General features: G+C 35.4%; 1 long non-coding RNA gene across 4 annotated transcripts; it reads left to right on the top strand.

The window, feature by feature from the left end:
- The first annotated feature begins 29,815 nt into the window (after positions 1–29,815).
- On the top strand, positions 29,816–58,534 carry LOC103163104. Of its 4 annotated transcripts, XR_004769848.1 has the most exons (6): positions 29,816–30,715; positions 31,028–31,160; positions 38,260–38,331; positions 45,912–46,035; positions 56,186–56,315; positions 57,811–58,531. It is a non-coding gene; the product is annotated as an uncharacterized LOC103163104 (long non-coding RNA). The 4 variants fall into 4 exon arrangements; XR_003484775.2 differs by lacking the exon at positions 38,260–38,331 and having other exon boundaries at positions 45,847–46,035; positions 57,811–58,534; XR_004769850.1 differs by lacking the exon at positions 45,912–46,035.
- The last annotated feature ends 2,414 nt before the right edge of the window (positions 58,535–60,948 follow it).

A 60,948-nucleotide genomic window follows, 5' to 3' on the forward strand; every position in this document is an offset into this window, starting at 1 on the left:
TGAGTTCGAGGCCACCCTGTTCTACAGAGAGAGTTCCAGGACAACCAACAAAGCAGTATTGAGAAACCCTGTACTGTCTTGAAAAACCAAAAAAAAAGTCTCTTAAACACTGTCACCAAGAAATGATTTTTAAAAAATATGTATCAGCAAGAAGAGATCTGGAACCAGGGAGATCTCCAGAGACCTACAAGGATGACACGATCTGACAATCCAGGCAATGGTGGAGAGGATAACCTAAAAGCCCTCCCCCTAAAATGAGATTGATGACTTCCCTTTATGCCATCCTAGAGCCCTCATCCAGTGGCTGATGGAAGCAGAGACAGACATCCACAGATATACAGTGAGCTGAAATCGGGAATTTAGTTGAAGAAACGGAGGAATGAAGAATGAAGGGGTCTGTACCAGGTTGGAGAAACCCACAGGAACAGTTGGCCTGAACAAGGGAGAGCACATTGACCCCAGATGCTGTGGGGAGGCCAGTACAAGACTGATCCAGACCTCTGAACATGGATGTCAATAAGGAGACCTCTGCACTCCAGGGAACCTCTGGTGGTAGATTAGTATATTTCCCTGGTGCAAGAAGGGACTTTGAGAGCCCATACCACGTGAAGGGTTACACTCTGGCCCTGGACACACGGGGAAGGGCCCAGGACCAACATAGGAAGATCTGGTGGACTTTGCAGAGCCCCTGTTGAGGGCCCTACCCTGCCTGGGGAGTGGTGGGTGGATGGAGTGGGGTGTGGGCTGGGGGTGGGGGAGGAGGGATGGGGGTGAGGGGAGGGAGAGGGAGAAGGGATTTACATGTGAAACAAGCTTGTTCCCTAACTGGAACTAATAAATAAATTTTAAAAATGTCAGTAACTATTCAAAATTTATATAATTAATATATAATATATATAATATATATAACATATATAATTATATATATAATTTTTAATATTTATTTAGTATAATTTTATTAGAAAAATGCCAGTTCATATACAACAGCATAGTGCACATAGAAAAGATAACGTCTTATGTCATCGGGAAATAACTTCTCTTACTAGTTTCTGTACCTTTCTCTGATATAATTTTCCTCCTTTGACTATTATTTAAATTCTGTAAGGTAAGAAGATCAGAATTTATGATTATCTGCAACACAGTTAATCTTTTCTTCAATAGAACAGTTTCTCTTTTTAATTTCGTATTTAAGAGTATTTTTTTTTTAAATTTTATATACCAACCACAGTTCTACCCCACTCCCAATCCACATACACTCCTCAGAGAGGGTGAGGCCTCCCATGGGGGGTCAATAAAGTCCGTCACATCTCTTTGAGGCAGGACCAACGCCCTCCCTGCTTTATCTAGGATGAAAAAGTATCCCTACATAGAGAATGAGTTCGAAAAAGCCAGTTCATGCACTAGGGATAAATACTAGCCCATTGCCAGTGGTTCCACAGACTGCCCAAGTCACATAACTGTCACCCACATTCAGAGGGTCTACTTCGTTCATATGCAGGGGCCCCAGCTGTCACTGCAGAGTCAGTGAGCTTCCAGTAGCTGGGATCAGCGGTCTCTGTGGGTTTTCCCATCATTACCTTGACCTCTTGGCTCATGTGATTCCTCCTCCCTCTCTGCAACTGGAGTCCAGGAGCTCAGCCCAGTGCCTGGCTGTGCATCTCAGCATCTGCTTCTATCAGTAACTGGATGAAGGTTCTATGATGACAATTAGGGTAGTTATCAAGCTGTTTACAGGGCAAGGCCAGTCAGGCACCTGCTCCACTATTGCTAGTAGACTTAGCTGGGGTCATTCTTGTGGATTCCTGATAGTTTCCCTAGCAACAGATTTCTCTCTAACCCTATAAAGGCTCCCTGTATCAAGATTTTTTTTGTTGCTCTCCCTCTCTTTCCCTCCCCCAACTCAACAATCCTATTCTCTCATGCTTCTCCCCCACACCCTTCATCCCTCCCTCCACCCATCACCCAAGCTCCTATTTACTCAGGAGATCTTATCTCTTTTCCCAGGGGCATCCATGCATGTCTCTCTTGGGGTCTTCCTTGTTACCTAACATTTCTGTGGCTGAGGATTGTAGTCTGGTTATTCCTCACTTTACATCTAGTATCCATTTGTGAGTGAGTACACACCATGTTTGTCTTTCTGGGTCTAGGTTATCTCACTCTTGATGTTTTTATCTAGTTCCATCAATTTGCCTGCAAATTTAAAGATGTCACTGTTTTGTTGTTGTTGTTGTTGTTTGTTTTTGTTTTTGTTTTCCTCTGAGTAATTCTCCATTGTGTAAATGTGCCACATTTTCTTTATCTGTTCTTCAGGTGAGGGGCATTTAGGTTGTTTCCAGGTTCTGGCTGTTACAAACAATGCTGTTATGAATATGGTTGAGCAAATGTGCTTGTGATATGAATATGCACCCTTTGGGTATATTTGCCCAAGAGAGGAATTGCTGGGTGTTGAGGTAGCTTGAATTCCCAATTTTCTGTGAAACTGCCTTGTTAATTTCCAGGGTGACTGTACAAGTCTTCACTCCCATCACAGTGGAGTTGTGTTCCCTTTACTCTGCATATCATCCTCTCCAGCATAAGCATAAACAGTATCTTAATGGCCTACACACTGCATTTCCAGAGAGAGCCCTTATAAGCTGCACAACTGTGCTTACCCTATTATGATGATTCCCATGCAATGGACTCCACTTTCTGAGGCTCTCTTAAGCAAATACATCAGACTGGGTGCATAAAAAAACAAAACAGCAATATATTTTTTTCTTAATTTTGTAAGGCAGAAACTCAAGGTCATTAGTTCAGTAATATGGTTTCTCCTAAGATATTTCTCCTTGGATTGTAGTTAATAGCCTTTATCTTCTTTTCTTTTAAGGGTAACAGTCTCATTGAATTAGAGGTTACCTTAATTGCCTAATTTAAATTGATTGCCTCATCAGTTTTTATCTACAAATACATCTGAATTGTGAGGTTAGAAATATTAGGATTTTGAAATGTGATTAATGAGCATTTGACACTGAAAAAGTATATGATCTCACTGCTCTGTATTCTGAGCACATGCATATTTTAAATAAATTGAATGAAATGCTGTGCTTCATGAAGGAAATGATGAAAGTATTTGAGATATTTACTAAGCAATCAGGTTTGGAAATTTGGGCACTGTGAGAGGGTGCAATATTTAGTGAAAGTGAAACTTTATTATTTATAGTAGGAATGAGAGTTCTGATTCAGTATACAAGAGATAAAACTCATATAATGGATGTGAGGACTGGATATTCAGTACAAAAGCAAAAACTCATCTCATTGAAATAAATCATCTAATCTTTTGCCCCAAACATATGGCTGGGCTCTCAATTCCATCCATTTTCAAGGCTCTTAAAATTTTATTTTTGGCCTAACCAAACAATGTGAACATTTCAGCATGATTTCCCATTGAATGCATAATTTTATAATATATTTTATGTACTATATTTCAAAGAAAAATTGGAGCATTTGTTTCTACTGTTTTTCATTGTAGTGTTGAAAAATGAGATTTTCAGCCCAATACTACTATTGATGTTCTCCATAAGTTTAAAGTAATTTCTGATTCACTTTGAGCTGTGAAAATTTGGAAGTGTTTATTTACTTCTTTTCTGTCTTAAGCCATAAATTATAAAATATTAATCAAAAAGCATTTTTGTGTGTGTGAGGAATGGCATTACTATAGAACTGAGACATTGATTCATTTCTGAAAGTCATATAGTTTTCTGTTGTGTGATACATGCAGTGTGGTTAGCTCCTGCATATCTAGAGAAAACTAGGAATGTGAAATGGTATTTTTTTTTTTTATTTTTTGCTGTTAAAACCTGGATATACTCTAGTGTTGAAATTATCAACCAGTGTTTGAGACTGTTGTTATTACAGTTTTTGAGAGATAACAGAATGGATATCAATATGGAAAGTGTGTATAGGTAAAACATTTACTTATTTCTTGACTACCTGCAGTATCCTTGTACATTCCATGTGTTCAGTGACAAATTATAGCTAGGTATTTTATTTGGGAAAGACAGAATGGGAAGTAGAGAGAGTATGAACCTGTGTTCCAAACCCATACTTAATAAGGTAAAACCATTCAGCTCCTATTCCTGACTGTTAAAGGTCAACTTTTATGTTCAATAGAGAGAGCAAACAAGAAGTCAAGAGTACGATAGTAGACTAACAATTCCAAACAAATCATTATGTAAGCCACAATTACTCATTACAAAACATGAAAAGTTCTCATGAGCAGATATTGAGTTAATCCAAAGCCCAGCAATAAAAAGAATATAATGATTCAAGGAGGCAGATGATATCTTTGCTACCCGTTATATGTAAATTTATGCTTATACTGAATCATAGACTATTAAATATTTAATAATGCACTATATATAAATGTAGAAGGACCTTATTTTTAATGTACTTGCACTTTAATAACAACTTATTTCTGACACTGAATAAGTTCTCTCTCTCTCTCTCTCTCTCTCTCTCTCTCTATATATATATATATATATATATATATATATGGTAGAGGTTCTTACCTTCCTGATTCTGGCTACTGAATGATGTCCTCCTGGTTCTTGAAGGATGCCACACTGAGGTAGTTTTATAAGGGTAGATGATGAAGCTTGTCTACTCAATTGACAGTTCTCTTCACCAAACATTGTATTGTTGCATGCAATATGATCATAGAGAATTTGCCTACAGTAGGATTGCTTTCAACAACAGAGTTAGTCATCCCAAACTTTGATGCCTCTTTATTGAGTTAATATAATTTTCTAAATGCCTTTATGCAAATGCCTTATGTAAAGTCATTTATTAGCTGGCTTGAAAACAACATTTTTGTAAAGCTATGAGCTATTATATGGCTATATATACATATAATACATATATATGTATATATATACTATATTATGAAAATATTGTTAATGAAAATGAAATATTCATTTGTTAAGTAGAGTTAACCTGAAGAATAGTCGTTTAATAACCAGTAAGTAATATCATATACAATTGTGCTGAAATTCAGGTTTGTTCAACTTGCAGTGGGGCAGAGTAGACTTAAAATGGTGCTTAAGAATCCCAACATTTCTGGGATGGTAAGTGAGCATTGCCATAACACCATTTCAAAACAAAGGAGTCAAGATGTTTTTCAAACTTGGAAGCCATCTAAGACTTACCTCTTTCTGTGAATTCCTAGAGGACATCTTCATTTAATAGGAACTTTTAAAATCAACATAAGAAAACAAACTCTTTAATTAGTGTAATCATCGTCATTGTCTTCTTAGCTAGACTTTTTTCATGACTTGCTATGGCTTCTGCACAGCTTCTTTTCCTCTGTAAGACTGTAAAATTGAGGTGATTTGAGAATGTGTTTTGATTTGCGCTTCACTTTAAGGAAGTGTTGGGGAAAGTCTGATCATGAAAATCCTAAAACTTTCTCCAGGTAGACACAAAGGTCTTATTATTCATGTGTTTTCTGGCATGCTAATTTTAGTTTTATTAAAGAATGTTGCCTTTGATTTGGCAGCTTTGCTAAGTGCTTGCTGCAAGACACCTCCCTTTCCAACTGTTGGACTAGTCATAATTCTTTTGATTTTTAATGTTTCTTTTTTACTAAGCATAATCATTCTGTGAATTTGATTTGAAAGGAGAAATACAAGTTTTTCCCTTTACTTCAACAATTAGAGGCTCTTGTAGAATTGCAAATTTTACTAAATTCAACATTTTAGTAGGATGATGACAAGAGAGGTAAAATCATGAGGTATAGCTGATTGAGTTAAGAGTCAGGACTTGCACAACATTTATTTAGTGTGTCATTTTACATGGACATGGTTTATGGTTCCCTGAAAAATAAAATAGTAATATCAAAGGTGCCAGAGTTTAATTGTAACACAGCAAATAATGATAAGACAAAGTAAATATTTTGAGAATTTACAATTACAAATTTACAATTTACAGACGTTACACAGAAGCCTCAAGTGCTAGAGGAATAGTGCTAATAAACTTACTCAAACAAAACATTTTTAAAAAAGTACAAATCACTTTTTAAAAATGTAATGTAGTAAGAAGGATATAACTGTAAGGATTTTCAAATATAAAGAAGCTGAATATGGGAGATACTAGTAGAAAATAAAATGACCTATTGAATATTTATGATTTACAAAATTCTAATATACAAAGATTCGCGAAAAACCTTACATCTATGACAAAATTGGGCATGAGAGAAATAGAGGAATAAGAGAACATTATAGACCTTTTGGTGCATACTATTGCTAAATTTAAAAAGTGAAGGATTATTAATGGCAGATAAACAAGAGGTTCTAGGTAAAGCATTTTCTTGTCTGTATGACAGGCCACACACACTCATCAATTTATAGAATCTGGGGCTGCCTTCAAAGGACCTGTGCAGAATCAAGTCAGTCAACATTGTAACATGGAGTAGTGTGCCAGAGCTCATCAACCTCAATCTATCTGAGGAGATATTGAGAGCAGATGACTGCCAAGAGAAGAGTAAGCTTCTTTAAGGTAGTGGTTTTTGGTTTGTCAACCATACTCTGGTGGATGAGTTCTCCCGACAACCATGAATGTACTAGGGGAAATACAAATTGGGCTCAATGACTTGAACAGCATGAATGTGGGAATGAAGATGTTTTAACACCTTGTCATTTACAGTGAAAACTGAACATTAAGACGAAAGATGAAATTAGGTTCATGTGTAAAAGTACGTATTCACTTTTTTCCCCCTGGTGGACAGAGAGGATTGACACTGCCATGCATTCCAGTTTCTTCTAGTTGTGAACATTCCAGTGAGCTCAAAATGAGATTGATTCTAATTAACTTCAAGAACATTTGGAAGTATATGTTTTTAAGTTCTACAAGAATGAAGGAATGATAAAAGACAGATTGCTAATTATATCAGAAACAGGGAAATAGCTGCAATAGCGTGGTAGAGAAGAGTGTTGTCTATTACCCACAGGATGTAGATGTCCAAGAATACTGCCTTCAGTATTACGCTTACTTTCCCCAGCCTTATATATTTTATTTTACATACTTTTTTATTTTAGAAGCACTCTTATTTACATGTCAATCCCCCCATTCCCTCCTCCTCCTATCCTCCTATGCTCCCCACCAACCCCCCAACCCACCCCCTCCACTCACCAGGGATAGTGAGGCTCTCCATGGGGGACCATCAAAGTCTGTCAAGTCATTTGGGGTAGGGCCCAGGCCCTCCTTCCCATATATGGGCTGCAATAGTGTCCTTCCATATTGAATGGGCTCCCAAAGTCCATTTGTGTTAGAGGTCCCATATACTTCCCAAGCCTCCTAGCTGGCACTCACATTCAGAGGGCTTTGGTTTGTTCTAACGCTGTTCCCCCAGCTTTATGACTAGGGTCTCCAGGATCTCACTAGGTCATCTCAACTGTTTCTGCAGATTTCTCCAGCACTGTCTTCCAACCTGATATTTTAAACTCAGATATAACTCAAACATTTTATTTGTTTTTAATTGAATTAGAGAAAATAAAAGGGTAATAAAAGCTTGGGTTCGTGCTTCCAAAGACACAAAAATAATGTCATGTATAAGAAAAATGAGCATTTTATTTGAGATAGAGTTTCTCTCTAACTTTGGAGGCTATTGTGGATCCCTCTCTCTGTAGATCAAGATGGCCTCCAACTCATAGAGATCCACCTACCACTCCCTACCAATGCTGGGATTAAAGGATTGCACTACCACCACAGCCAGCCACAAATGAGCCTTTTAATCAAAGATTTCCTTTTCTTTCTTATACTAGGAAAATTCTAAGGGAATATCAGCAACTCTTCTGAATATAATTGTTATCTTGATTTGTGTTAATGACTTAATGATATTTGAACATGGGAGTAGATATAACTTTTTATACCAAGACTATGCTTGTCTAACAACCTATCTTTTATGTTCCTTATTAGTATTAAGAAAACACAAATCAAAGCTTTGTCTAAATTCTCATCTTAAGCTAACTTTTGTACGATCATTTGGTTAAAATAATTGTAACAATTTATTTTTAATTCAAAATTCAAAATATAATTTTGTTGAACATTAGTATGGAAGCAATGACACAATCATAATTAAATATTCATACTCATGAACTATTCCGAGAAACATAATTTTAAATGTAAATATATATGTTCTTATAGATTAAATCCGTATATTTTTTCACATAATGAATCAGAAATATATGAAGTGTTTTACCCACTATATAATAAGTCTGTGCAAGAGGACTCTAACACTGTAGACTATGATGCACAACTAGTGTCAGTTGTTCTTAAAAATCTTCAGTATTTGAAGTTTCTAACAATTTGTTGAGAGAAAATATGCAATTCCACGTAATGTGTTTGCATCCTGTATCCAAAGAACAACCTGATTATTATTTTCTTTTACTACTTGTAATTCTTCAACAATTTCAACATTTTAAGAAGTTATTATAGTCTAATTTGATTTAAATAGCATAATCTGAATGCAGTTTTTATTTTCCCCTAAGGAAAAAGAAAACACAAAGAAATGTTTAATAATGATTGAATCCCATTACTATTCCTTTCATGGTTTGAGTTAAACATTGTGTCTGTTTTACACAGCATACAGTTGTTAAAGATGAAAATATCAAAATGAGTATAAAAGCTATTTCAAGTGCCTTAAGAAAATGTTCAAAAAGAAAAGAAAAATTAAAGAACAGTATCCAACAGAAGGAAAAAAATAATTATTTCTTTTTTTTTCTTTTTTTTTTTTTTTTTTTTTTTTTTTTTTTTGCTTTTCGAGTCAGGGTTTCTCTGTGGCTTTGGAGGCTGGAACTAAGCTCTTGTAGACCAGACTGGTCTCGAACTCACAGAGATCTATCTTCCTCTGCCTCCCAAGTGCTGGGATTAAAGGCATGTGCCACCACTGCCCAGCTTTATAAGAATTATGTTTTGGTATGTTTGTTTTTTGAGACTATGTTTTCCTACACAACACAGTCTGCCTTTAGTGCCTTGAGTACAGTTTACAGGCCTCTGACACACACACTGTTTACTGTGGAATCTTTGCTGATGTCTCTTCCATGTGCTCACTTTCAATAACTAATGTAGACTTATCAGATATTTCTTATTGAGGTAGACAATTACAATGTAATCAATTATATAACCTTATTAAAAATTTTTCAAACGGATATCTTTTTTCTTATAAAAACTGAAGCTATGTAATTGAGATTACCAGGAAACATACATCATTTTACTTCCATACATGGTATGCAAAGGAAATTCGGGTTTCAGTAGAGATATTGTGAAAAATCACTTGTCAGGGAATTGAAATGAATAATAAGGGAGTCCTCAACTCTCTATTTACAAAAACAGCTTAAGAAAACTTGTACTATCACTGGAATGCAGTATTTACACCAACTCTATAAAAATGCCTTTAGGCTGTGGTTTAAATAATCCTGAAACACATCCCACATGCATTATCCCAAAGTACAGCTATTTGAGTCTTGTAGTAAATAGCAGTTTGTCAGAAGGTTTTGTGAGAAAAGAATGTAGTAAGAAATTTCATGTTTAAAAAAAAGGCTTCCATTTTTGAGACTACTTGTGATATTTGAGGCAAACAAAAATGTTAAGTTGAAGAAAAAAGTGTTAAATAACATGCACGTTTGAAATAAGTTACCAAATTCAATGTATATGTGGTAAAATGATAATCACATACACAATATCCAAAAACATGTTGAAACTTGAAGCAGAAACCATTCCCTATCAGTGTAAGCTATTTTTCTTTTTTTCTAATTAATTTTTATTTCCATTAAAAATGATCATATTTTACATATTAATCCCAGTTTCCTCTCCCTCCTGGCCTCCTATTCCCCCTACCAACCCCTTATCCCACCCCCTATCCACTTCTCAGGGAGGGTAAGGCCTTCCATGGGGAATCATCAAAGTCTGCTACATCATGTGTGGCAGGACCTAGACCCTCCCCAGAGTATCTAGGCTGAGAGAGTATCCCTCCATAAGGAATGGGTCCCAAAGCCCATTCTTGCATTAGGGATAAATACTGGCCCCACTGCCACGGGTCCCATTGACTGTCCAAGTCCCCCAACTGACACCCACATTCAGGGGGCTTGTTTTGGTCTTATGCTGGTTCTCCAGCTGTCAGTCTGGGGTCTGTGAGCTCCAACGTGCTCAGGTAAGCTGTTTTGGTGTGTTTCCACAGCATTGTCAGAAATCTGGCACTAGGAAAATTTCCTGGGATTCTCAAGGATGACCCCAACTAAGAATCTAAGGAATAGTGGAAAGACTACCTTAAATGCCCTTCCCCTAAAATGAGTTTGATGACTAACTTAAATGCCCTCATAGAGCCTTCATCTAGTAGCTGATGGAAGCAGAAGCAGACACCCCCAGCTAAACACTGGAATCCTGTTGTAGAGAAGGAGGAGTGATGAACAAAAGCTATATTTCTTTATATCTTATGTGTTTTCATAACTACATACATCCTATATCTGTGTATGTACAAGAGGGAGGCAATAGTGAAGAAAGGGGAGGATGGTGGAAGAATAGAAAGAGAGGGAGAGAGATTTTAGAATCAACTTAATTGCTATTTATATGACAATTGAGGTAGAATTACCGTGACAGCCTAAAAATATCAGCATTCATTTATTTCCCATTTTCTCTTCATCCACTAGAAACTCCTATGCAAAACTGATATAATTTTAAATCCATTCTAATTGTAATTGCAAATCTAAATTGTCAACAAAGTCAATGTGGTGTTTCAGTACATATGGAGAAAATGTAATTAAGAAATAAGAAAATTTTAAAATATTTTAATGCTTTCAATACTTTTGTTTCACTTTATAATTTACAATGTAATGTTTTATTCTACAGGACGGAAACTGATAATAAAATTTCAATATTGAACAACTCATGTACTTAGCTGAAATAATCTAATGGAGAAAGGAAGATATTATTGATCAGTATCTTCATAAACACAGACATTAAGACCAACAATTGACTAATGGGAACTCATGAAACTAAAATGATTCTCTGTAGCAAAGGACATGCTCAAGCAAGTGAAGAGGCAGTCAGTGAACACAATGGGAGAAGTTGGAAAATGAATGTGTAGAATAGAAAATGACCTCTAGAAGGAACCCATGAAAGAAAGGAAAAAGGGAGGAAAGCAGGGAGGGAATGAAGGAGGGAGGGAGGGAGAAGAAAAGAAAGAAAAAAAAAAACCAAGAAAATGAATAACTCAAATAAAAAATGGGTTGTGAAATAGTAATATATTGTTCTCAACAGAAAGATAAATTGTCAGGAAACTCTCTGAAAAACACTCAGAGACCTCACCTACGGGAGAAATGTAGATCCATCTCACCAAATTTGGAATGGCTACAATAGAAATAAAATCACAATAAATCTGCCATGAACGTGGAGGAGGGGGCAAAAAGTTCCTTATTTGATGAAGAAAACAGAAATTAATCTTTGGCCACTTTAATAGTCTCACCTTTACCTGAGTTTTGTACAGTTATTGATAAATAGTTGTAACAAATTATAATGAACTCAGGAGTATAAAATCGTGAAATCTCTCAGTCATAAGATAGGGATAAACATTCCCTTCAAAGCAACATCATAGCAGGGATCTAGTCACACAGTCCAACATGCTGACCCCTTCAACAACAAAAATAAATCACCCTAGTTCGAGTCTTCTAATGATGTAAGACTGGTCTCAAGAGAGAGCATCTTCATGTGTGAGAGAGTATATGTTTTCATTCCAGCATATGCAGCATTAATGGGCATGTATAGGTTTTCTGTACATGATGACTATTTTAATATACTATTAATTATAATAATACTTTCAAATAATATACTCTGATTTTAAAAGAATTATGTCATGCTCAGTGTGTCCCAATAAAGATATGATTTAAAATCACAGAAGCCCAAACCTATGCTTCATGGTCATTATTATTGTTATTATTGAGAATTGTATTTGTGAGCTCTGTATTTACATCATTTCACCCCTTCCATACTTCACTCCAACTTACCCCGTGCTTTCCCAACTCCTTCTCAGATTCATATGTACTGAGTCCGTTTAGTGTTCTTTTTATGTATTTAGTCTTCCCCTACATTGTACAACCAATTAGAGAGCTGCTCTCCTTGTAAAACTAATTATCCCTGTCTCAGCAGTCATTAATTGTCTGTAGTATTTTATCCAGCATGAGAATTTGTGGGATTACTCCCAATAGCCTATATTTCTCTTGCACTCTTCTAACCAACAACTCTAATTCAATTTACTTAATGCAATTTTCAGTTATTGTATGCATATGTGCATATGCCAGGAAGCCATGCCTCTTCAACATAACAATTGAATTTTGCTTTTGCTATAGTCAGTTAATATGCCTATTTTTATTTCAAAACTGAGATGATTTTCATTTATTATTGTTGTTTTGGAATAAAGGACAACCCTTGTATTTATTATTTTATTTTTGAAATTATAACATAATGATGGTATTATTCTCCCCCTTTCTTCCTTCCAAACATCCTTGCTCTATGTTCTCCCATGCATAACATGAAAATCTGGAAATGATGAGCCAGGAACTTTCTTTAAACTGAGTTAGCTCCATGGATCTAAGAGTTAAACTGAAAGGTCATGGAACCAAACGCACTGTTCTGACACTGTATGGGCACAGGGAATCTGAGCAGCCCCAATCTGACAGTGTAAGGACTTGTCAGACCACAGAAATTTATATTCAGGCTGGGCACACTGCATGATTTTGCTTTCTGTGGTTATGCAGGTCTCTGTTCCAGGTATCCCATTACAAGCTTCTTAACACAGACTTGGATTTGCTCCTCTCAGGCTTAGGGCTACAGTTTCTAACTACAAGGATCCTCTATTTCTTTATTCAGCCAAGCTTATACTTTTTCTTATGTCCTAGACTTCTGTCTGTAAACAAGTATCTAACTTATATTTAGCTTTTATACTGATTCTGGGCATCCTTATCTGCTTAGTTAACACGAAGAGGAAAGATGGTTGGCGCTTGAAAATAGAAAATTTTACAGACATTTATTTTTCACTGTCCTTTCTTTGGTTTCAATTGTTGTGATTAAACACTGTGACCAAAAGTTATTTGAGGAAGAAAGACTTTATTTGGCTTACATGTCCTGGTCACAGTACATAAAGAAAGGAGGTCAAGACAAGAACTTGATGCAGAAAACATAAGGCAGAAACTGAAGAAGACATGGAGAAACACTGCTTGCTGGTTTGCTTGTCTGTTGTTTGCTTGTTTGTTTGCTTGCTTTACAACTCAGGACCACATGCCCAGGACTGTCACGCTCCTCAGTGGGCTGAGGCTGCCACATCAATATTCAATAAGAAAATGCTCCACAGACTTGCTTATGGGTCAAAATAATGAAGAAAATTTCTGAGTTGAAGTTCCCTCTTCTCAGATGTCACTGCCTTTTTGTCAAGTACACAAAAATCCTAACCAGCACATTTATATAGACAAATTCCAAGTGTATCTTCCTCATAGTAGGTAATCTCAGAATTGCAGAGGCTCCCTTCAACTGCACCAGCCATGAGGCTTATAGACTGCTTATCATAAATTGGATTTTGTGGAATGCAAGATTGTGTTCTTGAGGAGCTTGATAAAGTTTACCTTTACTCACTTACTGAAAAGCCATTAGAAGTAATTGCCCCTCTTCTCTAGCCTTTGCCTAGTATTAGAGGCCATTGTTTTATTTACAAATCTAAAGTTCAATATTTCTGGAGTTATTCTGGTCACAAAATTGTTTAAGAGTATTCTAACTATCTGGACATCCACCTATAATGGCCAAGTACCTGCTGATTTACTCTAACTTCACGGAATATTAGGAAAGTACAGAATGACAATAATTTTCATGTGCTCTATAGAATTCACAGAAAATTTTCAAAAGTGAGTTGTGAGACCTAATTAGTTGTGGGATACTTGATCACACTGTGAAAAACCAGACTGTGTTAATAAAAATCAACCTTGGATCAAGGGGTAGAGCCAGCAACTAGTTAACAGGAATTAGCCACAGTGAGTATGTAGGAGCCAGGAAAACAGGTAAAGAGATGCACAGGAAGGAGTCAGGAGTTTCTCAGTCTTTTTTGTTTTGGGATGGCTGGAGAGATACTCTTGGTGGGTCTTTGGCCTAAAAGGTAAGGTAGTGGGTTTCTTCTCAGCCCCCCTGAGCTAGCAGGCTTTCACCCAAACATCCGAATCCCAAGTCTTTATTGGTAAATAGAACAATAGAGACTTAATATAAAATAACGCTAACTTATAATGTTCAAATTGATGCATTGAATTACTCTGAAATTTTGAGCGAGGACATATAAAATGGGATATATAATCATTGAAATCCTGTTGAGACAACCACATGTAGAATGAAAATTATATCAAAGAATAGTATATATTTGTTGTTAAACTTTTACCAATTCTCTCTGGAGAAGAGAGAAGGACCATCAACCTAGTAATGAAGAAAGGGTACTGATGTTGCCAGCTGAGAGTTACAGAAAAACACTCATCGCAGGAATGAGAAGGATGTTCCAGAGCCAACTGGTGAAGATCAGCAATGACTGGATTTCTGAATTTAAGCCTGAAGGGGAGGAGGAGAAAGTTTTGACATGTTACTGAACCCTACTAACAGCATTGCAGGTTCTTTGATTACAGTCCCCATGGTGTGGCTTTCTGTACTACCTGGTATTATTCTAATAGATTGACAGCAAAGTAGGGGGTACTGAAGGTTAACTACTTTTGAGCATCACAGGAATGGTCTACAGTTAGCAATTTAAATGAAACAAAAACTTTGGCTCCCTTAAAAATAGAAAGAATTGAGTTTATATAAAACTTGTTTATCATTGAAGTATTTATAGTGCTGACAATTATTTTGATAGTTGGCACCAATGTTTTAGGTTGCATATTTTTTAAGTGATAGTATTTTACTCTGAGTATTATGAACTCCAAAGGGAAATGAAAATTGCATATTTTTGTAAATACAGATTTATGTGTTCATGTCACAGAATAATTCAGATGCATATTTTTGTTTCATGATTATCACAGCTTTAATAAAAATATATTATCACATAATGATTCCAAATAAAACTTTGGAGTCTCCCATCTTTAATAGGCATTCACTTCTTTGTACCTATAAGAAATAAAAATTATATCATTCTTTGATTTGTGAGTCAAAGAATTGTGAATTAACTCAAAGCTGTATTTCCCTGAAATACTTTTGGAATGATGTTATTAAAATCATACAGCATATGATGTAGATAAATTGGACAGATTAGATATAATGCTGTTTTATATTTCTAATAATTCTATCCTGTATAGGTGCCAGACTCATTGTAAAACCTTAAAAATTCTCCAAGAGTTATAAATCTAATGGGCTTTAGATTTAATAGCATTATTTTTTAATGTAAGATAATTTCTGCAATTGGAAACTTTCCATGGAAATATATCAGCCTGTCAAATCCTAATGTGGTATTCATTTCTGTAATATTTGAACTTCTGAATAGACCTCATTTCACCAGTTGACTTAGCCTATTTTTTCACAAACTAAACTTTCTTGACAAATCCTTGACTAATCTGAATAATTAGTTAGTTGTACAAACTATGTTCTGCCACAAATTCATATAATGCCTCTGTTGGCTTTGTCTAAAGCAATTGTTACAGACGATATTATATTTTGTGGCGAACACATGTAACCAATATAATATTAAACGATGTGGAAGCCATAAAAGCTAGAATTGTATTACCCAATCAAAAGAGATATTCTGGAGTCCTAATCCTTACTACTTCAAAATTTGATCTCAGTGAATAGACAGGAGTATATGTCATATGATAGGGAAAGATGGTAGGAACTGATTTTCCACAGTCACTGATGGAGTCAATCCTACTGACACACAGGTTTCTGACTTCTGCACTCCAATAACTTGGAACAAGCAATCATGGTCTGTTAAACCAATCTCTCTGTATAGTTATACAGAAACTTCAAACAAAAAATCAAATACTCATTTGTCACCTTCTTTAAAAGTGGAAGCTCTATGACTTTAGTATACATTGTAAAGGAAACACCTATTATATAACATTTATGGCACATCTGCCAAATCAATCTTCAAGAAATTAAAAAGCACATGTTTCAATGTTTAAGTTACACCAATTTCATTCATTTGGAGGACAAAACAATTCTCAGAAATCATTTATTCTCAGACGTGACATTCCTTCATATCAGGTGTCCTATAAAAGGCAGGATACAAATATCTGTTGTATAGTCACCATATAAATAAATGGAAATAATCAATTTAAATTTACATGTGAAAACTTCGGCACTACCAGTTTTGTTCCTTTGACCTATCCAAAACAATCTTTAGAAAAAATTGTCATAAAGTCAGAGGAAAAAAAAAGAGTGAAATCATTTTCATGAATCCAAAGTGGGTGCTCCAGATAGAGCATGTAGATAGAAACTTAAGGATGTATGGAATCTAATCTAATATTTGTACAGTTCTTTGGTCATATACATCTGAATATTAAAATTCAGTATGACATCTGAATGTGAGAACGTATAAGGAAATATAAGCATTTCGTTTTTTAAGTGCTTTATTTTTTCAAAGCTTTTGAATGTGTATTTTGGCAAATCCTGGGAGAAAAGATTACTAACCAAACCCTCATTCTTCAAAGACACACAAAAAAGGATATCGTAAATTAAGACTCAAGTTTATCATTATGTTGAATATTCAACTGCCTGTACTCCAAGCTTGACAGTGGTAGCCTATTGCTTACAAAGCACCAGGGATCAATGCAGAAAAGAGGGCAGAAGCATAAAAGAAGCAGAATATATGGTTGGTGCAGGGCTGGGAAATAATACCTTCTTGACATAATATTGTCAATGGAAAGAACATCTCACAACAGCTGTGGCTACCTATCAACACCTGTCATATGAACAGCCATTCAGTCATGACATGAGGAGGGCTTTAAGGACCTCATTCTTTAGTGCTGAACCAATGATTATTCATATTGATTCTGGAGAAGGTGCTGACATTGTGTTTGGTTTCAGACTCACTAAGAAGCCAACCCAATGAGAGATGGCATCATTTGAAACACAATATTTAGGCATTTAACCAACGCAGGAAAAGATGATCTGGATAGGATCTGCCAGAGTTCTAAGGACAACACTCATAGTAATCTCAGGATTTCCCAGTAGATACTCCCCCTTGGAGCTCCACAGCACTCTGCAATACTGCAACCCTAGTAACAAAGTTCTCCTGCACAGACTTTGGATGCACTTGTATCATTTAAAAATACAATACTAGTATACTACAGATCAAAAAGTATTATAACTAAAGATGAAATTATTTAAATATTTTAGACATAAATCCACAAAGTTAAGAATTCATACACATCTAACTCAACAATAATAATATATTTCAAGCTGTCATAGATATCGTAAACCTGTGAGAATTTGACAAACTTAATGTTAATACATATTGAAATTGACATGCAAGGAAGATGAAGTAATCAGTAAACTGTAAAAGATAAAGTGTTTCTGCTTAAGCAATAATTCACTGGGACTTACTTTTGCAACTGACCCACCTTTACATACTAATGAATAATGAAAGCTTTAAAGAAGTACAAAAGTGTCTCACACATACACAGTGCCCCAACTCTCTAACTCGGGCCACAGTAGTGGGATACGCATGAAATACAGTCAAATTTCTAATTTTCTTAATAGAGTCAGCATATCAGAATGCCTAATAAGCAAGTTAAATTTTTTCTCTTAGTTTTGAACGTTCTTTAATTTGAAGGTATAAATTGTAGGGAGAGGCATATGCTTCATTCCACCTAACATACCTTATATTAAACCACAAGCACTTCCGTCAGTTATAATCCCTTTTTATTTCATGGCCCAGATACTGATTTAAATAGGCAAGCAAAATAGTTGGCTAGGTGATGGGAAATTAAATATTCATGAATGTGTGTGCACACAAGTGCATGGGTGTATGTTGTATGCATTTTTCATCTATGCAGATCCTTAATGAATTATGGAATTTCTCTCTGGCTTACATTTAAGGAGAGGATAGAATTGTAAGCACTAGGCACTTATTTTTAGTTTTCATTTGCCACAGCAAATTGCTTTGATTATAACAGTAATAAATTTCCATGATTTTTTGTTTTTTAAATTCTGGAATTTCATTCCAAGGTTTTGGTTCAGCAAGACACTAACTGGAGAAATTGAATACAAACCCCCAAACTGCAGTTTACTTACCAGTTATAAAGTAAATTATATTCATATATATTTGATTAGATAACAGTTCTATCGTTTGGTTAGCAAACCCTAATTTTTCTCAATATCTGCATTATATACAATTTTAGTTACTTGAATCTATCACTGTAGTCTTAGCCCATTGAAAGCTGTTTATGGGATGGCACTGTTAACAATTCTTGAAAAAAATGTGTGGAGTTGTGGTGAGCAGTGATATGTCTCCCCTAAAAGTCCTGAAAGCTCTTATAAATGCTAACATTCAATTTTTTATCATCCACTAAGAAATCACTATCTTTGCTCTGTCACCTTTCACATATGAGGAAAAATAACCTAACATTCAAACCAGTAAACAAGAGACTGTTAGAATTAAGAAAGTAGAAGAGAATTTTTCATAGTGACCAAGTACTGACAAATGCTTAATTAATAAACTGAAAAACATTTATACTTAAAAGTTCTTGTTATTTCTCACACTAAATGCTGTCATCAGTTCAACACCTTTAGTTTGGATTAACTACTAATTGCTGATGAGTGTTTCCAAACTGAAATATCTCTTGCATGTGCCTGAAATATAGGCCAAAACATTTATTTGTGCATAAAGAAACAATTTTGCTTTTTTGTCGCTATAGGTTCAACCTTAACCCATCTCATTTTTAACACAATTAAGTGAGCATTATTCCAAAATGCAACAATGAAATACATATCTTTCAAATAAAGACTACATTATATATACAGATATTTGACTTCATTAAATATTTAGGCCTAAAGTAAAAAAAGATTATTAATCAAAAGAATGTTATTACTAAACATAAATTAGTGTTTCATAATATTTTACTTTGTCAGTAAATATCTAACATTCAAAGTTAAATGGTTATTGTATCTAAGAAAAATATTTATTGTGTGTATATAAAACAGAGGATACCAACCTATCAAATGTGGAGACCCTTTAATACAGTTCCTCATGTGTGTTACACAATCATAAAATTCTTTTGTTGCTACAGTACAATTGGAACTTTGCTACTGATATGAATTATAATGTGAATATTGATATGCAGGATATATGATATGGGACCACTATGGGGTCATGACTCACAGATTAAGAACCATTCATTGCAATAAATTTATTTATTCTCAATATTTCAATTTACCACCCAACTATTCTTCAATTACTACAAACATTTTATGATTATATCATCAATGAAATTATGATTTTTTTCTTTTGTGACCATATCATTAATAATGGAATTCATAGTACTTATTTCTAACATTTCTGCTTTTACAAGGTTGCATTTTTAGAGGGAGAACCATGTATGCATTCAAAACGTTGTACAGATATAGTATACACCCACTTATAGGTGTCTTATAAGAATGCCAACTTACACAATCACAGCATATGTGCAGGGGACCTAGTTCAGACCCATAGAATATTGTTTTTCCTATTGTCCTGGTATTTCTAATTTCCCAATCTTTGGGAACTAGTTGTAGTTCTGAATAGCACTCAATACTTGACATCCACTTTTAGTGCTTCAAGTTGGATATGAGTCACCCTTTTAACACCATGTTTCTTTTAAATAGGAGTGCTTTGCTCTTTATGATGCAAGTTTTACATTTTTCTTAATATTCGTTTTTCAGAACATTCATCTTCATTATAGTTAAGTAGTAATGTACTTAATCAGCTGGAAAATATATTTTCCAACCTACTTATAAGTTGCCTTATAATACAGAACAATTTTCATCGACAATATTGTGATGGTGTATATGTCATGGAGGACCCGTGACACCAGTGAATTATGAGTCAGCACAAGATGTATGATGCTGGCTGTTGAGGACACCCATAAGTAATGGTGATACAGCATATTATATAATTATTTCCATCAGAATGACACTTCTGTATTGAGTTTGTATGAATGTGGTATCAAGGTCATAGGCCTTCAACTTCTCCTCTACTGCCTGCCTGAGTTTGTCCTTTTGTAGGCCCCTATGCCTATCTGTGTGTAGCGTGTATACAATTTGTGTGTGTGACTATGTCCACCTGCATGTGGATTGTGTCAGCAACTACTTTCTGAGTAGCTTGTGAGCTGCTGAATAAATTGTGTTTTATCCACCTAAAATGCCTTCAGTTCTCTCCAACTTCTAGTCTCTAATGAATCTTCTTTTTTCCCTGGCATCATACCTTCTGCCTAACACTCTAATATATATCTATTTCACGGAACATTATTTGCAGATTTTCTTACTCCTCTGCTCACCGTTTATAAAACATACCATGACGTATCCATATAAAGTGTGTAATATGATGTTTAAATGATAAATACAGTGAGTGGGGTGTAATCCACAGTATTATGTTCATGACTAGCTTCCAGATCTTTTCAAAATAAATTTCTCCTCAGGCGGTTCATATTCTTCATCAAACATTCTCTTTCTGAGGGATAAGGGATGAGCAAAGGGGTCAAGACCATGCTGGAGAAATCCACAGAAACAGCTGACCTGACCAAGTGAGAGCACATGGACCCCAGTCAAAAGCTGGGGAACCAGCATTATAAGGAACCAAGCCCTCTGAATGTGGGTGCCAATTAGGAGATCTGGGCAGTCTATGGGACCTCTAACAGTGGAACCAATATTTAACCCTAGTGTACAAATGGACTTTGGGAGTCCATTCCCCATGGAGGGATACTCTCTCAGCCCTGATACACGGAGGAGGGCCTAAACCCTCACCCAAATGATGTGACAAAATTTGATGATCCCCATGGAAGGCCTCACTCTCCCTGGGGAGTGGATGGGGGTGGGATGGGGAGGTTGGTAAAGAGCATGGAAGGATAGAAGCGAGAGGAATCTGGGATTGATATGTAAAATAAGACCATTTCTAAATTAAACAAGTAAACAAAAGAAACCAACAACAAAAACATGTTCTTTCCAGTCTCATAAACCAAGAATATTATAAAGCTCTGAAATCAACATTCAACTACATAAAAATGAAAAACAAAAAAATACAAAACTTCCTTTTCTTAAGACCTATTGTTCTTAAGTCTGAATTATAGACTTTTAAGTATTTGTGGCTAATGTCTGTCTCTCTTGATTTCTTTTTTTATCCTGTCTCTTTGTTTGTCTGTCTTTTCCTTCATTGAAACACTTTTGATAAAGGTGAACAATATCATGCTTTCCTTCTTACCTTTGTTTTCTTTTTGCTTTTGTTTTGTTTGTTTTTGTTTTTGACAGGCCTTCCTATGTAGTATTAGAATTCACTATGTAGACCAGGGTAGCCTGGAATTCATAGAAATCTGCCTGCATCTGCCTATAGAGTTCTGAGATCAACATTGTGCTTGGTCAGACCTGGTTGACCTCCATTTTAAACATGTTTTAGCATCCATCATGCTAAACAGTTTAAAGTACTATAAAAATAACCAGAAACTGGTACATTTCTTTATATAAGAAAGTATATTTCAAAAGTAAAGGACATAGAAAAAGAATATTTGTGCAGGATCATAGTCTACTAGTGCCAAAACCTTGACATTTAAAGAATTCATTTATCAAACAAAACAGAATTACCTAATGTTTGGTAACAAAGTGATTAAACTCAAGAGTCTCTACACTCTGTAAGGTAAGACATTTCTTCCTGACCTAAATGTAAGGCAATCAATAAACATGATGCCTTGGGACAAAGATCACTATGCTTAAGTACCCTTTCCCATTTAGGCTGTCATTTATTCAAGGGAACTTACTCTCATTTGCTAGATGGGCCCAGTTAACTCTATCTGTAAGTACAGACGAAGAGCCAATTTTCTTAACCATGAGGAAAAAAATCAATTTATATTCATAGAACAAGACCTGCTAATAAAATATTTCTGCGTAGTAGATGTCATGAGTTAAGTAGTGTGTGGCATGTCCCTCATTAAGTGTCACCACCTAAAATGTCATTGAGGGAAGTAGTGATGTTGGACATTCTCCAAAATGTAAATGAAGGTATGTGTAACTCATAACCTGAATCCTGTAGATGGTACATCTCCGCTAAATCTACAAACAGCTGATTCATATTATCTGATTTAAAAAGTTGTTCAATGCCTATAGTTCCTAAACAGTTTTCTAATCAAAGTGTTAAGTGGGTTGAATGAAAACTCAGGAATATGTTTCTTTCAGGTTTAAAACTGTTTCATTGCATAAATGTGAATACATTTTATTTTCAGAATTTTATCCTTGCTAAAAGATTAAATTTCTATTAGTAAACAATACACTGTGTTTATTTCATACAGAGCCTGTATGTTACACACGCACACACACACACACACACACACACACACACACACACACACACACACACAGGTGTGTGTGTACATATATATGCATTGATATTGCAAGGTAAATGAGAAGGGAGATGATAACCTGATATTACATGTTTTGTGGTAGTTTTCCAGATTATTTATCTGATATATAGTCTCTCTTTGATCTTTTTGAAGGCCAGGCAAGAAAGACGGGGCTACTTGCTATAAGAGGAAGACCATGTGCTTGAAAGCCTTAGAGTCTGGTCAAATACATTCAGGAATTTTCCACTAAATATGTAGAACATGCAATTCCTGGTGGAATTGATCTGAAACATACCCCTATTAAGCAATTTGGCCTGAAAAATAAGGCAAAATCATAGCAATCATACGAGAATACAATAATGCACTAGGTTAGACCGAACAGATACATAATTAAAGTATTAAGGAAACCTGCTTTTGGTCAAGGAAGTTAATGGAATGGCTACTTCAGAAGTTGCAGGGCAGGGTTCGAGGCTGACTTTGGAGGCTGGAGGCTGGAGGCATACATATGAAAGACTATCCCGAAAGGTTAAAAATATTGTACAAGCTGCTCAAAAAAAAAATAGAAAATTTTGTTAGTAGTTCCCATATAAGCTGTAGGCTGTTGCTCTTCATCAGCTTCCTATATTTTATTTTAATTTTCTATCAGAATAGTATCTGATAGTTTTCCAGAAACTTACAGAAATCCATTCAAATTATACCTAAATGTGTCAACTGTAAAGACATCACCTACCTCATTTACTAATGGAAGAAATATCTGAATGAAGTTTGTCAGCAAGGAAGAATAATTGAACACAGAAAAAATATTCCAATACACTAAAATTGAGAATGTGGCTATTGAGTAGTGAATTGATAATCATTCATTATTATGTCTACACATATAAGAAATATTTGTGGAAATGGATTTTAACTATCTTGAAACAAGAACAACTAAGAAATGTTAGATCTGACAAAATTGTCTTCTAGCATATTTGAAGAACATGATATTACTGGAAAAGATCCCTATTTTAAGAGCTAAAAAGCCAGGGAAATATTTGGGAGTTCTGTGGCTTATTTCCCAATTTTCTATAAGTGAAAACAGAATAAATTATCATGGCCAACCTACCTGTAGTAGAGAAGACAATTAGCTCACTCTCACCACAGGAGAGTAGGTTTAGGCTGTCATTATTGTAGATATCCTTGCTCTTGCCATGCACAGTTGTATGCAAAATACAACTGCAAAAATAGCTTTTTTTTTCTTTTCCATTATTGGTATCTGTCTACTAAAGTTATCTGAGCTTCATGTGTATGTCACAGTTTGATATTTTTCAAAGACCTGTGAAAATCAAGTTTTAAAACCCATAATTTCATTTTTTGTGGAAAAATAGTTGAACCCATTGTACATTATGTCATTCATTGTCACTGATGTAAAAAAGCTCATGGTGGGCACACAAAACAAAAGCAAAAAAAAACAAACAAACAAAAAAAAAAAAAAACCAAGAAATTAAAAGTCAAAAAATCCAGGGAACCGAATTCAATTCAAAGGAACATTATATAAAATTTATTACTGCTTTCTCATGATTTTCATTTAGGCCTTCAGTGAAATAAGGTCCAAATATGTGACCCAGTCTTGAATATCTTAGTCCTCATGTATGTACCCTCAAGTCCATAACTTCTATTCCAATCTGTGACATGTCCTTGTTGGAAGCTTTATCAATACTTGCTTAATTAAACACAGGGTATTCAAGTCATCTATGACTAAGGACTCCAGAAACTACTGGTTAAACTATCTTTATGTTGAGTTATTTATAGAGAGTTAGAGTTAATCACAATGGCACTCATAGATAGTTGACATTCTAAAGAACAAGGAAGCAGATGTGACAGGAAGCAGAGGTGACAAGAAGCAGAGTTTTGTTGAAACATAGTTGGTGAAAGGATACCCATGGTCCAAATAGATGTCCCTGGAGCCATAAACACTCTGTACATACTATGTGGGCATGCTGGATTAAAAAAGAGTACAAGAGACTGGGAAGGGAAAAGTAGGTGTGACCCATGAGAAGCAACCAGTGAACAATTGGAGGGAAGAGAATGTGAGGTGCCACTGATAAAAACATACTACACATATGCAGGAGGGTCTCATCCATACAAAAATAAACAAAGAGAATGTTCCAAATTTCGATGGGACTCTTGAAGTTTCCAAAGGGTTGAGGTTGTAGAATTAATAATTTTTCTTGCTCTTTCTGTCAATCTCTAAGCAAAAGACTGGAAGGTTTTAGTATTTAATATGATGACATTTCTTCCTCATGCAAGTTCTTTCTGTTTCTGATATATGTGTGTTATCTCTGTTTATTCAATAAATTATGGTTGTTCCAGAGCCATCTCAGTATAACTTCATGAACACTGTCATTCTTTTCTAATGTATTTTTTGAGGTTATCAGGGATCACTTTCACAGTATTTTAGATATGCCCTTAAGTATTTTAGTATCTGTAAATTCTTCACTACCATACCCATTCCTCCATTTTCCTACCATGTTACCAATAGCCTGAAATTAGATAATCTTTTATTTGTCATCTGTAAACACTCCTTGTAATTTGTTTTTGTTCTCTGTTTCATTATTAGCATTCTTGAAGGCCAAGTTTCCTTATTGATGGACAATATACTGATATTGTCCCTGAATATTTTTCTTGGCTTATATATTTCTTTAAGATAAATACACACATCTTGCCAATGAGAGATCTACATTTTTTATAGTCATATAATTATCATATTTCACTCTTTCTTAATCTGGAAATTGTAGTGATACTTTGTTTGTGCTTTAACAAATAAAACTTGCCAGGAGATCAGAATGTTGACCTATGTGATAGAATATTATCTTATGACGTGTGACTTTTGTTTATTCTGCATTTGTTTAGCTCTATGAAGCTGTGCTTCTTTGCTTGTCTAAAACATCTGATGGTCTAATTAAAAGCTGAATAACTAACCACTCAGCCATTCAGCTTCACAGCAATCCACAGGGTAAGAGAGAGATTCACAGAAGCAAAACAACAGGAAAAGCCCAGTTGCAAAATTAGGTGGACTTAAGTTAGTAAAAACTGGCAAGAAACAAGCCAAGCTAAGGCTGGGCATTCATAAGTAATAGTAAGAATCTGAGTTTCATTCATTTGGGAGCTAGGCAATGTCCCCCCAAAGAGAAAAGAACTTACTACAGAGCTAGCCACTAGTTAGCTACAGAGGCCAGGCAGTGGTGGCACACACTTATAATTCCAGCACTTGTGAGTCAGAGGTAGACTAATCTGTGAGTTCAAGGCCACCATGGGCTACAGGAGATCGATGATCGAGTCTAAAAGAGAAACAGCTCACACCTTTGATCTGAGCACTTAGGATTACACACATTTAATCCTAACACTAGGGAGGTGGACACAGGAATGATATGGATGGCAGAAAGATGATTATAAGTTGGGAGGAGACAGGAGCTCATTACATTCAGTCTAAGGATTCCTAAAAAAAAAAAAAAAGAATTGCCCATTCAATCTGAGGATTCAGTAGAGGTAAGAACTAGTGGCTAGCTGTTGTGCTTCTCTGATCTTTCACCATTTACCCCTATATCTGACTGTTTTTTTAAGACCAATTAGAATTCAAGCTACAATAAGTTTGTCATATTTATTGTCTTCTCCAGTCAGAACATCTCAATGAATTTATTTTAAAACATAAAATTACGTTTCCTGAAGATTTTTTTCTGGTTCTTTATACCCTTGTAAATATATAGTCACGCAATATTCAAATGACACAAACCCCTTCATGACATAGAATATAGCATATTGTTTTATAGTTCTCTCTGACCTTTCCTTATGTCATTTAGTAGATTATAAATTCCATGCTAACAATGCCAAGTATTAAATTTGGTTATAACTCTCAATGCTTCTAAGACAAATGGGAGTGCTAAAGTGAATCTGAAATGTTTTAGCAAAAGTTAGAAATAATATAGGTGTTTAATATGCAATGATATTTTTAAACACTACTAAGATATATTGAACTGATATTTCAATTTCATGCAGAGGATCCTTCAAGTTGGCTATCAGGAAATTTGTTAAATACTCATTACATTATATTGAATCTGAACTACATCTTCTAGACATGTAATATATGCAGATGCTCCTAAGCCCAAATTCAATATGATCGATAACACTGCCCTTGACACTTAAAATGTCCCGGGTAGGTCCTAGAATGTATCATTCTATTATGTTACATTAAAGAAAACAAACATAAAATAGAGAGATTGTCATTGGTTTGCAGAGGAAGACTAACTTCAAAATCTTTCAAGAGTAGAGATTTTTCACAGTGGGCATGGAATTATGAGGCAGAAGAAAAGGACAGAAAAAATTAAACTATGAAAAATAACAGAATTATCTGTTGCTGGCACTGAGGGAAAAAAAGCTATATAACTATGGCACTTGAGAAATTTCTGGAAGTAGAAACTTATCCTCTAAGGGAAAAATAGCAAAAGTGGTAGAAATAAGACTTCCAAGAAGCAAGAAGAGGTAAAATTTTAGTACTTTGTCTCTTACTCTGTGGTTGACTGTACCCAAAGTTTATGAGTAAATCAGGTAGTCTACTCTAAATGATCCTAGTGGAAGTTATGGTAATAACAAGTAAATGAGAAAAGAAAGAAAGGCAGTATTCATACTTAGGTAATTGTGTCAAAAGTGATAAAATATTACATTAAATTGGAACATGCAGAAGGTACTTGAGGAGACAGTAAATAGTGAGAGTCTATAATTTATATACCAAGTATACAGGAAGACAGCATTTGAAATGTGAGAGAAAGGACTCGATGATGACTGTAACAAACAGGTCTATCATGAGAAAAATAAACTAAAATTGAATTTTGATAAATTGCAGAAATAATGCAATTATAGAGGATCTAGATGTTGTATATGTTGGATGAATTGTTCATGATATAGTGGGAAGGTGATATGAGGTAGTCTGTGAAATATTTGAGTGACAGTCGATAGAGATGCTTAAGCATTTGAGATTATGTAAATAATAAATACACAGAGTATAAAGCCACTAGACATGGTAAAATCATCAGTTTTACATAAAAATCCTGAGAAATGGGAAGGGTAGCAGGTCGACTCCATACTAGAGGACTCAGATAAAAAACTCAATAATAAACAAACTCTCCACAAAAAATATTGGAAAAGATTAGCCAAGCAATGATTCTCAGTAAACAGTTGCAATCTTGCAGAGTTTCTTGGAAAAAATGTCTTTGAGCTGTATCACCATTGGAACATCTGATGACAACTCCACAACCTGCCTTCTGAACTGACATAATGACTTTATTTGGTGGTGGCCTTGTTAAAGTAAATAATGGTGTCAGTGATTGGGATGACCCCATGCCCCAAGGTTTCCAGAGAAAGAGGGAAACCTGCCACCACAGCCTGCCTGTGAGAGATATTGGAGCAGCTTCCATATTCTTGCGCCATCTCGGTGCTCTTGGACATTGGACTTGGCACTACCGGGATGATAAAGACAGATCCAGATAAAGAAAAACCTCTAAAGGTTTACACTGCATTTAAAAATATATGTAGACTTGTGAGAAAAGGAAGCAGAGGCAGGCAGATTTCCACAGAGAAACCCTGTCTCGTGAAAAAAGAAACAAAAGAAAGTAAAAATAAAGTAATAAAAAAGCCATACAAAGATGGAAAATACACAGAGAATCTGGATACTTTATGCCATATTGTTGTCTTTAAATTGTTTGATTGCCAAGGAAAGAATTACTGCTACTAAAATACATTTGATTATAAATGCTGCTAAATTAATCCAACTTATACATTTTAAAAATGCTTTGACTTCAGAATTCAAGTCTAAGAACAGGCTACTTGGAAAAAAAGTTTTTACTTGTGTTTCCACAGAAAATCAAAAGCTGTGGATTCCTTCCAGACTAATATGGTTTGATCAAGCAAGACCCCCTGAAGCTAAGACGATACAGCCTTACAGACTACAAAAACAAGGCTTGGTCAGATTTCTGTGTTTTATCATGATCCCCATGGTATATGAACATCGCCCCCAATCAACAGGAAGCAGTTTAGAAAGAACGACACCCATATTCCCAAGTATTGTTTATAAATGTTTGTTTTCATTTAAATGAGGTTGGTTATAAATGATAATGAGCATAGTCAATTTTTTTAAAGAAAAAAAGGGAAATAGGATATAGGAATGAATACTTTACATTGGTATAGATTTTCATTTATTGATAGAACCTTAAGGTCAATTTTGTGATATGTATATGTCTCCTCTTGTTTGGGTATTGTGTTTATACAGATCTTTTACCTATAATAGTCAGAAATTATAATTAGGTTAGTCAGGTTTTCTAGAAATACAGAGATGTATTTGAGATGGTTAGATATTCTTCAAAACTTTCAAAGACCTACAGAAATATGGCATTTAAATGGTTTAGGGTTTTTCTTCGCAGTGAGACACAACTGCTCCTGGCACACCAATTCGGTCAGAAAGGAGCATGGGCATCAAAGAAACTCGTTATGGAGTTTCCTTTCATCAAGGCAAGATTAGCCATTTGGGCAAGAAACTTCTCTTGCCTGGACTGTTTATTGCTGTATAAACTGGACATACAGGACCCACAAAAAAGTGACTGCTAAACTTACAAAACAAGACAGTACTAAGGGTTCCTGTTAAAATGGAGAAGTGTGCCAGACACACTGGCCTATAGGCTGAAGATGGATGCCTCAAAGTTACAGAGGAACTTTGGGTGACTGTCCAGGTAGTGAGATGTCTTTCTCAATTCTAGAGTTTATGTATTATCCTTCTGTGGTCTTTGATAGAGTTAAAGATATATAGTTATGATTATAGTTTTATTCAGTCATTATAAAAGATAAGTTAGCCTTATTTTATTTAGACAGGAAAGAGGAGATGATGGGGAATGTACTGTGTATGTTTATCTTATTGATTGTTGAATAAAATACTGTTTGGCCAATGAGACAACAAGTTAGATGGGACTAGGGGTCAAAGAGGATTCTGGGAAATGTAGTAGAGAAGTGGTGATCCAGGCAGGAAATGACATAGCAAGGAGACTCATATCTAAGCAAGGAAACAGGAAGTGGCCCCTTTTCCACTCCACTCCTGCTCCAGAGGCACAATGTGATCCACCGGCAAGGAGAGACACCAATAAGGCGTCCGATAAGATAAGTCTTATAAAATATATAGGTTTATGATAGTTAAGACTGAGCTAATGGAGGAGAATCCTAGTCATTGGCCAAGTAGCATTGCACCTAATACAAGTTTCTGTGTATTCATTTGGTCCTAACTCTGGTGGGCAGCTGGCATAAATCGCACATGTGGCAGTGGGGCTCAGTGGATTTTGGCAGAAAGATTTATTGTAACAGTAAATCATGCATATATAGAAACCATTAGTTACATTAACAGGAAAATGAAAGGAATGGCAAACCACTAAACATTGTATGATGTTTTGTTGCTGCCCATTTTTGGCACGTTATATCTCAGTTGTGTCTCTTGAGGTATTTATTAAATTCATCACTATTTTTTATTTAAGTGACTATAGGATAGGAGTCTAGAATCTACCCAGAAATAAAATTATTGAAAATTCAAAAATGTTGTATAGTGAAGCCTTTGGAAACATCACCTAGTTGAAAGGAATACAAATTTCAAATTATTATTTTTTCTCTCTGGGTATTCTTCCATCCTTGATGAATCATTCCAATCTCATGATTTTGTTTGCTAGTTTTAATTTGAGAAGTTGAAAATAATCCAAACAGCACTATGGTACAAATCAGAGCTCTTCTACATTAAGTCCTTTAATGCACACGAATCCCCAAATGAAGACAGGCATTTTCATTGAGGAGACCATGAAGTAGTCTCATAGAGAATCTCATGTTTGGGCCTAATATTGTGATGGATGATGTTGATTGGGACCTCCCTTGTTTAGACTCCCAGAGGAATTTAACATCCAGGGAAACTTGTAAGAGTGTTCATAGTGAGAGATTTAACTGCAATGGAATGGTCCACCTGGACTGTGGGTGCTAATATCTGATGAAATGCATGAAGGAAAAGAACACTACAAGCTGGGGACAGAATTCACCTTCACTGTGGATACAACATGACAGCAGCACTCTGCTCCTGCCTCCATGTTTTTCCCACCATAGTAGGTTATATCAAAAACCCGCAAATAAGCCCTTCTTATTTTCCCTTTAATTAGGTTTTTTTTTTTTGTGTGTGTGTGTGTGTGTGTGTGTGTGTGTGTGTGTGTGTTATTTTATCATAGCAATAGGAAAATTGGTTAATATAGATAATGTGTCTCTATATATTTTGATTTTTAAAACTGGTGACTTTTGCTTTTTTTCACTGTTGATTAAATTGGATTACCAAGTTTACTGTATTATTGCATAGTCTCATGTGTAGGCCACTATTTGATTTTTTGTTTTTGTTTTTTGTTTTTTTTTAACTTGACACAAAGTCCTTTGAGGGGAAGGAATCTAACAGAAAATGTCTTCACAAAAATCTGCCTAAAATCAAGCCTCTGAGATATTTCATGGATGATTGACCGGGGAAGATGTCGACCACTCTGGGAGTTACCATCGCATGGACAGGTAGTGCTGAGTAGTATAAGACAACAGGATAAACAAGCTATGAAACTCAAGTCAGTAAGCTGCCCTCCTCCATTACTTATGCAATAGCTCCAGTGTCCAGTTTCCTGCCTTGTGTTCTTGCCCTGACTTCACTCAGTGAAGGACTGTTGTCTGGAACTGTAAGAAAAACTAAACCATTTCTTCTCTGAATTGCTTTAAGTCATGGTGTTTTAGTACAGAAAGAGAAACTATAAGACAGCACCCATTCAAACAATCTATGACAGACATTTTAGCAATTAATTTATTGAGGCTGAAAACACAGAAGCCATTTTTCAATTACTCACTTTCACGTATTTGACACACAAAATGTCATATTCAAATGTAGATAAGATATGCATTGATATATTTAACAAAGACAAAGCCAGAAAGAAACTAATTAAGTGGTTATAGTAGTTAACTTTAATACTGTGATTTTATATATTATGTATCAAATCTATACAGGTATTTCAATATCTGTATGAAAGCAAAGGATAGAGAACTGCACAGTAACAGGAAGCAAGAATAATGAATAATAATGAAAAAAAGTTGAGAAGAATACTATTCTTGTTGCTACTGAACTACTTTAGAGAATGGTATTCATTCATTGTGGGGTTTTGGAATGAATTTGAGCAGACACTTCTAACGGAAATCATGAAACATGATCTTTTTTTTTCTTTAGGATTCATCCATTTACTGTAATTTCATTCTCTTTAAAGTGCTTTTGCACTGATTTGGTTATTTTACTCTAGAAATGTTTCAGAATTTTACAAATATTTTAATACTTTGATGGATTTCAAATTTCCACATGGATATTTACCCTGACATGAAAAATAGAGAAGTCATTCCACATTGCTTATTTCATGTTCTTTATAGTGACCTCTGTATATGTGATAATCTAAAGAATTATTCTCAAGGCATCTCTCTGATCTCAGGTTATAGAAGCTTGATTCTTTGCTCATGATTTGATCTGGTGATGATATATGCTAAGGGCATTTTCTAGAATTAATTTTATTCTGAAACTTAAATATAACCACAATAATTATGGGAAAAGTCACAGTCCAATGACATAGAAGCTTGTGGTCAAATTTAAACAAGAAGGTGAAACAGAGCAAAATTCTTGTGAGACCATGGCACTCTCTCTGGGTGAGTCAAGTTGTAGATTTTGATTTTCCCACTATTTTCTTTCACAGTAATTGAAAGTTGAGGTCCACACAACATCAACCTCACAGCAGATTTCTCTTTTCCTCTGTGAACTTAGAATTGGTGCACACTTTGACCTCTATAGCCACTTTATTAATATTGTATTAGGGTACTTGTTATTTAACTCTTGTCACGATTCAGAACAAGAAATGTTGCTTACAACAGAAAAGAGTGACTTTTCCATTCCAGTAAAATAGATCATCATGGTGGATTTAATGAAATTTATAAATAATATCCTCAGAGAGCAATAGTTCTGTGCATGGTTATTTGGAAAAATACTTCATAAGTTCTTGATAACCATGAAAACTATTCAAATGAAGTAGATGCTAAGCAATGATCCCTAAATTTAAAATGTCCCAGTTCTGAGGTGGTGTCTCAGCAGTTAAGAAGACTTGCTGTTCTTGCAGAGGAAATCAGTTTGTTTCCTATCATACATGTCAGGTAGCTAACAATCACATCTTACTCCAGCTTAAGGGGTCTAATATTCTCTTCAGACCTCTGCAGGCATCTGAACAAATATGACATGTATACACTATATAATTTCCTCATATAAACACATTAAGGTGTTGCTGTCTCATAAGTGTAATTTTGCTAGTCATGAATCATGATATAAATATCTGATATGTAGGATATCTGATATGTAACCTCCAAAGTAGTCATCACATAGGTTGAAAAACATATTTACAAAGTTTATTAAATTCCTAATGCCATCCACCATTAATCAGCCCTAGTTATAATTACCTCAAGAAGAATTAATTTATGAATATTAGAATAAAATATTTCTAGTTATCTGTTATCACAATAACAGAAAATCATTATTATTCATAAGTAGTATTGAAGTATTTTAACAGTATTTGCTATTTTCCTCATTCATCATTCTCAACACCAAATTTTCTAATTTTTATTATCATGTTTGTATATCTCAAAATCTGTTCTGCAGTTATTTTATGGAATATTTTTGATAAATATAGGATGAGTTACACAGAATTTTCAATTGTTTTTACAGTAACCATTAGCAAATTAGAATACTTTAGCCATCTTACAGAAACAATATATTCACTTAACTTGTACTCAACCTATGTTCTTCTTTGGTCACTATTCTGGAGAGCTAAATATAAAAAGCTTGCTAGTGTCTGAGACATATATTTTAAAAGGCTTTTTATTAGGCTATTTGTGAAAATTTCTCTATTCTATCCTATCAGTCTTTAGCAGCAATAGATACCATTAAGACAAAAGTCATCAACTTAGTATTCATGATGTTGTGTCCTGGGAAACAAGAAAAAATTAATCAGAAAAGAGCACAACTCATAAAAATGAAATCTATAAATATTAATCCTCTGAGGCCAGATCCAATTCATTGTATCACAGTAGGAATCTTTGAATTTAAGGGAAAACTAAGTATTTTCTGCATCATTGAGTAAGGACATTTTCTTCATCATGGAAATAATACAGGACTGAAATCTTAGTATATCTCATCTTATTAAAATAGAGTACAATCAGTAAAATCCTCTCAGGGATCATTCATTATAAATAGTGTTGCTGCTTGGATACTTTCAATTTCAGATAAAAATAATAGAGAAATTATATTTGAATTTGGACCAATACAATATATGGAACAAACTGTGGTCCCTTCTATGAACTGAAATAAGTAAGCCTGGGTTTTTCAGAGGTCAGATTTATATCATCAGAATAACTTCTTTAAGTAAGATGGTATTTAAAAGTTCACTGTACAATGTGGAAAAAATAGAAAAATATGATAGCCATTGTTTTGACGATTTTGTCACATGCTGAAAGGGAGTAAATGTCATTTTGTCATTCATTGACTAAAATAATTACTATCTGAGATCAAGCATTTTGCCACACATAATTCAAGGAAGTTTTCTTATATAATAGTAAGATTAATCTAATCATATTACAAAATTCACATGAAGATATATAAGGGTCATATAGATATTAATTCCTAAAATTTATTTATAAGGAATAACTAATTACTCAAATATAAGAGGATAGGAAAATGGAAAGCATGTTACTTACACTGGAATGTTTTGACTGTTTTTGGTGTTTGCTGTTGGTGTGGAACAAAGTACATATTCAATCAGTACATATCCTATATCTCATTCACCCAATCAATCCTTACAATTGTTGTTATGATAACCTAATTTTTAAATACTATTTTATCACTTATATAAAGGATTCTGTAAAAAATGAAGATTATTCCCTCTTCACTAACATAAACAATCATCTATTCACCAAGCGCAGGAAACAAGTTATCAAATTGTTACCTGACAATCATTCTTCATTTCCCAATGAATGCAACACATAATTTGTTCCATGAATATAATTTTGATGTTTCTAACATGGCAGACTGATAATATGAGCCACTGACCTCTCTTTAAAAGATCAGACAAATAAAAACTAAGGAAAGGGACCTGAAAACTAATAGAAAATCTTATCATTTTCTTTCACTACTGAATGCAAATGTTTATGGGTCATTGGTAGATAGGGTCAAAAAGCTTTCCATATCACCATTCATTAAATCCATGGCAATTCATCTTCTTAGAAAAAAATTGCCAAACACTTTGGCATCTTAAGAGAGATAGGAGAATTCATTAATATGTCAAACAGAATGAAGGTTAAGGCACTGATATTTGAATTGCTAATAGAAGCAGAGACACCATAGAACATGAAAACATTGTACAGAAAATTCAATGAGCATACCAAAATGAATGAAAGTGTATAAATAGCAAAACAAGATAGGTTTTATTTGTTGTTGTTTCCTTTCAAATCATTGGCTTCCAGAGACACAGCAGAAGCAGAGAGGAAAAAGGAAAGAGGGAGACAGAGAGAAAAGATGAGGGAGAAAAAGTGGGAGAGAGAGGGTAACAGAGAGAGGGAGAGAAAGAATGAGAGGATAGGAGGTGTCCTTTTAAAAGGGAACATAGTGAATGTGCACAGGTGGTGCTCTCAGTGGCTGCAGCTGAGGGCATATCCTGTCAGAACCCCAAGGACAGGCCAGTACTGATGCCTGAACACTAACAGTACATGTATTTATTCGAATTCACATAAATGTTATCAAAAGAGTGTGTATTCATTATACTAGTATGTGATACATATTAATTAGTTGCCCATGTTGTTTCATGGTATACACATTTAACTGAACAAATGCAATTTACTAGAGAGAGAGAATGTCGGAAATTAATCATGACATCAGTTTTCTGCATAGTCAGTGACATATGTTGGGAAGACAGTTGGTGTATTTGCCTGTATTTAGCAGGGAGCTAAGCAGCTCAGATAACTGAAGTAGAAGGGTCACATAAATGTGACATAAAATCACTCATTCATCAGAGTACTAGAAAGAACAGACATTGAAACATTACAACAGTTGTTTAGGGAAATGAAGCTAGATCAGCAAAGAGATTTGTAACAGAAAGTAGTTGGTGATGTCATTGGTAACATATTATTGTTTTTCTTTTTAATTTCACCAGGGGAAAATGCCAAGTAAGAGTAGATTCCACCATCACCCCTTTACTAAACTTGCATAATTCCAAATTATTTCTTTTCTAAATATATTTTCTTATGTCCACTGGTAAGTGCAGCTGCTGCCCCTCAACAGATGAACTTTTTAAAAATAAGAAACCATTACAGAAAAATCACAGCTGATCAAAATGAAGAAAACAAGTGATCCTGTGGCAAGCAGTCACACCTGATCCATCTACAACACAAAACTCTTGCACCTAATTCTCTGAGACACTATGAAAAGGGGAACAAAGTGTTGTAAGAACTTAATGAAAGGATGTTTACTGTAAGATTGTATTTCTTAGGAATGTCAGGGATGCTGCACTGACAAGGCATCAGCAACATGGCTATCTAAGTAAGACAACACCAACACACAACCCAAACAAGGACAATACACTCACTAACAAGAAACAGGGAAAGCTCCCTAATCCTAAAGAAAGTACTATAAGTGGCATATATACATACATTTGTCTGTTCCTGTATCAGTTTCTTTGCCTTTTCTAGGAGACCTCTTCTCTCTCTCTCTCTCTCTCTCTCTCTCTCTCTCTCTCTCTCTCTCTCTCTCTGTGTGTGTGTGTGGGGGGGTTGGTTTTGCTCTATTCTGATGTTAGTTTTTCATTTATCTTGTTATAATTTATTATATTTTATTTTTAATCCCATAGAAGCCTGTCTGTTTTCTAATGAGAGACAGAAACAAAGTGGATATGGTTGATAAGGGAAGCATTCTGGATCTAGGAGTAGAGAGAGGGGAAACAATAATCAGGATATATTACATAGGGAAAAAAACTGTCAGAATGTCTAAGATCAGTAACACAAGGGAGTGGTTCTCACTCATGCTCTTGAGAATGTTGGTAAGGTGAACTCTCATCCATTGCTGGGAGTGAAAACTTGTATAGAAATTTGTATAGCCACTACGGAAATTAAAATGATGGCTCTTAACTTTGGGACTCAATCTACTTCAAGATTCAGCTGTACTATTCTTGGGCATATACCAAAAGACAGTTCATCTTACCACAACCACTTCCATTACTGTGCTATTCATAATTTCCAGGAAATGGAAACAACTTAGATGTCCCTCACCAGAAGATGGTATTAAGAAAATATGATACATTTACACAAATGGAGTATTGCTCAGCTATTAAAAATGACATCATGAATTTTGCAGGCAAATATATTGAACAAGAAAACAACCATATGTAGTGAGGTATCCCAGACCAGAAAGATAAATAAATGATAACCAAGCTACAATCTGTAGGCCCAGAAAGATTAGGTATAGCGGAAGAGACTGGGGTTGTTGCAAGTGGATCTTTCTGGGAGAGGGAAATAAAATAGTTTTTATGTGCATAATGGGGATATGGGAGATGAGAATGGCAGGAACAGGAGAGAAGGGAGAGAGGAGATGGGTTGAATGAAGGAATATTGTGAGAGACAGGTAGTATTGGGGGACATTTTGGGTGGTGGTATGGAAACACAGTGCAGTGGAGACTTCCTAAGATGTATGAAGATGATCCTAAGGAAATCTCCTAAGAATGATGGATAGAGTTCCAAATGCTCACCTCTTATCACTAAACAAAGTTACTATGGTAGGACTTCATTACATCTAGTGTAGTTGTTGGCCAAGAGGGTTCTATTGAAATCCCCAAGCAACCCAGGCTCCCAAGACAGTAGGTTGTTCCCCTGCAAATTGAAGCATAAGCCATTTTCTGAAGACAACCCTGCACAGAACAACTCATCAAATATGCAGAGGGCCTGACGGTGCTTACATGGAGCCTTCACCTTAATATTCTCATGTCTTGGATACGGGAAAATACCATGAAGGCTGCCAAAAGGTAAATGTAAATGCAAATCTAGCCTTTGGTTTACAATTTTTGTGCCTTCACAATATGCTAGGGCCACAATGGCACAAAATTTGTGGGAGTAACCAACTAATGTCTGATTTGACTTACAGCCCTTTCTTCTGTATGGAACCCATACTCAGTATTTGTTGGGTGACCAAGAATAAGAGATTATAGACCAGAGTCCTGGGATAAAACCAAACACTATTAAAAAGAAAAAGTAGCAATGAAAGGACTCCTAATGGTGTTCTACTATACTCATAGATCATTGCCTTATTCAGCCATCATCAGAGATGCTTCCTCCTATAGAAGATGGGAAAAGTGCAGAAACTCACAGATAGAAAGTATGCAGTAAGAGAGATGTAGGAACACCCAGCTCTAAATGGGATATCGCAATCAAAGCTCACCTCTCAGAGGTCAGGGATCCACATGGAGAACAGACTGAAAGTGTAGAAGAGCCAGAGGGATGGAGGACACCAGGAGAACAAGGGCCTATGAATTAACCGAGGAAACATCATGTGAATTCACAGCTTCTGAAGCAGCAAGCAGAGGGCCTACACAGGTCTGCACCAGTTCCTCTGGACTTAAAGTATACCTTTCGGGTGAGTGGTTTTATGGGACGCCTAAGTGTATGAATGAGAAGATCTCTGAGTCTTGTTTCTTCTCTAGGGACTTGTTTCTCCTCCTGTTGGATTTCCTTGTCTAACTTCAATGTGATGATTTTTATCTTACTTTATTTCATTTTGTTATGTTTTGTCATTATCTCATTAAAAATGTGGATTTGGAGGGGAGGCAAGTGAGGAGGAACTGGGAGGAAGAGAGAGAGAGAAACTTACAGTGAGTATATATTGTATGAGAAATGAATCTGTTTTTTTACTAAGGAGAACATATTAAGTTGAAAGAAGGAGGAGAAAGAGGAAATTAGAAGGGATGAGGGATTAGAAGGAGTCTGGGGAAGAGGAATGGTGATGCAGAAGCAGCAGCAGCAAGGCCGGGCATTGGTGGCTCACGCCTTTAATCCCAGCACTCAGGAGGCAGAGGCAGGTGGATCTCTGTGAGTTCCAGAGCAGCCTGGTCTACAAGAGCTAGTTCCAGGACAGCCTCCAAAGCCAGAGAGAAACCTTGTCTCAAAAAGCCAAAAAAAAAAAAAAGAAGAAGAAAAAGAAGCAGCAGCAGCAGCAGCAGCAGCCCTGCACTGTGCTGAACATTGGACTTGTCTGAGATGATACGCAGTGATTTCAGGGCCAGCTGGCATACAGATACATAAGATGGATATATAGTAGACAAAGCCCAGAGGCTGCTTGGGTGAGATCAGAGCTACAACAGCAGCATGGCCTGACATTGCTGAAGCAAAGGCTATGCTTTTATTTATTTTTTAACATTTACCTATTAAGATTTTTTGTCCACATGGAAGGACAACTTTGCATCTTCTTTTCTCTTCCTCCATCATGTAGGTGCTAGGCATTGCACTCAAGGCAGAAGGCTTAAAAGCAAACACTGTTAGCCATGGTCCATCTTGTCAGCTCTAATAGGCTAAGTTTATTGCAATAAAACTTGATTTTTTGGATCTTTTTATTTAAAGAAATTCTAAGGTATTCAAAAGACCTATTTTAGTTAAAAAAAAAAGAGACCAAAAAGAAAAAAGATAAAGAGGAGAGAGGTCCTGAATTTGAGAGAGAATAAACAGGTTTATATGGAAGTAGTGGAAGGAGTAAAGAGAAAGAGGAAATTATATAATTACATTTAATATCAAGAATAAAAATATTTAAAAAAGAATAAAAATACTAATTCTACATTGACCATTTTACAATGTCAATAAAATTGATGGATGAACTCTACACACACTCTAAAGCTATGAATAGAAGTGTCTAAGTTACTATTATAACACTAAAATAAAAGTTATAATCCTGACAGTGATATGAACAGAACATGATAAAATAGTATTGAAATTTTATGATTGGAGTTGAAAGACCCCCGAAGAGGTACTTTCGTAGAAGGAGACCCGTACCCAGGAATCAGCGAGACCACGAACTTGGATGCAAACTGCAAGAGGCTTTATTGGAGACACGGGTACCCGGGGCGACTTAGCTTCTGTGAGGCCAAGCGCGCCAAGCCAAGGGAGAGGGGTCCTTATATAGCAAAAAGCGCAAGCGAGAAGCAGGGATTCTATTGGATAATTCAAATGAGGCGCAGTACAGAGCTATTCTCATTGGTCAATGTAACTGAGGCGCTACACAGGGTTATTCAAATGAGGCGAAGTACAGAGTCATTTCTATTGGACGGTTCAAGTGAGGCACAGAGCGATTCCAGACCAGCATATTCTTAAGGTCTGGTGTCTGGTACAACAGACTCAATTCCCCCCTCTGCGTCCAGATGGCTGACCTTGGGGGCGAGGACCTTGGGACGGAGTGTTCCCCATCGGGCGGGGGCGTGGGGGCAGGGCCCCGGGCCAGCCCACCTGATGCTCGCCCTCGGGCCTGCAAACCTGGTGTTCGCCCTCGGGCCGCCTCGCGGGCTCCTTGCTCGGCCCCAGCCCCGGGGCGTGGTGCCAGGTGGATGGGCCAGGGGCTCGGGCCCTGCCAGAGTGGACCAGCTTTAGAGGGAACCGGCGGCCGGACGTGCGGCGGCGGGGGAAGTGGAGGCCGGCGGGGGTGGGGATCGGGGAGGCGCAGGAGCGAGGCATCCGCCGCGTGCCCCATCAGCCGCCGACCGGAGGAGGAGGCAAACTTAAGAGCTAAGGGGCAGGGGTCTTTCAGAGTCATATGTAAGAAATTGAATAATGCTGAAAGTAATATCATATATCAGTAGAAGAGAGGATACTTTTAATCAGTCATTTATTTAAAATATTAGCACTTATAAATATATATTTATCTTGTGATGTGCAGAACATACAAGCCATATAAGAAAATGTACAAAATTGGAAATGATACTAGCACTTTAATAAAATGAAAATGGATAGACTTTATTTATCGCGTAAGAAGAGGAACAGATTTAATATAAATATAAGGGAATGTATAAGAAGCAACATTATGGATTTGACCACACAGATATGCCATAACAAATGTTCTCAGCCCACAGTTCTATTAAGATAGTTAACAACCTAAAAAAGATGCACACACAATACAAAACTAAAAATAGGATTAATTTAAATAATACAAATTTACTCTTCTACCTACTTAAGGGGTTGTTTTACAGTTTGTAAGGCAATTGTAAATATGCTTACTTTAAATTCTCCCTAGTGAATTTATTCTTCCATGATTTTACTCCTATGGGATTAAAATACCTGAAAACCTGATGCCATTCACCATTAAAACTGTGTGAAATTTTAGGTTCGCATGTCACTTGTGAGAATGCAGGTGAGTTGAGTAGCTCTGGGGCTTAGTTCAGAAGCCTATAGTGAACATTCACTAATAAGTACATATACTGCAGCAACCAATTTCTGCACATATACAGTGAAATTTCTTGGCATAGCCCTGTTAGAGATGCACATGGGGGATATTTCTTTTCCTGTAGATTCCTGTACTTAGATGTTATAAACAATGTGTAGTGTCTCAAAGGAAGTATAAGATGTGACAAATGTAAACAATCCAGCAGGTTCAGAAACCTCAGCCAAAGAGCTTATGCACACAGCATATGGCTGACCACTTACTGAAAGACACAGTGCAGGATGGCATCCAATGCTGATGGGATTAAAGGTTAAAAAATTAAAAGTTGTTTTTTTTATAATACCAAAGTTAAAAGGATGCAGAGAAAAACCCATAAAATTATGACACATATACACTCTAAGATGATTAAAAATATTGAACATGTATTTTGTATAACTGAAATAATACTAAAAATAGGCCAAAGAGAGGAAATGAAAGCAAGAAAATTAGAATAAGCTTTTATGCACTAATAACACTCATTGAAAATATCACAATTGTATAACACATTTTAGAGATAAAACACGGGCACAGAAACATAAAATTTTCCCCTTTCAATTAATTCTTTAAAAGCTACACTTTCAATGTTACTTTGTTGCAGAATGTTTCATTTTAAATTATATAAGAACATGTGTACATGCAACTATTGACTTTCTTGGATTGTTGTAAAGGAAGAATACTTATAATTAACATAATTTACAAATGGGCCTTCTGTGCCAGTTAAATGATTTCCTTGTGACATACCTGAATTTACATCATAGTTTTTTTTTTTTTTATTTATAACTGTTTTAGTGAATTAGATCCCTGGTAAACACACAGTGGAAAGAGAGAAACAATTTTAGCATATTTTCTTCCACACTAATATGCCATGCCCATACACATGTATGTGAGCATGGGCACACACACACACACACACACACACACACACACACACGCACACGCACACGCACACGCACGCACACACACAAAGTGTTGTTAAAATTTCATACATATCTGAAAAATACTTCTAGGACATTTGTGTACCTTTTACCCTAATTCCCACTGTGCTTCTAAATTAAAAAAAATTACTTAAATGTTTCATGTGCTAATGGAAAATAGAAGAATTTGGTGATGGGAAAAGAGGGTATTCTATACATGCGTATTTAAACTTCTGCTCCTTCAAGTCTATCTTCTCATTCTGTAGTGATTCTCGAAAAAGCATTGCATTTAACCAAGCTTAACTAATCAGTACCTCTGTGAATACAAGCTCATGTTGTATTTCATGTGGTTTCCAACTGCTCTAACCAGTATATAAAATGCATATGAACATATTTTTAATAAAACACAAACTTTGTTTTCTTTTGTAGAATGATTTATGTCTAAGCTACCCTTATATTAGTAGATTCAACTCTAAAGACAAAATGTATTATCTGGTCCGTGTTTTCCACTTAGAATTATCACAAACACAAAACATAACTAGCACTTTCCCTTTGCACTTTCAAATTGCTTTTTCTCTTGTCTTGAACTTGAATTTAGAAATGGCCGGGTCTCTATAGAGGTAGAGGGTAATTTCCCACAAGACCTGGCTAATTTATAGCTTTCAACACACCAATGACCCCTGCAATTTGGCAGTTGCTTCATTAATTCCTCTACACCTGCTCCATTTATCTTGAAAAAAAGAGACAGATAAAAGGCACAGTATTTTTCACTGCAGCTATTGTGGGGAGCAATTCTTTACCCAGCCCTGAAGTAAATTGTAGCTCGCACCCATGGAGAACAAAAGGACAGCAGTGTAGATGGACATTTCCTGTTCATCATTGGGACAGAGAAGAGTCTGAAAGGCTACATATTTGGGGAATTTTTTCTATTCTTTAAAAGTTATATCTCCTTAAGGAAGAGTGCAGTTTCAGTAGAGACTGACATTTATTTCCTGTAATTTTGAGAAAATAAACAAAATAAAAGTAATGTTTTGGGATGCCCTAAGGTTACGTAGATACCTTCACACATACTGACAATTCTAGCTGTCGATCATATACCTATCTGTTGTTACAAAAAAATACATGAACACAGATATAGACAAGCTCTTTTTATATAGTCACAGAATCAAACAATTCATTTCCACAAAATACAAGCTATGACATAATATCAAAGCAGGACAAAAATGCAATTCCCACCACTAAGAGAATGTATTCATTTAAAACAATGCATTTTAATTTTAATTAAATTAGCACATCTTTTATTTGGTTGCACTTAGTATAAAAGGATGTGCTTGTCTCTTTTATTGATTATAGTATAATTACATTTCTTCCTTCCCTTTCCTTGCTTTAAACCCTTCCATATACCCCTCCCTGCTCTCCTTTAAATTCATTACTTCCTTTTTCTATAATTGTTATTGCATGCCTAATTTTGTTTCGTTGTTATTTTGACCTTTAAAGTCCATTAAAACCTGAATTTGTTGCTTTGTTACACTTCAATGTCAAATAAATGTAATAATTTTATCTTTAGTAGGTCATCATTATGTCTTGAACAATAATAAGAAAATTAGCAAAAGGTAGAAAGCAGTACTTACTTTTATGAATAAAACCTCTATGAACAAGTATCCTTGAGTGTTGAGCAACTGTTGAGCAAGTGTCCTTTTGGTATGATTGAATATCCTTTGGGTTTATGCCTAAGAGAGGTACAGCTTGGTCTTGAGTTAGACTGATTTCCCATTATCTGAGAAACCACTACATGGATTTCCAAAGGGGCCGTACATGTCTGTACTCCCAACAGCAATGGAAGAGTGTTCCCCCACATCCTCTGCAGCATAAGCTGTCATTTGGATTTTTGATCTTAGCCATTTTGACAGGTGGAAAGTAGAATCTCCAGCAAGTCATAGATGGCACTAGATGTTAAGATGGCCCAATCCCAGTCCTAGTAGTAGGTCTGGGTGAGAGCTGAGCTGCTCATTCCATGGTACCAAGACTTCCCACTTCACGAAATGAGTGAAGTCAGCTTCCCTATTCCCATGATATCAGGGTCAGTCTACCCTGCCTCTGGTGAGGGGTGGAGTCATCTCTCTAGACTGAGGGGTTGGGGAACAGTTCTCCCATGAGAGTTGGGGGACAACTCATTTCCTACAGAGTCCAGTGAGGGGCAGGGCCTGCTAAAGAATCTCTGTCATTTGAGATTCTTCTGATGAGAATTCTGTTTAAATCTGCACCCCATTTTTAATTGGAATATTTGTGTTTTATTTATTTCTAGTGTATCTTCACCACTTTTCACTGCAAAAAGAGAACACTTATTGATATTGAGAATAGAATTTGTCTATGTGTATGAACATAAATATTTGGAAACTAGTTAGGTGCCATTGAAATTTAGTTACACGATAGAAGCAAGTTATCCCCTAAGCTCTAAGATTTTATTAGCCATACTTTAACTTGGTTTACAGTATCAAGCTTCAAATCCAATCACAGAGTTGTTGCCAGTATTACACTACTGGGTCCACATTTCCTGGGTGTTTGGGGTCATAGTATGTAGGGTCCACAGCTGGGGAACATTATAATGCCTTTTCTACTCAACCACATTGCACATCAACTTCTGTGACTATAAAAGATAAACATTATAGAGTAAATTTCTCTTTTAATATTAATATTTATTAAATTCATTTATTTAAATATTAATATTATTTTAATATTTCTATTTAATATTAACTGAATTTTGCTATATTTTGCTACATTTTCTGGCCATGCAGGATAACTCCTTTCTAATGCTTTTAAAATCATACATTATCTTGTGAACTACCAAGGTTTCTATGTGACTTCTTACTTTTTCTTTCCAAGTAGAATCTGAGATTTGATTTCCGAAAGATAATCTAATGTGACAACTCCCTTCCATTGGTTTGAGCACTTTCTCAAATGTGGGATGAGTGTGAGTTTATGTATACTTGTATGTGCATGTGATGTGTTTCTGGTGTATGTTTCTCTCTCTGTCTCTCTCTCTCTCTGTCTCTCTCTCTCTGTCTCTCTCTCTCTCTCTCACTCTGTGTGTGTGTGTGTGTGTGTGTGTGTGTGTGTATGTCTGTGTGTGTGTGTCAGTGTGTTTGTCTGTGCATCTCTGTGTGTCAATGTATGTATGTGTCTGTGCATACATGAGTATACATGTCTGTGTCTGTGTGTGTTTCTATGTCTGTGTCTGTGTGTGTTTCTATGTCTGTGTGTGTCAATGTGTGTGTATCTGTGCATGCATGAGTGTACCTGTATATGACTGTGTGTGTTTTCTGTGTGTGCCCATGTTTACCTGTGTATATCTGTGGGCACTGCATGGGTGTGTACCCATGCATGTGCATGAACAGATACGGGATTTGTTTTCCTTGTTTGATTTTTAAATTTTAAACTACATTGCACATTTTTCATTTTTATGAATAAAAAAATTTTTCTTCTAGGGAAATGTGAACTGCAATAGCAAAATACTGTTTGACTCTTAAAGGTAACATTTATGTGGAAAGTAATTGCTGTTTCAAATATCAGAATTCCACACAGTTCTAAAATAACCTCTCCTAGTTTGTTGTAAATCACAAAGCAGGATTTTTTTTAAAATCTCCATTTTAGCTTAACATAGAGAAATGAGTTTGGATTCTTTGTTTTCCAGTCTTTAAAATAAATGCAGTTCTAAAACATGATTAAAAGAATACTCTGAATATGAGCCAGGGTAGATTCATACCACATCTTTCTGCAGTTCTTTAGTTTTATGGATGAATGGCAGATCATATTCTTCATATCTCATCATTCTGGTTACATTAGGAATGAGCTCTGAGTACCTAGCAAAGAAGGACAATCATCTATGATATTAAATCAACAAAGGAACAACATTCAGCTTTGAATTTTATGAAGTTTTACATAAACTCCTTTTAAAATTCAAATTCAGGTAAATAGAGTTATATAGGCATAAGCAAAGCAGATTTCCTGACTTTATATATTTGGTTATGGAGTTTGGATGACAGTGCTTCTCCTCTCTTTAGGAAAAGTATTTATGGGTAAAAAGAGTGTGTTAGTTTCTTCTGTTAACCTGTATCTTTCTGCTTATGTATTTATTATCTATTATCAATCATCTATCTTTCTATCATGTATCTATCACCTATATATCTATAAACTATCCATCTCTGACCTATCTCTCTGATCTATAAATAATCTTTCAACTATGTATCTATATTTCTACCTGCACACCTATTATCTATCTATCTATCTATCTATCTATCTATCTATCTATCTATCTATCTATTATTGTGTGGGTGAGGTGGTAAGAAAAATCTTGGATAACTTGGGGGAGCGAGAACCATAATCAAAATGATCAAGATAAGACTGCTTTAAGATTATCTGAAATCTATAATTTTATATTCATCTAAACTTTTCTCAGTGCTAGCTTAAAGTTGTAGTGCATGGGGTAAGTAGCCTGATGATAAAAATGGGTGAAAACATAGGGCAGATTATAAAATAAAGAGTCCCATGGATAGCTTCCAACACCTTCACTTTCTGCCTCTATAAGTTGTAGGGCAATAAATTTGTGAAAACCAAGTGTTATGAAATTAGTTTCATGAAGGAAATAGAGATAATGTTCTAAGATCTAAAACACCAGTGAAGGATAATTACAGTTCACAGAATGGCCATGAAGTTCATGAACTTACATAAATTCTGTTTTCAGTTCAAATACAGAATATAAAGTGAAAGTGTTATGGATTGCTGATACTTACCTTAAATGTAGGGATGTTTTATGAGCTATTGTCACAATTTTGTATTTAATTATTGCCACCTAGTGCTTATGAAATACAAATTCAAACATATCATTGGTTAATACATGTTTGATATATGAATGACTTAAACTAATGTTTTCAATAGAATTATCAAAATGCATGCTTGAAAAATCAATAAAATTCTGAATAAAGATTGTAAAATAAATTTTCATTTTCTCCTTTAAGGAAAAAGGGGACAGTTATTCACACAAATGCATTTCTGGCACCATGCATCATTTAATGGGTAGATTTCAGTGAAACAGTAGACATCAGGAATTTCAAAACTATCTTGAGAACAAGCCTTCTCAATTAGATAATCATATTGAAGAGAATGTCCATCGTATTAATACTGAAATAAAGTACACGTTCTAACAAAGCAAAAATGACATTGACTCAACAGCTCTCCTGCTTCTTCTCCACTAATATTGTTGGCAAATTCATTCACATATACAGTGTATTGTGATCATATTCACTAGAAAAAAATTACCTTGTAGCTTTCCCTGTCCCATTGACCTTCATATCCTTTGTTTCTTTCATGAGTGTGTGTGCATGTGTGTGTGTGTGTGTGTGTGTGTGTGTGTGTGTGTGTGTGTGTGTGTGTGTGTGCACTTAGGTCTTATACACATGCTTACATCTGCTGTTAGTTCATGACTTCATTTGCCATGCATATCCAGAATATAGTGTTTACTCATGCTCCCTTACATTCTCCAGTTCTTGCAGAATATTTTTTCTGAGCTGTAGAGAAGATGATAGAGACATTCTTGTTAAGTCTACATATTTGATATTCACTCATTCTCTGCACATGATCAGACCCAGCTTGGAGTATCTTTATCAACTCTCAGGTCATCATGACTGCAGGAAGCAGCTTCTCCAAGTAAAGCAGAAAGAAACATTAATCTGTAGTTATAAATTCTTAGAAGGCAATCTGACTACACGTCCATTTAACAGACCTCAGAGTTCTCTCCTTTCTAATGTATTCATTTCAATACCCTACTCCAGAAAAGTGGGATTGTATCCTGAAGAACCATCTACTACAGCTTTGTTCTTTTAATTTGCCAAATAAGAAAACATACTTAAGTTCATGAATACGTCCACTAGACAGATATGCCTAATTAGCATTGATTTATACATACACAAACATACACACATAAACACACCTACAAACATACAGAAACACACAAATACATACAAATCATGTATAGTCTTAAACAACATTGCTTGTCAAGAATTTAAATAAAATTAATTTATCAGGATATTTGCAAAATTGTACTATCACCTTTAGGAGGCAATAATAAAAGAGTCTTACTCAAGTGTTTGCATAAGTTCAGTACTTTCTCAAGTGGTTTGGATAAAATGCAGACACAACACAGACTATGACACTGTCACAGCAACATATTATTCATACTATTGATGTTTGCGATGTATTTTTAGAGAGAGAATTTTTATGGACAATTAGCACAAGGATTTTTTTTTTATTTAGGAAACTAAATGTTGTCTATTGTTATGTTCATTTTTTTTGTTGTTGCCAGCACTCAGGAGGCAGAAGCTGACTGATCACCATGAGTTAGAGTCCAGCCCCACGTATAAAACAAGTTTCAAGAAGGTCAATGCTACTTAGTGAGACATTGTCTCCAAATAAATGAATAAATAAATAAATCTCAATGAAAATATGAAGAATGGAGAAATAAAGAAAAAGTAAAGTAGATGACTAGAATGAATTTTTTTGAAATTATAATAGGGTTATAACACTTGTCCCTTAATTTTTGTAACTCCAAACACTCCCATGAAATTTTTTGAAATTATAATAGGTTTATAACATTTGTCCCTTAGTTTTCCTAACTCCAAACTCTCCTATATCCCTCCTTGCTCTCTTATATCCATTATTATTATTTTTTTAATTGTAAATGTATGCATACTTAAACATAAAAATAATATGTCATTAAGCATAATTTGAGTATTTTGTCTTTTTTTATTTTTGTGTTTTATTTTTTGTTACTTTTTATTTTAAATACACCAGCACATTTTTAAATATATAGTGTTTGAACATTTTGACTATCTAATACACTAAGTTTTTGCTACTAGAAATTCAAAGATTCCACTTTGGCAACACTTAAGTCAACAAGTAAGAAAAAATGCTTGCAGCATGAGATATAACAAAGAATGTTTCAGAAATGCCCCAATCTATCAAAAATACAGTCCACTGAAGCAAAAAAAAATGTGTGAAAAACTTTTGAGATCAACTCCACAAGGAGGGAAATACGATAAAAGTGATGCCTCTATATTAAAACTATGATAAAACTGAGCTTACATGAACGTGATTAGCCAAAATATAAAAATGATTTATAATTCTGTCATTCTCCCTTGTATATTTGCAGAAACATTCAAAACTTAATCACTTCTAAGTAGTAGAGCTATGTCTAACTCAATAAAGAACATTTCAGTTGTATTTATAAGTTTCTTTATGAAAGCATGAAGTATAAAATATGTGTGCACAAGAAAAAGAAAAGGAAGCAAATTTGCATTAGGAATAGAAGTTATCAAAGTTTCCATTTACTATGTATGAGCAGTAATGTAGCTTTGATTCACCAACTCCAGTCTCCCTTTGCACATCATGCATACCTTAACAATGTATTGTTCCTTAAACCTACTGGTACATAATTATTCCTTTCATTGTGGAATAATGCTGAAAAGAAAAATATTTTTGTTTTCCACTCCTCAAAAGCTTTTTCATTCATTATTCCAATCATTGCTATTTCTACTGTGTATATTTCACAAGCTATTAATACTTCTTCTTCTTCCCAGAAGTACTCCATAAGCACACTATACAAAGATAAATAATTCATTAATCTATTGTTTTTATGGCTTTATTGTTATGCAAAATACATAATGCCCTATGTATCTTAATGTTCACACACACTGTACACATGCATACAATGTGTACAGTATAGTAATAGTATAGTAATAAGATCTTATTCATTGAGAACAGCAAATTTTAACAAAAGACCTGCCTACTTAGCCTATCATAATATAAACATTCAGCATCAAATAAACAAACTTAAAACGATTAATAGCACTCACTCAATAAAAGCAATAATAACTAATAGAAATCGATTTTAGGAGGAGACACCAAGTAGATTAATATACAAACATTTCTAAAAGAGTGTAAGTCAATTCACCAAGGAGAAAAGAAAGCCCAGTCTAAATATATTTAACATGGTAGAATATATATTTATGTGAAAAATTGGCAGAGAATCATATAATCAATTTTAGCTAATTTTTTGTTGTTTTAGCTTACTTTTCAGAATTTTATGTAACATATTTTGACCATAATTTTTGTCCTCACCCAACTCCAGATAATTTTTCAATAAACTATAAGCCAAGTTTCACTTATGTACATATATTGTACACACACAAACATATGGTATAAAATATTCCATATGCTAGGCAATCTTAAGCAACTGCAAGAGTAGAAAAAATTTTAAGGGCTACATATGCACAGTAGTATTAATTTAGTTTCCTTTGATATGATAAGGACAATGACCAATTGAAGTGTTTATGTGTCTTACAAATCATAGGTTACAGTACACAGGGGAAAAGTCAAAGCAGGAACTGAAGCAAGAGCCATGGGGAAGTGCTGCTTACTGGCTTGTGACCCCAGAATTGTTCAGCCTTCTTTCTTATACAACTCAGGGCCACCTTCCCACAACAGATGTCACTGATCCAGTTGGCTAAAATTTCCCAAATCAATCAATCAATCAATCAATCAATCAATCAATCAGCCAATCAATCATAATAATGCCATAGAGATTTTCCTTACATCAATCTCATGAAGGCATTGTTACAACTGTAATCTCTTCTAAAATAACTCTAGGTTTGTGTCAAGTTGGCAATAAAAAAAAGAGAGAGAAAACCAGAGTAATTGACCCCTTGTCAATTTGACACACCAATACAATACTATTAAGCAATGAACTTTTTTCTTCCTTTTTAAATTTAAATTAGAAACAAGCTTCATTTACATGTCAATCCCATTTCTCTCTCCCTCCCTTCCTCCTCTGCCCCCATCCAACAACATATCCCATCCCCTTTATGCTCCCTATGGAGAGTGAGGCCTTGCATTAGGGATCTTCAAAGACATATCATTTGGAACAGGATCTAGAAAATCCCAAGTGTGTCTGGGCTGAGTATCCCTCTATGTGGAATGGTTTCCGAAAGTCTATTCATGTACTAGGGATAAATCCACTAGACCCCATAGATTAACCAGACCAAACTGACATCCTCATTCAGGGGTCTGGAACAGTCCTATGCTGGTTTCCTAGCTATCAGTCTGGGGTCCATGAGCAACCCCTTGTTCAGGACAGCTGTTTCTGTGGGTTTCTTCAGCATGGTCTTGGCCCCTTTGCTCATCATTCTTCTCTCCCTTCAATTGGATTCCAGAGTTCAGCTCAGTGTTTAGCTGTGGGGGTCTGCTTCTGCTTCCATCAGCTACTGGATGAAGGTTCTAGGATGACATATAAAGTAGTCATCAGTCTCATTATTGGAGAAGGGATTTTAAGGTAGCTTCTTGACTATTGCTTAGATTGTTAGTTGGGGTCAACCTTGTAGATCTTTGGACATTTCCCTAGTGTCAGATTTCTCTTTAAACTAATAATGGCTCCCACTATTATGGTATCTCTTTTCTTGCTCTCCTCTATTCTTCCCCTGACTCGATCTTCCTGCTCTATTTTGTCCTCCTCTCCCCTCCTCTTCTCCCCTTCTCTTTCTTCTAACTCCCTCTTTTCTTGCTTATTCCCCAGATTGCATATTAATATCAAATATCACAATGTGAAATATCCTATTTTTTCAAAATCCCCATACTCTTTAAATACTTAAATACCTAAAACTCCAAAGTCTCTTATTCAAACGGCCATGTAATCATCTGAGTTTTCATAAATTAAGAAACAAATGATGTGACAGATTTTGATGATCCACATGGAAGGCCTCACCATTTCTATGGAACAGAAGAGGGATGGGATGGCGGCTGGTAGGGGACAGGGGAGGATGAGAGGGAGTGGGAACTGGAATTGATATATAAAATAAGGTTGTTTCTAAATTTAAATAAGGTAAGTAACAAATTCTACCAAACAGAAACAAACAACATATTGTCTTTCTCCAACACAGAAGAAACAGTCACAATAATAATCAAAACAACATCAAACACCTACTGTGTAAACCTACCATGTTCTGTGTCAACTGTGCTGGCCTGAGGGAACTAGCCCCAGAATATTCCATCTTAAGGATTCTAATCTCTTAGTAACTCAAACTTCTCAGCTTCAACTAACCAGCATTAATTTTACTAATGAAACAAAGGGTTCACTTCCACTGAAGTAGAAGTGCTGCTCTCTTTTAATCGAAGCTGATTCTTCAGGCCTAACTCACCAGAATGAGCAATTCTTAACCACAATAGCAAATTCTGAATTTACAATAGTATTTAATGGCCCTAATACAGTCTTTGGCTTCCTCTGAAATAACACAACCTAGCCTAAACTGTGTGCACTGCTCTCAATATTCTTATCCTCCAAGTTCTCACAAACTATATTTAAATTCTCTCCAAATATATAAAGAGAATAATTTTCATTAGACACTCAGTCAACTACCTGTGGTTGGTGATTCCATATAAGCTAGTGGAAAGGCTAACACTGTCAGTTTCCTAAGCCACAATAATCTCTCTGAATTCTAAACATTTTCCTCACTTAGAGAGTTTAGTAGCTCTCATCCCTAATAAAAGACACTCGGACATCAGACAGATATTACAGAAAGACACAACTAGTCAAATGTGGGGACAAGCTGACAGTAGAGTGTTTGGTATCAATCAGTGATTTCATTGCACAAACCCTACACATAAGTCTCAGGGCATATTACACAAAAGGAAGCAGAGAGATTGAAAGAGCCAAAGGACCAGAACACCTTCTGTGAGATAGTCTCTATTTATTATTTTTTAAAAGGTGAATATAAAGTGGGGACATCTGGTAGATTTTAGTGGAATTAGAGGATGGAATGTCACATAAATATTATCAAGTTATATGAAATTTTCTAGGAAAAACCATATTAGAGTACTTTTAAGTAAGTATATATACAATGGTCTTATTACAAAGTTGGTTAAACAACTTCTACTAAAGTCAAAAATTCCTATGTCTTATGAGTAAACAATTGCATTCATGCTTTCTAGCACAACTGCATATAGAAATGATTATATTGCTCTTATTGAAAATAGAAAAATGGACAACAGATAACTTTCTGTTCATATAACACCTTAGTATACAATAATGGGGATCAACAACTAATACATCTGAATGAATCTCACATTAGGAATTGTACCAAACTGAATAGAATAGGAGTGTATACTATGTAACAAAAGGTAGGTTGTTTCTATGGTATAATGACCAGTTAGTGTTCATTGTGATGAGGACTACCCTTGTGAAAGGGAGCATGCTTTGATCATTCATAGTGTCATGCTTGAGCCTGGGGTGACACCATTCACTTAGTGTTAAATCACTGTCTGGGAAGCAAACATTGAATGCTTTTTTTGTGTACATGGTTTACAACATTAAATATTGATACAAGAAGAATCTTCCACTTAGACAGCTTTGTCAAATTTGAATATGGCTTTGTGATTATATTCTAATATTTTTAGATGATCTGAATTATTGCTGTCCACAGACTACATTCATCAACAACAATGCGTGCCTTTCTTATGACATTAAGAACAATGAACAGACTCTAATTCACTGGCATTCATCTATCATAGTTTTTATGTATTACTTCTAATAATTCCTTATCCTTGTTTTAGATGTATCACTTGATGACTGGAATAAAACTGTATTTATGTAAAGCTAAATTCACAGTACTAGAAAGTTCTGCCCATTTATAATTGAGTATTGGTAGACACAAATTAAAAAACAACTTAGTTCATTTTATTTCATTTCATTCTGAGTTCTTTCCCTGAATCCAGACTCTCTGCTTCCTTTGAATAAGGTTGTATATCCATGGTTCTGACAAGAGCCTCACACTGAAGCTGTTGCTTGAGGGGACTTGTCATAGTTGACTTCTGGATTTTTGAGCATGTTTGGGGTTCTCAGTGATGTTTGGGAAAAACAACAACAATAAAATGACTCAGGAGCTCTGTGAAGGATGATAAGGAAGATATCTTTTGACAAACTTCTGAAAGCCTACTACTGGCTTTGTTCTGTTCCTTCTCCAGGTCATTTTTCCTTTAACTTCTTGCTTTTGAAAACAAAGTCAGCTCTGTCAGTCTCATCATCATAATTCAACATACACGGATGTAGACATAAGACCATGATCTAAGCTTATACTTTATTTCTCTTCTGTTTTATGATAGATTGAGTGCTTGGTAGTTGTTCCCTGTTTTGTTATCTGATTGTTTTAAAAAAGTTTTTCTCTATTCCACAATTTGAGAAAAAGAGTAAATGCATTACATAAGTGCCTAATCTGGCAAATGTAAAATAATAACATTGATGTGACATTTTTCATGAGAGAACAGACAAAGAAGACATGTATAATAGATTATCAAGCACTATATAATTTGTTTCAAGTCATTGTTTTTTTTATTTTAAAACTCTGTTATATTATTATTGTGATATATAAACAATAATATATAAATTTTTATGCAGTTTTTACTTCATGACTTACAAGGACTTAAATAGTTCACAAATATTATCATCTGAATCTGAAAAGGCATTACAATGGGTAGACAAGAGAATACTAGAAGCACATGTGGACTGTGTGGATCGAAAACTAGACTGTATTCTGGTTATTTTACCATCTAGAGAATACCCTTCAGGGATTTTGGTGTAGAGGGAAGATATCATATAACAATGGATATTTCTACCACATAAACAGAATAAAAGACTAAAAACTGGCTGTGCGTTGGTGGTGCATGGCTTTAATCCCAGCACATGTGAATCAGAGTCAGGAGGATCTCTGTGAGCTTGAGGCCAGCCTGGTCTACAGAGCAAGTGCCAGAATAGGCACCAAAGCTACACAGAGAAACTCTGTCTTAAAAAAAACCCTAAAAACACATATAGACAATATTTCTGATTTGCTTTTAAAAGGAAAATTAAGACTTCGTCAACTAACAGGAAGGGACCCAGCAGAAATTATAGTACCTTTAAATAATGAGGAAATTTCTTCTTATAGAAAGATAATGAATATTGGCAAAGGGCTTGCAGTAACATTTAGGGAAAGATTAGCAACAATTATCCCAAAAGTGAGAAAATAAAATTCATACAGAAAATGGTTTGGATCCTTCCATGCATTTTCAAAAAAAATACCAATCTCTGGAGTGCCTCTATTCTACAATGATGCAAACAAATCAGGTAAGGCAGCATATAAATCAGGAACTATAAGTATAGTTCAAAGCCCTTATAACTCTGTACAAAAGGCAGAATTGTATGCCATTCTCATGGTACTTATGGGTTTTACAGAAACTTTCAATATAGTTACCAACTCTCAATATGCAGAGAGAGTCATCTTACACATTGTGTCTGCTGAATTTATTCCTGATGATTCAGAATTAACATTATTGCTTATTATTGCTTAATTAAAAGAAACAGTTAAGAATAGGACATATATACACAAGACAATGAAATTGATCATTTATGGGGCCAAGCATTGGCAGCACATGCCTTTCATCCCAGCACTCGGAGGCAGAGGCATGAGGATCTCTGTGAGTTTGAGGCCAGCCTGGTCTACAGAGAGTGCCAGGATAACGTCTCAAAGCTACACAGAGAAACTCGGTCTCAAAAAAAAAAAAAAAAAGAAAAGAAAAGAAAAGAAAAAGAAAAAGGGAAATTGATCGTTTACTAATAAGAAGTGTTCTAGATTCCTCAGAATTTAATTAAAAATCAAAACACCATGAGAATAGCAAAGGTTTAAAAAAGGATTTTTTCCATCATTTGGCAACAAGTTAAAGGAAATGGTAAAAAAAAAAAAAAAAGGTCCTACTTGTTCCTTCTATAACTAATGAGAAAGGAAACAAGGCCGCAGAAAGACACTGGACAATAGGAAAAACTTCTGAACTAAATCAGCGGGTGTATTGACCTCAGTATAGAAATGAAGACATGTGTTATGTTGGGGTAGGTGTTTCGCCTTTGTTTCTACAGGAGAATAAAAGTTTTGGATACCATCAAAGTTCATCAAGATCTGGTTTGAACAGGGGAAACCTCTTGATGAGGAGAAATGATAGGTCATGCACTAAGGTGTTTCCCATGAGTTTTGTTCTTGTCTTTACAGGAAGACAGAAAGAAAATCTCTAAAAAGAAAAAAAGACACCAAATAGACTCTAAATGTGTAGGTGCCTAAAGAAGAGCGGATAGCAACCCAGAAAGAAGAATATGACTTACAAAGAAGAATATGACTTATGGTAAAATATTTATACTAAACTATTGTCTTCTTCTTCCAAGCACAATCGTATTTCCAATTCACAGAAAAATCAAACCTGACTTTGGAGTTAGACTTGGCCCTCCTTCTCCAAATTCATACATGTTGCTAAAATAAAATTCAGAGTTTCTGTATCATATCAAAGTCCATTGGCGTAAGACAGAAGAAAACAAAACCTAGGACTATTGTTGTCATAACTGTCTTCTTTAAAACCCTAAGCTTCCTCATACTTAATTTCATACTTATTGCTACTTTTCCCTGTATGCTTACCTATTAAAGTTAAACTTTCTATGCTCATATTAATGTTTAAGTCCTCCATAGTGAACAAAAAAATTCCTAACAATAATTTTTGAGATATCCAGAAAGAATATGGGGACCTACTTCATCGATCTCACTTGTTTCAACCTGATGTTTCTGAGCTAGCAAACACCACCCTAAAATTGGTTTGTGACTATACTGCTCTAGACAACTGCAGACTAGCTAGCTGAAATGGTGCACCTTCCTATAACACCCTGGCAAGAGCTTCAGATAAGAACTTTAGTCAAGCATCTCTTGCCACAGAGACTAGCTACAAATGTTACAGGTAGTCCTCTGGAGATTTTTGTTGCTCTAATTTTTTCTTTCCTACAGGATCCCATGGGGTTATCATCATCCCATTTCACCAGGAAGTAATCCTAAGAAAACAATGCCCCATTTCCCTTCAGTTGGCATTAAGAGAATTTTGGTTTCTTTTCGTCTTTTCTTTTCTTTTCTCTCCTTCCTTCCTTCCTTCCTTCCTCCCTCCCTCCCTCCCTCCCTCCCTCTCTCCCTCCCTCCCTCCCTCCCTCCTTTCTTTCTTTCTTTCTTTCTTTCTTTCTTTCTTTTTCTTTTCTCTCTTCACTAAACAAGGGATAATTTACCTGCTTTGGGTTGTTTATGGTTGGGTATGGGAAGGTGATGCTCAGACTATAGTATCTCTTTTAGTTAAGCTTAAGGGTATGGATGGGAAACATATGATTAAGATGGGATATAGGCAGATTAACATATTTTCTGGTGGAATAACTTTAGCAACTGTTAGCTATATGTAACTTAAATTGTTAGATTCTTGTATGCTGACCATCTAGGGTCTTCTTTCTGTTTATGCTCTTTTTCACACAAATATAATAAAACTACCTTAATGCATATATATTTTGCATATTGATACAACATAGGATATTTTATCATATTGCACTTTACAGTTCCATCTCTAGTCAAGACATTTCAGTTCTATCTGTTATATATATAAGTCATTGTCCTTGCTAAATTATTTTGGGAAGATTTAGACTTTGTACAATAATGTTTCTGAGAATTCCATACTATTACCACCCATGTTTCTTATCTATAAGATTAATTAGACATAGATATCTGATCTTCAAATCTTTCATAGAACTGCAGAATATGGCATTTAAATGTTTTAATATTAGTTCTCCATTGTCACGAGACACAATTGTTCCTGACAGTACCAAGCTTTCCCAAGAAAAAGTTGGGCACTGGTGACACTCCTTCTGGAGTTTATTTGCTCCTTGGTTAATGGCCTCTTGGGCAAAGAACTGCCCTCACCTCGACCACTGACTTTGGACATGCTGTCCTAATGTGTTTGAAGCAGACAAACATAGAAGACTGCTGAACCTTGTCAAGTCAAGATAAGACAGCCTTTCTACATCCCTGTTTCTCTGTTCATCAGTCAGATACTCTAGGGTTTAGCCAAAGCTGGTTGCCCTCTGCTGTTGTGAGACTTTGGGTGACTCTCCAGGTAGTCTGCTGTTTTTATCTTTGCTGCACCTTTTGGAAGCTGCTTTCTTTCATTTCCTGCCTACCCTAGTATTGCTATCCTCCTTCTCAGGGCTTTGAAGAGGTTGAAGATTAGATTGTCCCAGTTATTGTAGTCTATTCCTAGATAGAAATGTTAGGTCCAAGACTTAAACTTTCCAGCTTAGGACAGTCTATAGTAATTTCTGCCTAATCTGACATATGTAAAATTAAAACAAAGTTGTGACATTTTTCATGAGAGAAAGGACAAAGAAGACATGTATAATAGATTATCAAGCACTATATCATTTGTTTCAAGTTATTGTTTTTTGCATTTAAAATTCATATTAATTATTGTGATATATAAATATATAAAATTTTCATGCAGTTTTCAATGTTTTTCTAAATTATTTATTAATTTACAAATAATGACTTTCTTTAAACTGAAGTACACAATTTAAATTCATTTTTAATGGTTATTAGATAACTACTGTGTCCTTCACTCGCCTTTAGTACATGACACCTTTTGTTTTGTAGATTGAGCACCGACTCAGGTAATACATTTCACAACCTTGGGTCATTAAAATGTCTCATTTGCAAGCCAGGCATTGGTGGCACACACCTTTAATCCCAGCACTCCGGAGGCAGAGGCAGAGGCAGGCGGATCTCTGTGGGTTCCAGGCCAGCCTGGTCTCCAGAGCGAGTGCCAGGATAGGCTCCAAAGCTACACATAGAAACCCTGTCTCAAAAAAAAAGTCTCATTTGCAATGCACAAACTTTTGGAAAATTTGGGCCTCTACCTTCTGAATGAAAGTCATTAATGTTCCATGTACTTGAACTTGGAGATCAGCAAATGATCTCAGGACAGAAAGCTGATGATGTCTACATAGATTTTCACTAAACTGATTCTTCATTTATATTTTACTTGAAGAAAAATGCTTTTGTCTATGCAACTGTGTCCTTGTAAGAATTACCATGGGTACATTTTTGTGACTGTCCCAATGTAGATAGGTGCCCAGTAGTGGTCACCTGTACATATGTCTATCTCAAGAAACTTCATCCTGTGTTCTTGACACAAATTCTAACTTTCTCATATCAAATATTTAAAATATTATAAAGTCATAGAGTGATTTAAAGAAAAAACAGAAAGTCACATGATGCTCAGGCATGTAGCAACAGCAGAAGCAATCCTTAAAATTGGCCATATATTCAAAATACATGGGCATAAGCAAGTTTTAGAGCTAACTTTCTATTAAACAGCAACACCTTAAATGTACACTTGATGGTTTTCCTTTCAGGAAGATTGTAGCTGTTGGAGATAATTTACTTAAGAATATTTAACAGAGTCTACTATTAAAATATTGTTTTCAAAAATGAGAACAACATTTGTTGCAGTTTCTTCACTTTGATGATTTTCACAGGTTTCCATATCTTTGACACATTTCCTGTTTATGTCATTTACTTCTACCTGCTAAAAACACAATACAGTGAGTCATGATTTATTTCAAAGCACCGAGTTCATCCAATACACTCACACAAAATATTGAAATAAATATATGAATGTAAAAATTCAACTTGTAAAATAAGTTTTTATTTACATTCTACTTTTAGTGATTGCTGCTTAAAAATTGTTCTTATCAAAAATGTGTTGTCTTTATCACTTACATGATGTGTGTGTGTGTGTGTGTGTGTGTGTGTGTGTGTGTGTGTGTGTGTGTGTGTGTTATGCTTATGTATGTACACATACCTGTACAGGTTCACTAATGGAGGCCAAAATTCCCGGTCAGGTGTTTTGTCTATTGTTCTTTACATTTTTTTTGATGACAGGGTATTTTACTAAACCTTTAAATCACTAATTTATTTATACTGTCTGCCAATTAAGCCCTTTAGTCTTCTACTGTCTCTGCGCCGCTGAAGTGGCATTACTGCCATACATCATCACACAGGGCTTTTCAAATGGTGGTTGGAGATAAAACTCAGATCCTCCATCTTATATTACAGGCACTTTTCTACCTGAGCTATCTCCCAAGCCGGAAGCCCCTTAAACACTGCATGCCATTGTGTACAGATGTTACAGCCATGTTATACAACTTGTACTATATTCTCCAATACCAAAATTCAACAGGATCCCTTTGATGGTATACAATACACTCTCAAATAGATAAAATAACCACAAAATAAAAATAGTATCTGGGATTAAGAGTGTTGCACTTTAATATATGTTAAGCATGGTGTAGTTTTTTTAATAATTAAAAAAAACACTCCAACCAAACACTACTACGAATAATATTGCTACTAAAACCTGTCAAGACAATGGGGTAGGGCTTCAGTGGGAGACAGTTGTGTTTGTCGTGCAAGCATACAGACCTGAATCTGAAACTCAGAACTCATATGACTTGTAGTATGTCAAACTGCAATTCTAGTGCCCTGAACACAAGATAGGAGGTAGAGAGAATAGAGTCACTAGGGCTTATGGGTCACATTTCCTGTGAACAACAAAATTGCCCTGTAAAAACATGTGCTCCTGCTAGCACACAAGTACCTGCATTCACACAGGAACACACACACACACACACACACAGCATTTACACAGAGAAAGAGAGATTGTTTTTAAAGAGCTATCAATAACAGTAGTAGCTAGGCCACTTATTAATAAACTATCCCTTCAAAAAGACTCTTAAATGGATTTCTTACTGTATCATTAATATTTTTATGAAACACATGACAATACTGAATAAAATTACTGCCTTTGAGTCATATGTTTTAAGTTTAATATGATATCCATTAGACTAAACACCACAAATACACAATCCTGAAGTTTCACCTCTATGTACTTTGAAATGTTAATT

Source organism: Cricetulus griseus, chromosome 4, assembly GCF_003668045.3.
Source record: "Cricetulus griseus strain 17A/GY chromosome 4, alternate assembly CriGri-PICRH-1.0, whole genome shotgun sequence".
Classification (NCBI taxonomy): domain Eukaryota; kingdom Metazoa; phylum Chordata; class Mammalia; order Rodentia; family Cricetidae; genus Cricetulus; species Cricetulus griseus.